Source organism: Vidua macroura, chromosome 10 (genome assembly GCF_024509145.1).
Source record: "Vidua macroura isolate BioBank_ID:100142 chromosome 10, ASM2450914v1, whole genome shotgun sequence".
In the NCBI taxonomy this organism is placed as follows: domain Eukaryota; kingdom Metazoa; phylum Chordata; class Aves; order Passeriformes; family Viduidae; genus Vidua; species Vidua macroura.
The window spans coordinates 1,157,248-1,226,970 of NC_071580.1; the positions used below are offsets into that span (position 1 = coordinate 1,157,248).

The 69,723-nt window shown below is 49.2% G+C and overlaps 2 protein-coding genes and 1 long non-coding RNA gene across 6 annotated transcripts; 1 reads left to right on the forward strand and 2 right to left on the reverse strand.

Moving 5' to 3' along the window:
• The first annotated feature begins 2,887 nt into the window (after positions 1-2,887).
• Positions 2,888-39,715, forward strand: LEKR1 (leucine, glutamate and lysine rich 1). 3 transcript variants are annotated; one of them, XM_053986487.1, is made up of 12 exons: positions 2,888-2,987; positions 11,901-12,115; positions 16,029-16,148; positions 16,549-16,724; positions 18,331-18,516; positions 27,340-27,421; positions 28,969-29,046; positions 29,276-29,479; positions 30,541-30,622; positions 33,484-33,636; positions 34,580-34,879; positions 36,389-39,715. In XM_053986487.1, the coding sequence occupies exons 1-12, from the start codon at positions 2,940-2,942 to the stop codon at positions 36,710-36,712; spliced, it is 1,968 nt and encodes a 655-aa protein (XP_053842462.1). In that variant the 5' UTR covers positions 2,888-2,939; the 3' UTR covers positions 36,713-39,715. The 3 variants fall into 3 exon arrangements, 2 of the variants coding, with proteins under 2 accessions (XP_053842462.1, XP_053842463.1); XM_053986488.1 differs by lacking the exon at positions 36,389-39,715 and adding an exon at positions 35,999-36,043; XR_008438653.1 differs by lacking the exons at positions 34,580-34,879; positions 36,389-39,715 and adding an exon at positions 29,649-29,824 and having other exon boundaries at positions 33,484-33,500.
• LOC128812230 (uncharacterized) lies at positions 38,224-41,931 on the reverse strand. The gene is made up of 3 exons (XR_008438654.1): positions 41,615-41,931; positions 40,473-40,531; positions 38,224-38,294 (listed from the first exon to the last, which is right to left on the reverse strand). It is a non-coding gene; the product is annotated as an uncharacterized LOC128812230 (long non-coding RNA).
• Positions 41,932-46,707: 4,776 nt separating this feature from the next.
• On the reverse strand, positions 46,708-59,275 carry CCNL1 (cyclin L1). Of its 2 annotated transcripts, XM_053986489.1 has the most exons (11): positions 58,740-59,275; positions 58,472-58,546; positions 58,198-58,307; positions 52,064-52,184; positions 51,584-51,648; positions 50,209-50,308; positions 49,977-50,081; positions 49,588-49,729; positions 48,406-48,517; positions 48,184-48,282; positions 46,708-47,387 (listed from the first exon to the last, which is right to left on the reverse strand). In XM_053986489.1, exons 1-11 carry the CDS (start codon positions 59,001-59,003, stop codon positions 47,036-47,038), a joined length of 1,545 nt encoding a protein of 514 aa, XP_053842464.1. In that variant the 5' UTR covers positions 59,004-59,275; the 3' UTR covers positions 46,708-47,035. The 2 variants fall into 2 exon arrangements, with proteins under 2 accessions (XP_053842464.1, XP_053842465.1); XM_053986490.1 differs by lacking the exon at positions 48,184-48,282.
• Positions 59,276-69,723: the final 10,448 nt, after the last annotated feature.

Below are 69,723 nucleotides of genomic sequence, written 5' to 3' on the forward strand. Positions count from 1 at the left end.
TCCAGCAGGGCTCCTGGCCTGGGAGCATCCTGGCTGGCTCTGCACGGCTCTGCCAGGATCTCCCCCCGATCCCCTCAGACAGGCTCCCTCTGTGCAAGCTTCCTTCAGATCCCAAGGACAGGATCTCCTTTATTTCCCTCCCCTCAGCCCCCCAGGACTGGATCTTCTCATCCACAGGTTCCCCTTTGTCCAATCTCCCTTCAGGTCCCCAAGCACAGGATCGCCTCCATTTCCCCCAGCACTGGATCACCCCACCTGCTCCTCCAGCACAGGCTCCCCTCAGCCCCCCCAAACACGGGATCCCCAAGCACAGGATCGCCTCCATTTTCCCCAGGACTGGATCCCCCAACCTGCTCCTCCAGGACAGGCTCCCCTCAGCCCCCGCCTGTAAATGGATCCCCTCAGAACCTGCTGGGACAAGCTCCCCTCAGCCTCCCCAGCACAGGCTCCCCTCAGCCCCCCCAAACACGGGATCCCCAAGCACAGGATCGCCTCCATTTCCCCCAGGACTGGATCCCCCCACTTGCTCCTCCAGGACAGGCTCCCCTCAGTCCCTGCCTGTAACTGGTTCCCCTCAGAACCCGCTGGGACAAGCTCCCCTCAGCCTCCCCAAACACGGGGTCCCCAAGCACAGGATTGCCTCCATTTCCCCCAGGACTGGATCCCCCCACTTGCTCCTCCAGGACAGGCTCCCCTCAGCCCCCGCCTGTAAATGGATCCCCTCAGAACCCGCTGGGACAAGCTCCCCTCAGCCCCCCCAAACACGGGATCCCCAAGACTGGATCCCTTCAGCTCCCTCTGGCCAAGCCCCCTCCAACCCCTCCTCAGCGGGCACAGCCGGGAGGGGGCCGGGATGCAGCAGCCTCCGTTCCCCCGTTCCTCCCTCCCTGCCTCCCTGCCTGCTGCGTGCTGCAGCCCGCCTTCCCCCCGCCCTGCCGCGCTCGCCGCCCGCGGTGATCCGCGCTGAGCTCACGGCCGCGCCTCACGACACCCCGGCTCGGCACGTCAGCCCCGCCATCGCGTGAGAGCCGCCGCCCCCCCGCCCGCCGCCATCACGCACGGCGGGAACAGCTGCCGGCACGGCGCGGCCAGACCCCGCTGCCAGCCGAGGCGGGCTCTCGCCAGCTCTTATTAATGCAGATTTTAATTAATGACCCCCCGCGGGGGGCGAGCCGCCCTTCACACGCAACGCGCACTTCCCCCCCCGCTCCGTCAGCGTCGCCCGCGCTTGGCGTGGAAGCACGAAGAGGTTAAAATGGAGGCGGGGGCGTGAGGCGGCTGCCAAGGCGGGATTAGCGCGGCTCGGAGCTCGGCACGCAACGCGGGACGGGGCACGGCGGCCACACGCGAGGGACCCGCTGTGACACGCGTGGCACCGCCGTGCAAAGCCGGGGGGGAGACGGAGGGCACCGGGCGCCCGAACGGGCGCCCGGTGCCCTCCGTCTCCCCCCCGGCTTTGCATCCCTCTGTTGAGACAGCACTTACCCATTTTTCTATTCCCCCCCCCTTTACTGCTGCAATTTTCCAATGAAAAAAATTTGTTTCTGTCCCCTAAAATTCACCACTTTCTTCAATCCAGCCCCCCTTTCCTCCCCATTCATCTCCCAGCCTTTACTGATGCTTCGCCTCAGAGACGGGTCGTAAATTAAATTAAGGTCACCTCGTGGTTTTTTTTTTTGTTTGTTTGTTTGTTTTTTTTTTGCCATAAGCTGTTCCCCAGTTTTGTGTGTGCGTGTCCCTAAATTATGGGTTTGGGGGTGTATTGTTCTATGTGAAGCTGTAGGGAATGTTTTGGGGATGTAGGAATTCCTTTGGGCACACGGTCCCTGCTGTGTGATAAAGGCAAGTCCCAACAGGGACTGGGTTTTGGAGGAACCCATCAGCGCTGGAAAGAAGGGCAGAAAGTGGAATTAATCCCGCTGAAATCTCGCTGCCAATCCTTCCCTGATTTATTTATTTTCGTGACTGTGTGCGCGCTCCAGTGGGTCTCACGGGGAGCTGGCGGCTCCCGGTTCATCCCGAGGTTGAGCTCGTGCCTCGGGTGTGACAGGCAGATGACCCGGCTGGCAGGGCTGGATTTGGGGTGGCAGGGACTAACTTTGGGGTGTCTGAGCCGAAATTGGGCTGGTAGGGCTGAATTAGGGGTCTCAGATACAGCACTGAGATGTCAGGAGGGGCTTTGGGGATGTCACGGTTAAATTTGGGCTGTCACAGCCAGCTGGGGGGGCAGAGGTGGTTTTGGGGTGTTAGTATAGAGTTTGGGGAGTCAGGGACTGGTTTGGGATGTCAGAGCCAAATTTGGGACATTGCGGTTAGCTTTGCGAGCGCAGGGCCAAATTTGGGGTGGCAGGGGCGAATCTGGGATGTCAGATTTTGGCTTTGGGGTGTCAGGGTTTGACTTCAGGGTACTGGGGTGCTTCGGGGTGGCGGGGCCGAATTTGGGGTGCCAAGATTTGGCTTTGGTGTGTCAAAAACGAATTCGGGATTTTGGGGCCGGCCTCGGAGTGGCAGGGCCGAATTTGGGGGTGTCAAGGTTTGGCTTTGGGGTGTCAAGGCCCAATTTGGGATGTCGGGGCCGGCTTCGGGGTGTCAGGAGCGGCTCTGGGGAGCCAGGGCTGGCTTTGGGGTGTCAGGGGGATCTTTGGGGTGTCAGGGAGGGTCTTTGGGGCGCATTTACCCCCGACCCCGCGGCCAGCCCGGGCCGCGCTCCCCCGGCCCCCTCACGGCAGCCGCTCTGACGCGCATGCGCCGTTGCCGCGGTTACGGCGGACGCCGCGGCCACAAAATGGCGGCGGCCGCCGCGCCCCCCCCGCCCCTCACGGGTCCCCCTTGCCGGGACCCCGGCGGGCCCTGACCCCCGAGCCCCCCGCCGCTCCTGGAGCCCCGAGCCCCGAGCCCCCCGCCGCTCCCGGAGCCCGCCGCCGAGCCTGCGGGAGGCCATGGAGCGGCGCGGCCCCGTCCACGCGCTGCCCGAGGAGATCCGCAAGGTACGAGCTGTGGAAATGCCAGACCCCCAACACTCGGAGCTCCCGCAGCAGTTCAGGGATGTTGCACAGGCCTGTGAGCAGCGGTGCATTCATTAGCTGTACATTTTGGTCCTGGGTTAGGTGGGGTGTTGGGTTTCCTCACTCTTTGTGCGGTGTAATTCCAGTAATTCTGTAGGAACCCTGCAGAGGAACACCTGAGTCTGTGCCGGGGCTGTCGCTGCAGGTGATTCTCGGAGAACACCTCGCCCTGTGCCGGGGCTGTCGCTGCAGGTGATTCTCGGAGAACACCTCGCCCTGTGCCGGGGCTGTCGCTGCAGGTGAGTCTCAGATTTCCCCTTTCTGGCGTGTTTTGCTGCCGGGAGTTCGGAAGGACTGCAGAGCATGACATGTTCCAGAGGAGTATCAAACACACGAAAGGACGGAACATTCCCCTTCCTCTCCCCTCGTGTCTCTGTGTGTTCTTTTGTTTGCGAGACAGATGATTGCCGGTGTAACAGCGCTGTTGTTTATATGGCTCAATTTAGGAGGAGGCTGCACTCAAGTGGAACACGAGTCACTTTCTGTAACACTATCAGGTTTTCACTCTGGCAGTGCAACACCCAGCCGTCCTCATTCCTCGCTCTGCAGCTCATAATTGACAAGTCATTTAAAAGCTTTGTGTACTCAGCCTGGAGAAATTCTCCCTGGCTTAGTCCAGGAAGCTGTTCAGACAATTTCTGAGATTATTTCTGAGAAATCAAGGGTGGGTACGATAGACAAAGAAAGGGGAAAGGAATACTTAGCCTTAAAAAAAAAAAAAAAAAAAGAAGGGAAGAAACTGTGGAACACTTTCAGACTCGTGAGCAGCTGTTTTGGTAGCAGGAAGGGTCCCACTAAGTTTGTTTATTTAGCAGTTAGTTTTTTTAGCCCCAACGGGGTACAGTGGTGAGCAAAAATCAGTGTAAGCTTCTCACAGAAACAGTTGTACCAAACTGTTGGATGAGGGAATCCTCCTGGAGCTTGTTACTGCTTAATATTTCCTTTAACGACTTCAAGCTGCAGTTTGGTGGCACTTGAGCCTGTTTTATGTTGGGAGCAGTTCCTGCTCCATGTGCTAGGCTTATGCTGGCACAAGGAGGGAGCAGCAGCCAGGGCAGTGACATTAATTCTGTCAGCAGCAGTGTCAGTGGCTGCTGGTTACCACTGAGCCAGGAGCTTGGATTACAATAAGGAATATGCTGGTGCCAGTCGGGAAGGGGTGTGAGCACTCTGGGAACAGCATTAAATGCCATATTCTTAGGAAAAAGAAGTCATTTAAAATTAATCCAATGCATCAATACAAAATCCATAATAACCTCCTTGTCAGACTTAACAATGAGAGTTGTAGTCAGGTCATAAGCAGAATAATATGAACAAGGGGATGTTACACAGAAAGAATCTGTTAATGTATTAATAGTTTTAACATCTCAGTAATTGTAATAGGAATCACTTGTGAAACTTGGGTCTTTGTTGTCCCTCTGTCCAGGGCTGTTGAGGTTTCAGTTCTGAGCTGCAGGCTTTAAAAATAACGATGTGACTGATGGGAATTTAGAAAAGAGCAAAAATAGTAATGAGCTTTAAAATCTTCTAAGAAAGGATAATAGAGCTGGGTTTGCTCATTCTGGAAAATACCTGAGGGCACAGTAACTGCTCACAGGAGGTGGTGGTTCATTTCCAGGTGCAAATGAGTCTTTTCCTCACATTTCTGGATGTGCTTTGGTTGACTGCTCTGAAACTCTGGAGCAGCTCTCCCAGGCCGTTGTGGAATTCTCCCAGTGGGATTGTCACTTCAGCTTGTCCCTCGAAGGAGAGGATGGGGCAGGCAATCTCTGGAGATCCCACCAGTGCTGGGTACACCTTTAACAAAAAATCCTGTGCAGAAGACGCAGGATTTCCAGATATGGATAGACTTCTGCTCCTGTCCCATCCTCCTCGTGCCACGTGTGAGCTCCAAGGCAGCGACAGCCCGGGATTTGGGATGAGAAAGTGTACCCAGGGGTTTTACACATCCTGTGCTGTTGCTCATCTCCTCCTCAGCCGGCTGGTGTTGTAGCTGCAGCATGGTTACAAGTCATTCTCACCATTTCCTGCCCTTGCACCTCCCGTCCTTTCTGCACACACGTCCGCATTCCCTCATTCCCTCCCCGTTCTCTGCCGCCCAGATTTTACAGCCTCTCCTTTGGAATCTCCCTTGCAGCTGGCTCCCGACACGGCCCAGCGTGTGCCAGGGGTGTTCCCTGGCCAGGCGCTGGGGTGGATGGATGGATGGATGGATGGATGGATGGATGGATGGATGATGGATGGAAGGATGGATGGATGATGCATGGATGGATGATGGATGGATGATGCATGGATGGATGATGGATGGAAGGATGGATGGATGATGCATGGATGGATGATGGATGGATGATGCATGGATGGATGGATGCATGGATGGATGGATGATGGATGGAAGGATGGATGGATGATGCATGGATGGATGATGGATGCATGGATGGATGATGGATGCATGGATGGATGATGGATGCATGGATGGATGATGGATGGATGGATGGATGATGGATGGATGGATGATGGATGATTGATGGATGCATGGATGGATGGATGGATGCTGGATGGATGCTGGATGGATGGATAGATGGATGATGGATGGATGATGGAAGGATGGATGGATAGATGGATGCTGGATGGATGGATGGATAGATGGATGATGGATGGATAGATGGATGGATAGATGGATGATGCATGGATGGATGCATGGATGGATGCATGGATGGATGCATGGATGGATGGATGCTGGGTTGTGACACTCACACGGGATCCAGGAGCTGCCTCACAGGGCAGCCTGCAGAGCTCTCGTTGTTCCTCTCCTTGGAGCTGCACAAGCTGCTTATCACGATTTTATTTGAAAGGAAGTTTTAGTCTAGAGGGAAGGGGATTTCTCAGCATTTTGTTAAGGGAATGATAGACGTGAAGGGACTTTGGTTCTTCGTGTTCTGATCAATTTTGCCTCAGAGAACAGTGTAAAAACTTTTACATATCCCTGCTTTCTTCTGTCTCTCATTCCTTCTTCTGCTCTCACACCACTTTCACAACATTGCGTTTCTCATTCATTGCAAGATGGGTGCTAAATGAAAAAAAACAAAATCAATAGCGGAATAAAACATCTACATGTCCATTATTAAAGTTTATAGCATTCTTTTGTATTTATAGTTACATACTTCTTGTTAGCAAAGATGGAAATCGGTGGCTTTTAATGCCTATTTTTAATGTATTTACATAGAGTTTCTGCGAGCAAACTCAGCCTGAGAGGTGTCACAGAGCCCAGCAGGGTACAGAAGGGAGTTAGTGTTTCCTTGACTCCAATGTCATGGATGTGTATTTCTGGGGACTTCTGGTTTTGTTGCTTGGTTCATGTTTTATTTTGGTTTAATTTTTCCTCAAAGCTTTTATATTTCACCTTGTGAAATATAAAAGTTGTTTGTTGCCAGTGGTAGATGAATCTTTTTTTGTGCCTTTGGACTTTGTGGCAGGGAAATAGAAGGGAAGAAGCAGCTTTGCACTGAGGATCTCCCTGGAACAGGAAACAGAACAACAACAGAATGACCCAAGTCCTCACAGCAGCAAACACAGTTATATTTAATTACATATTTTATTTGGCAGGAAAAAAAAAATTAAGCTTTGTTACTGTAAATCATAAAATTAATAGGGCCAAGATACCCTTAGAGATTGAGAGTCCTGTCAGCCCAGGAGCTGAGGAGCTCAGGCCGGGCAGGAAGGCTGAGCTGTTCCCCGTGAGGACAGAACGTCCTGTGGTGTCCCCAGAGTATCGGGTACACCACAAGTAGCAAACGGGTACTCGGTGCCTCTCCCACGTGTGCTATAGATTGGGCACAGTATGGGCCCTGTATGAGCACATCACGTCAGCTTTCCCTTCTCCTGCTCTCTGTGAACCCAGTGCTGGGGTTTTCTTGTGAAAGCTTCTGGAACACAGAGTTCCAGCTGTGGTTGGGAGCCCACGAGCCTGTCCCGTCCTCCAGGACAGCACAGCTCTGTGTTTGGGACGTGCTGCATTGGCACCAGCAGGGATTTAAAAGCAGATAAATTTCCAATTTGTGGCCTCCAGATAAGCGTGGTAGAACGGCAGGGCCCTTTTCAGCATCCTGCTGGCCCCCACCTTCTGAATTCTCCTGGAGAATCCAAGCTGCTCCACTGCCCACTGAGGTTTTCAGCACTGGGCTGTGGAATTTGTAATGTTTTGTGGTGTTGGGTTGTCAGGCTCCTGCTGTGGGAGTGTTCTGAGTGGCTGGGGAGTGCTCTGGAAATGGGAGAAACTCCTGGAATGGTTTGGGTTGGAAGGGACCCCAAAGTCCTGTGGGCAGGGACACCTTCCACCATCCCAGGTGGCTCCAAGCCCAGTGTCCAGCCTGGCCGTGGGCACTTCCAGGGATTGTATCCAGATGTTCAGTCTCTCCACTGATGGACACTCCACACCCTCTCTAGGCAGCACAAGCTTTTCTCATCAGCCCAGGGCTGTGTTCTCTATATCCAAGATTTTCTCACAAAACCAGGGTTGTGTTCACTGCAGCCAAGGCTTTCCACCCTTTCTGCAGCCAGTGTCCAAGCGTGCTGCTGGGAACTGGAGGGACTGGAACCTCCTCACCTCCCACCCGCGGGGTGCAGCCAGGAGGGGCCTCCTGACAGTCACACCTAGGGACGCAGAGAGTTTTACTCAGGCAAAGGTCTGCTTAACAATGGGCTAAATCATCCTCTGTGCGCTGTGTTTTGTCAGCAGATGCTTTGTGGCAGCCCTCGGGTTGAGTTCTCCGCTGGAACGTGCCCTGACGCGTCCCGAGGAAGCTGGGGAGCTCAGGAAGGGGCGCTGGGCTGGTGTTTGCAGGCTCGTGTGAGTGTGAGAACGCGTTAGGATTCATTGTTCTGCTTTCCTCCAGGCTGCACAGGGCTCAGCTACCTGAGCTCCCCGTGTTATTTCCTGTCGTGACACAGGGATTATCCCAGGGCATGTTTTGAATGAAGCAACCTTCTGGTTTTACTCCCAGCCTGCTTCTCCACTGTTCATGTGTTCAAAGCAAGCACAGGGGTTTTTATTTTGCAACTGTGATTTTACGGGCAGGGAGCAAATAATGATGTGAACAGTGTGGCTCAGCAGTACCATCTGTATTGCTTTGGGGTAGATGCTGATTGAAAACTTGGCCCATAATACACTTTGTTTCTTTTAAAAGAAGTGAAGTTTCCACTGAGACCTTTTAAAAAATCTTCCTTTGACTAAGGCAAATATAAATTTCAATCTGGTACCTCTTCATTTTGCATATACATCAAAAAGACTCCCCTTTCTTCCTCAAAAATCAGTGGTGTGGTTTGAGTCATCTTTTCTTTTTGTGCAATGGTAATTGACTGCTGTGTCAGAAGAGGGACACACAGGATGAGACACATGAAAATAATGTGAGAGAGGAGTGAAACAAAAAAGAAAGTAAAATTGGGTAATAAGGTAGAATAAATCAACATACAGAAATACTTTAAGACCACCCAGCTGCATCATAAGGGTTTCTTTTTTCTTGACTTTTATGTTTTCAGCTACAAGTTTAATTCGGACAAATCCAGAGTTTTTTGGTTTTGACCAGTCCTTGCTGAAGCAATCTCAGTCCTGACAGCTCCACCGAGCGCTGTGGACCAAGGAGCACAGGGTGGTTGTGAGGAATTTCTCCATGGAAAGGGCTGTCCAGCCTGGCCCAGCTGCCAGGGCAGGGCTGGGGTCCCCATCCCTGCAGGGATTTATCAGCCCTGTGGATGTGGCACGTGGGGGGCGTGGGTGCTGTGGGGTGGTGCCACTCGATGCTCTTGGAGGGGGTTCTGGGATGGGTGATCCGTGTGCTGGGTGCTGCAATGTCAAAGCCCTGCCAAAGGAGAGAGGAGCTCACTCTTCTAAACAGGAATCCAGCTCTCCGTTGTGGGGTGTTTGTGGGTGGAATGTGGAATTCCAGAGGAGGGGGGTGGTGGTGCATGAACTGACACACCCTGGAGTTATTTGGTCAAGTTCAAGTGGTGCAAATTCCTGTCTCATCATTCAAAAGGCTAAAAATGGTCCAGACCACCAATTTCTTTTCTTTTTTTTTTTTTTTTTTCCTTACAGCTTATGCTCTGCAGATGAAACTGAGTCAGACAGATGTAATTTGAGTGATTATCCCTCTTGGCTCAGTCCTCCCCTTGCCCTGGTAGCTAAAGAAATCTTTGTAACCAGGGGATAATATTTCCTTCCAAAACCAACTGCAGAGTGGAAACTGTTCCCCCAGATGCTTTACAGCATCTGTGCATCACTCACAACTGTAGCTCAAAGTCTTATGGATAAATATCTTCCCAGATCAAGCACTTTGTCCTCAGCAAAACTGTTTCTTTAATTCCTAATTGATTTTTTCTGTTCACTGCTCGTCCTCAGTGCTCACTCAGGACATGCAAGTCCCCTTTCTACTCAGAGCTCTGATAGTTTCCTTTTCTGTTCCTTCCAAACTATTTTCCCCTGTTTTTTTCCTGCTTTGAAGTTAAAATGGCAACAGTGTTTTTATCAAATGGAAACGGTGAAATATGAAATCTAAAACCATGCATTTGTATTTAGTACACATCCTTAGTGGTTACTCAGCAATCTCACTGCTCCAGAAGAGGTAATTTGTAAGCATAAAAACTGATGAGTTTGTTTCCTATGGATTTTGTGAAATGGTTGGTCAACTTTGGTGTCTAAGAGACAAGGTCTAGCAGAGCTAGATAAATGGAATGGAAACATAATTTATTTATAAGGCTGCCAGGGGCCAGGGATAGATGGGATATTGGAATTCCTGGGTCAGATTGGATTTTGGGAAGGAATTGTTCCCTGGCAGGGTGGGCAGGCCCTGGCACAGGGTGCCCAGAGCAGCTGTGGCTGCCCCTGGATCCCTGGCAGTGCCCAAGGCCAGGCTGGACAGGGCTGGGAGCACCTGGGACAGTGGGAGGTGTCCCTGCCATGGCAGGGCTGGCACTGGGTGGGATTTAAGGTCCTTCCAGCCCAAACCCTTCTGTGATTCCATGAGAGAGGAACCTTGGATTTAGGATGGGAAATCAGGTCAGTGCCTTCCTTGCTCTATTCACTTTCATCTGGGTCCTGTTAATTTTCCAGGTACCCTGGACAGATGTGCTGGGTTTAAACTTTGGCTGGCATCACTCAACGTGTGCCAAATCCATTCCTGGTGTCAGGGAACTGTTCATGTATTAAGGTGGATATTTGGAAGCTGTTCAATCTGTACACTTACTGCAGTGCTTGCAGGGTAATTATTAATGTGCAGAGCAAGGTCCAGATTTACACAGCCTTTCCTATAGTGTGATTTTTTGACTCTGTAGCCAATACTGTAAAAATCCAACCTGATCAGAAATCCTCCCAGATTTTCATTTCACCTGAGGAATGGATGGGAAGGAGAGCACTTCCAGATGAGCCCAGACAGGGAGTATTTGTTGTTCTGTGACTTCATTTGTTTTGAAATTCAGTAACAAAACTGACTTTGAAAATGAAGACGTTTTGGTACTTGCACAAACCCTTTTCAGTTCAGACCCCTGGAGATTCTCTTTTGTTTTTGATGGGAGAAGCAGTGAAAGTTCTCAGCTGTTTGTGTGAGCAGCAGCAGTGGCTGTGCTGCACAGAGCACCGTGTCCTCTCTGTGATAAAACCCCCTCCTGTGCTCCCTGCACAGCTCGTTTTGTCCTTTTCCAGTGCTTTGGAACTTTGGGGTACTTATCCTGAAGAACAGTTTCAGGTTTCCAAGCACAGACTGCAGCTGCCAGGAAAAATAAACTTGTATTTTCAGCTCCTTCAGAGCAGCTGTAACCAGGGGGGTTTTAAACTGGGGCAACATTAAGAAATGGGGAAATAAAGCTTGTCCAGGGCACCCTGAAACACTGTTTATATCAAGCTATATTTAAACTCCTAAAGGTTGTTGTATAAGTCTTTAATTTATAATTTTTGAAAGCTCTTTTCTTTCCTCTGGGTAGGGTTTCTTTCTGTTTATCCCAATGTCTCTAAACATCTCTCTTGTTTTTTTTTTCTTCTTCTTCTGTATAAACAAAGTTTCTTAATTGGACTTAAACTGTTTGAGCAGGTGCTTGTGTGTTCCCTGCTTCAAGGTTAATGACTGGATCAGTTGGAAAAGCCTGTTTCCCAGTTTAATAAATGGCCTTTCCATTGGATGGGTGTTACATGCTCTGTGTTTTGCAATCAGTCCTGAGTCCTTCATTCCTGGCAAAGGGGTTTCAGATTCCACAGCCCCCCAGTGCCATGGACACCACATCAGCATCACTCATGAATTATTTTTGTGAAGATTGTGGATCGCATCACTTTATTCACTGTCCCTCATCTTGCCTCCTTCACTTGGATGTGAGCTGTCGGAAACCCACAGAAATAACATTTATCTGGTAATCCCAGATTCATTAATGAAATTGCTTTATAAAACACAGCGTTTCCTTTTCCATGAGTACCTCCAACCTAACTCAGAAGTACTTTAGCATTTCAGTGGGAGTTCCCACATATCAAATTGATGTATCTTGGGAAGTTGCCAGGAAGGAAAAGTGCTGCTCTAGCTGGGGTTCATTTTGCTAATGAAGATTTTTGTCTTTATTTGTTAAAGCAATAACATCATCTGATCTTAAATGTTCCAGAGCAGCAAGTGGTTTAAATTGTTTGGATTTATTATTATTTCTTAGCGTGACTGAGGTGTTTTTTTTTCTTTTTTGGTGTTTTTTTTTTTTTTTTTTTTTTTTTTTTTTTGGTTTTTTTTTTTGGTTTTTGGTTTTTGTTTTTTTTTTTTTTTGTTGAACCTGTTCCTCTGAGACAATCTGAAGCATTTTCTCTCTTTGTAGATGTCCCGGGAGCAGACAGTGTGCAAATACTGCGGGGTCAGCTACCTGACACTCCATGAGTTTAAGGTGATGGAAGACAAAGTCAAAGCAATGGAGAAGGAGATTAAAGTTTATAAGGGAAGTCTAGAACGGGAGCAGAGGCTTCAGGCAGAATTGCAGGCTCTTCACCACGACCTTGAGCGCTGCCGGGCTGAGAGCGAATCCAAAACTGAAAGGTCAGAGCACATCATCTCCTCTGCTGATCCTCTCCTGTGTGTGGCAGGGAATTTCAGCCCAAAGCAGCTTAAAATACAAATAACATTTGTCTTTCTTTTCTCAGATGGCCCATGTACACTGTAATACCTGATTTGAATCATCTTTCCTAGTGTCCTGTGGAAGCAGGTTCAGGATTCCTGAGCAGTTTTAGGAGCAGTCAATATGTGGAAGGTGAAGGAAAGGCCAGAAGGCACTCAGAGGGATTTCCCCTGCACACCCTCCCCAGGGGAATTGATTAATATCTCATCTTATCATCTTGGAATAAATCTCTAATATTCCAGATGAAATTCCACAGGATTGGGAGTTCCACAGCTCTGAAATTTGGGCTGTCTCACAATAAAGAATTCCCAGTGTTCTTCCCTGGCAATCTCAGGATTCCCTCTCTGCAGGGCTGGTACAGAACCCTAAAGCAATGAGGAACTGCCAGGGGCATTGTGCTTCACAAACAGGAGCTTTCACATCCTTACACTGATGGGAAGGCCCCAGTTAAAGGGGGAGTTTGGTACCATAAAACTCCAGTAATTAATGATAGCTCTCAGAGCCACATTTGGATTTTCAGGGCACAATTAGGACCTTTAAGTGTGTTCTTTCAGCTCATATTTACAGGGTTTGTATCCTTTTCCATGCACATATTTTGGAATCTATTGTTATATTCCATTAATTGATTACAGTAGGACTATAAATAATTGATGTTTTTAGTCAATTCATAAAAGATACTTTATAAAAATGCAGTTTGCTTGAGTTTGCTACTGATAGATTGAGGCTAACAGAAACTCCTGGGTAACCTTTTGCTCATCTGACTCAAACAGAAGTTTTTTGTGAGGATGGGGTTCTAATTTTAATTATCAGCTCAGTTTGACTTTTGGGATTCCCAGGAGGGGTGTTCCTTGTGTGACTGCCTCACACCAAGGGATCTAGAGCTGAAAGTGCTCTTGAGATTGGACTGAAATGCTTTGGAAACCTGCTTTTTTTGGGAGAATCACTCAAATACTGTTAAAAAATTAATTAATGGACTTAGTTAGGCTTTTGCTTGCTAATATTACTAATAAAAGATTCATTTTAGAGCACAAGTTCCTGCAAAAGTGAACAAAATGCATTTATCTTGTAAATTACTCATAATGTTTCTTGCAATATCTTTTTCATTTAAATTTAACATCTTCCACCCCTCCTTCCCAATATTTAATATTTTCTGTGGTTTAATATCTATTTTTAAAGCTTGTTTGCTCCTTGTCCCCTTAATGACCCTGGCTGGCAGCTCTGGTGCCAGTGTGTGAGCAAATGCACTGACAGCACATTCTTCCTGTTGAGGATCATTTGCCAGAGCTAAACTTTAAATTTTCATCGAGCTGACTTTTTCTAGTAAAGCTGGAACAGTTAATAAAATTTTTATCTCTGCACTTTTCCCCCCCCTAAGGCTCCACTTGATTTAAAAGCTGCTGAAATCAAGTGGAGTACTTGCAGTAGGTTTCCATTCCAGCCATAAATCAACCTTTGTGCCTTGTTAAGAAACTTGGCTGAATATTCCTTATCTTCTCCTTGCTGTCCTGGGCCTCTCTGACTACCTTGTGCTGTGGTATAAGCTATTCAACATCCTGGGGCTGGCCAGGCTGACAAATCACTGCTCCCAGAAGCCAAACATGCCTTTTTCTTACTTTTATCTCTGCTAGACCAAGGGATTGAATCTCTTATCAGCTGCAGACTGTTTCAGGTTTCTGCTCCCTCCAGGTTCAGGTACTCCTGTTGGCAGCTGTGGTTAACCCTGAAAGCCACCTGGGAGTTTGCCTGTCCTTAGTTCCCTTTCCTTTGGGATCCTGGCAGGAGAAGGGGAACCAACTGCACTGATCCCACTCAGCTATTCAACCTCATTCTGTGTTAAAATCACTTCAGTCTTGATAATTAATTGAATTACTCTAATTGAATTAGCAAGATTCAGCCGCATCCAGTGTAGGAAATGTAAAATAGATGCAAATGCTAAAGATGTCCTCATTGCCACATCCACACATGCCTTGAATGCTTCCAGAGGTGGTGACTTCACCACTTCCTGAACTGAAAATGAGCAGCTCCCGGCTGTGAAATGAAAGTGGGCAGCTCCTGGCTCTGGGCAGCTCCAAAATTTCATGACAGTGAAAATGCTGGGTGGAGTTTTTTTTTTTTTTTTTCGGACAGAGTGTTCCAGGCTCCCGTGTGCATCCTGTCCTTGCTGGCAGTGCCGGTGCTGCTCCATCCCAGCGGGGATGGATTGCTGTGCCTGGAACTCCTGAAATCCCCTGGAGCACAGGAGCTGCTCCTGTGTGCAGTGGGACACTGAGGGTGCTCCTGTGAGCATGGGGGTGACTCCAGCTCCGGGCAGCGCCGCTCCTGTGTCCCGGGAGCACGGGGGGATGCCAGCACGGCTGGGAATTCTCACTGCGGGGCGGGCTGAGATCACTGCGTTCCCACCGTTCTCTAAATGCCGGCTTTTAACCATCCATTGGGATCTCCCTGTGTGCTAAAAAGCCCCAAAATAACGTGTTCATTTTGCTTCCTTGCGATGGTAACAGCGGTGTGTCTTGCCTTTTCCACGGGTTCTTTAGTGTGTGACTGACCAGGACATGCAGAAACATCCCTTTAATGTCAGCTCTGGAACGGAAAGAGGAAGAAAAAATGTCTTTCCTTATTTACCAGTTTCTTTTTAATCCAAAAGATATTCAAATACTCCATTCTAGAATACTTCATTCTAGAAGAAGAATGGAAAATGAGCATCTGGCTCTCCCTGGCTCCCAGAGTTTGGATTTGTTAGTGGTCAGTGATAAATCCCTGCTTTTTTCCTCAGCTGCAAACGTGGATTTGAATTCCTGTAGCTGTTTAGGGAATGGACATTTTCTTGTGAGTGACAACAGCTCTGCTCCCAGCCACAATCCAACAGATTTTATCTCTCCCCTCCTGCTCTCCACCTACTGGAAATTTGCAGGTAGCAAAGGGTAACATTTCCTAAAATGGTAATGTCAGGAATGTCTTCAATTTTTAATTTTTTCAATTTTTTCTTTCTGTTTCAGGGATCCAAATTGAGCCCCAAAACCTTGCTTTTTAACCCCCAGATCTTCAGTTCAGATTTTGTCTGCAGATCCAGGTTTCTTAACCAGGACTAGTATTTTTTTAAATGTGCATTTTGGTGCTGATCTGTGTGATAACAGTAACTAATGCACTGTTATAGTTTGGTTTAATTTTTATGTATTTTCAGCATAAATCTTTCTCATTCTCTTCTGCTGTTTAAAATTGAAGCCAAGGCTGATGTAGTGCTTCTGCCAGCCTCTGGTTTTGTAAAATTCTTGTCTATTCAAACATTTCTTATTTACTTGTGGCAATGAGTCACCCCCAGACGAATAGATCATTTTCTCTGTGTGAGCAGTAGGTGTTGAAAGCTTAAACAGGGGCTGGTTTTTAACAGTTGCTTGTCACTGGAGTGGTATTTTTGGGGCTGGAAGGCTGCTTTAGGATGGTTATCTACAGAAAACAGCTGGGGCTGATGTGCTGTGTGGGATTGTTCCTCAGTGTTCCACAGGAAGGGAATTGGATTCACCTCTTTTATTCCTGTGCAGTTCCATTCATTTCCTGGCAATTATGGGAGCAAATGCTGAATTGTTGAAAGAGCAATGTTTAAAACTGTGTTTATTTACACTGGGATAGCTGTGCCTGAGAAACAAACTGGTGCTGCAAAGAGAAGTTCCCAAGGTAAATGTTAGAGGTGAAGAACACCTTGGGGGGAAGGTTCTGGGGGTGTTTGCTGTGCCTGAGGCCAGCACAGAGCTGGCTCCTGCCCTGAGAAACCTCAAACCAAACTTGGAGGTTGATTATTGGTGCAAACAATTCTGATTATTTTATTTACATCTGTAGGATAAAAACCCTGACAGTGGAACTTAAAACCAAGCAGGAGGAGATGAAATCTGTGAAAGCTGATTTGCAGTATTTCCAGGAGGAGAAGGAAGCTGCCTACAAGCAGTCACAGGTGCTCAGGTGAGAACCCAAAAAGAAATGTTGATGTTGGAAATGCTCTATTTCTTGCATATGTATTGTTTATAAAGATTCACCATAAACCTGGGCATACAGTCATTTAAACATGATTACTCTGATTTCTCAATTAAAAATGATTGTACAATTTCCTGTACAGGATTTTGAAATGATGAAACAAACCCAGTTTTCTTCATTTATGTATAAAAGCTCTAAACATTTAGATGGGGAAACTTATTATACATATATTCAATACACAGCACATTTCATACACTCAATTATTGTAACCCAATACAGTATAAATTATCAGATAATGGGAAAGTAGTAGTCAAGCTTAATTCAATTCCCAGCTTTTATTTATAGAATAATTTATAAATATACATCTGGTGTATTTTCTTTCTTGCAGAACTACCCTGGAACACCATTGCTCCACCCTGAACAAGGCTGTCTCACTGTTCCCCTTCATTAGAAGTGAACTAGACAGTATTAAAGAGGTCATCTCCACCAACATGGAGAACTTTGCTGCCATGAAGGAAGAAATTTTTCGGCAAATAAAAGCCATGAGCAAAGAAGCTCTGACAGGTAAATCATCCTGCAACCATTTTGGGCAAGAGAAAAAAGGATCCTCCAGGGTGATGGTCCAGCATCCTTGTGGGAGCTGCTGGAGTGTCCTGCAGTGCTGCCCCCCAAACTGGCCAGGCTGCACCCCTTCCCTTCCAGCTGACTGGGAGGGCAAGTGAAGGAAAAGAGGAAAGTAATGAAGGTGGTGAAATACAATCCTGCTGTTAATTGTCCAGCTTAAGCAGAACATCAGGCTCTGAGGGTAAAATTCAAAGAACTGGTCTCATTTTGAGTGCAAGGACTTCTGGAGCAAACCCACACCCAACAGCAGCAGCTCTCCCCACTCCCGTTCCTGAGTGAGAACAAACTGCCAAGTGCAGCCCTCCTTATCTGAGTGGTCCTTGGGCCTGCAGGGGACAGGGAGCAGCCCTGGGCTGGCCAGAATTCCCTTGGCCCCAGGCTGCTTCCTGCTCCCACAAGGGCCAGGGGAGCTGGGAGCAAGGAGAGCCCAGAGCTTGCTCAGGAGGGGCCGTGCCCAGCCTCAGGCTGACTCAGAGTGAGCCTTGGATACCATTTCTGCTGAGCTTGGTTTCACTGCAAACAGCGTGCAGTGGTGCAATTACAGACTGCACCAGCCACAGCTTCCCAGCTGGCCCCGTGCCCAGTTTACAGCTTTAAAGGCCTTCAGGAATAATAATCAGACATATTCCTTTCCTAGAGTTTTTCAGTGTGGATGAGCTGCTGTTTCATCGAATCACGAAATCACAGAATATCCTGAGTTGGGGGGAATCCACAAGGATCAAGTCTGCTCCTGTCCATGCACAGGACAGCCCAAAGATCCCACTGTTGACCAGATTATCCTCTGGGGGTCAGTTTGGTCAGGGCTTTGAGGGCAGGCTGGGGGCTGTGCATCTCCCACCTCCCCCTGTCCCTGTGAGCTCCAGTGCAGATCCACAGCTCTGGTGAAACCTTTGTGCCTGGAGCAGCTCAGGAGCCCTGGAGCTGTTTGGCACAGCAGCTGCCCAGTGGGCTGTGCTTCCTGGGCTGTGGGCAGTGAATTCCTCAAGGATTGCTTTGTTCCCACTGGGAAGGGCTCCGGGGGCAGCTGTGCCTGGAGAGGAGGAACCCACTGAGACACTGAGCCAGCAGGAGCTGGGGGCCCTGGGCCTGCTGCAGATGTGAGCCCAGAACATCCCCCCCAAATCTTCCCTCCTGTAGGAGCAGTGAGCTGCAGTGTCCATGTGACACAGGAAGGCTCCTGAGTCCTGAGGATTCCTCTCAGGCTGCACATCCCTGCAGACATCCTCAGCTCAGAGGGACCCATACATTTCAGGGCTGTTTTTCTGGAGTATTCCTTGTTCTGTTTGTTGTAGTACTCCCAATACACAGAGGATCTGTGTGGGAGCAGGAGTGGAGCCTTTCCTACACAGGCTCTGTATCCCTCATCCAACATTTCCCACTTCAGACTAGTGCCACACCAGGAATATCACACCCATCCTCAAATCCAGCTTTTTACATCAAAACAATTTAGCCCCACAATATTTTTGTTGATGCCTTTTAAAAGCTTTGATGTTCTTGATTAACATAAAATAGCAACAGTCAACACAGGTTTGTTTTGCCTCCTCAGAAATACCCAAATTGAACCAAAGATTGGCAAAATCCCAGCGGGAGAACGAGTGTCTCCAGGAGAAGGTCAAACACCTCACTGAGGTGGCTGACACAGTTGAGCTGAAAACTCAGCAGCTCCAAACTTCCCTTCAGCAGGGGAACGAGCTCCAGAGTCGGTGCCGGGAGCTGCAGAAGGAAACTCTGGGTAAGAGAAGTTTTTATCTTTTCTAGCAAAAATCCCAGGGGAAAAAAAAAAGTTTTTAAAAGCACCGAAGTTGTGGTTGTTACTGTGAAAAGACTCAGCAGGCCTGAATAAAAGGTGAGTTTTGTGCAGTCAGAAGGAGGGAATGTCATTCCAAGGAGTCTGGAACTCTGCTGGGAGCACCAGGCAGCTGACTGGGAAGGCAAGTGAAGAAAAAGAGGAAAATAATGAAGGTGGTGGAATACAATCCTGTTGTTAATTGTCCACCAGGCTCTGAGGGTAAAATTCAAAGAATTGGTCTCCTTTTGAGTGCAGGACCAGCAAGGACTTCTGGCTCTCAGAGCAGGACTGAAAAGCAGGCCAGGCCAGGCCAGACCCTTTTCTCTGAGTCATTAAACAGCAGACTAATGATCTGCCCTTGATTGTGTCTCAGGAAGCAGAGAATGCTCTTGAAAAGGGTGGGAGCTGTGACAGCACTTGAAATGACACCCTGGGAGCTGTGTGCAGACAAAAACTCACTGCAAAAGGATTATTTCTGTGGCTATCTCTTGGATCTCTTTTCTCTTGCTGTCACAGCTCTGGCTCAGAGGTATTTTAGCACCTTGGGAGCCCGTGTGAGGTTGTGCTGTTCCAGGCAGGGTTTGGAGTCCCCAGGCTGGCCCAGCAGTCCCCAGCTGCCCTGTGCTCAGCGTGGGGACACACTGCAAGCAGGAGGTCACAGGGGTGGGGGAGCTTCCCTGCTCCTTCAGCAGCTGTGGAAACAGCAGCTGTGAGATCCCATCCTGAGTCACCAACCCCTGTGCTGGGCATGGCCATGGCACTCATTATTCCAGTGCAATAATAGAATCATGTCACATATTCACATTGGATTGGTTTGGTTTTATAGCAATAAAAACAATCATGTTAAAATGCTCCAGCAAAGACACCTTCTGTCTTTGTAGAAATAATAAGGAGCAGTGGACACGAAATCTCATCAGGTGATCTCCCACACTCTGAAATACCTGGGTTAGCATCATAACATCAAACACTTGTATTGCTGTATTTATGTGATGGGAAAACTGCCCTTAGCTGAGTTCCCCTTTCCCCTCTGCTTTCTCCAGAGGCTGCTGCAAACAATGAGTTCAGGGTTTGTTCATGAGCGTGGCAAACAAACACTTCCATTTCCACCTTTGTCCTCCTTTAACTCCATGTGCAATTGCCTTATCTCACAATTCTTATCTTAAGAGAGAGGTTTTTGCAGTCTCTATTTGATTATGTTTTTAAAGGTTGTTCAATGAGTTCTGTATTTTTGGGGGGCCTGCATGGCTTCTTGGATCTTCTGAAAACCTGAATTTGCTTCCCTGAAATGGCACGTTGCATCAGCCCATCACAATTAATTATCACAGGATCCTGGAATGGTTTGGGTTGGGAGGGACCTTAAAGCTCATCCCATTCCACCCCCTACCATGGGCAGGGACACCTTCCACTACCCCAGGTTGAAAATTTGCAGTGAAATATAAAACAACTGTGATTTTATGGAGAAAACATAGCTAAAAACACAGCTAATTCCATATATGGAATTCATACAGAATATCAGGACCCTGCAAAATCTTAATGATGAGTAAAAATACCATCTAAGCTGGTTGATGTTTTATGTGAGGCATTTTAAAACTTATTAATAAAATGTAGCAGTCACTTGCTAATAAATGAGTTATTAAGAAGCAGTAAAACGTTTGATGTGGGTATCCAGAAGGAGGTTGCAAGGCAGGAAAGCTGCTGGCTCAGGCATTTGGATTCCACCCTTCCTGAATGGATCAGTAAAACACAAATCCAGGAGGATTTCAAGGGGTCTGCTCTAGGGAACACATTGCTGGATCGAGGTAATAAACCCAGTTAATGCACTGCTGATAAAAATGGTTCTCTTTGAAATACCTAACAGGATTTTCTTCATGAAACGATCATTAAATATGAAATGAGTTTGCCATTGTATTAAAATAAATGAGTGGGAGCAAACAACATCTTACTGGAAATCAGCTCCAGGGAGTGGATTTGTCCTGCCCAAAGCGGGGTGTGGAAATCAGCCACAGCCTGAGTGTCCCTGCTTTGGGGAGAGCTTGGGGTTTTGCCTTATTTTGCTTTTTTTCCTCCCACAAACTTCTCCAAAGTCCCTCTTTGAAATAATTTGACACTCCAGAAATAATAAAAACTACCAGGATTTGTGATTTTCATGTTTTTAAAAGATTTTTTCCTTTTGCAAACAATATTTTGGTTGCATGTTTCTCACAGAATTGTGAAGTCATGATTATTTCACATCACAGCAGGCATTTGCAAGAGCAGGAACCAAGCAGTTGTTTCTGCTGTTGTTTTTTGCCCTCGTGCTTGTCGAGGCTTTCTGGAGATTCCCTTTGTAGGGGATTTGTGGGATCAGTTGGTTTGCTGGCTTCCAGCCACTTTTCAGCCTCACAGAGCATCACCCAGTTGAAGGGAGGTGACAGGTCTTGACAAATGCTCAACACAGGGTAAGGTCTGCTGGGTAATTGTTTAATCAATTAAACTCCCCAAATCAAAAATCAATAATGGTGATAATGTGTCTGTGTTCTTACTGCTGGCAGCAGCACGGGCTCCTAAAAGATTTCTGCTTTCATTTTATTACCAGCTAAATCCTTTACTTAATCACACAAAAAAATCATTTTTCTTCCCCAAAGTCCTTGTCATTTTTCTTTAGCTCATGACAGCTCTGGCCTGGCTCTGGATGGGTTGAAATTGCTGGTGATGCTCCCAAAATCTGAATTTTCAGTCTTTGGCTGCTCCTGCTCCATAGGCTGCTTCAGCTCCAAATCTAAACCTGGTGGTCTGCTGCCTTAATGAGGCTGATGAGAGATGATGGAAAAACTGCAGGAAGCTGGGGAGGGAATTCTAGCATTCCTCATGGAGAGGAGAGGGAATTCTAGCACTCCTCATGGAAAGGAGAGGGAATTCTAGCACTCCTCATGGAGAACAGAGGGAATTCTAGCACTCCTCATGGAGAGGGGAGGGAATTCTAGCACTCCTCATGGAAATGAGAGGGAATTCTAGCACTCCTCATGGAAATGAGAGGGAATTCTAGCACTCTTCATGGAGAACAGAGGGAATTCTAGCACTCCTCATGGAAAGGAGAGGGAATTCTAGCACTCCTCATGGAAATGAGAGGGAATTCTAGCACTCCTCATGGAAATGAGAGGGAATTCTAGCACTCCTCATGGAAATGAGAGGGAATTCTAGCACTCCTCATGGAAATGAGAGGGAATTCTAGCACTCTTCATGGAGAACAGAGGGAATTCTAGCACTCCTCATGGAAAGGAGAGGGAATTCTAGCACTCCTCATGGAAAGAGGAGGGAATTCTAGCACTCCTCATGGAGAACAGAGGGAATTCTAGCACTCCTCATGGAAAGGAGAAGGGATGCCAGCAGTACTCATGGAAAGGAGGTGTTTTCATCTCCTGGAGTGTCTTTAATGGCACTTTAAAAAACACTTTGAAGAGCTCTGAAAATGCAAAGGGGGAATAGTTTCCTGCAGTTTTGGGTAGGCTGCAGTTCAGACAGCCCCTGTTCATGCTACAAGTGCTGTTGAAATGTATTTTTTTCTGAATTCCAGCTGCGGTGGGAAGGTTGGGGAGGGTGAGAGCTGGGGAATGCAGGGCTGCTCATGGAGCAGAGGCAATGGCTTATTAGAGCTTTTCAGCAGCCTGAGTGCAAGAGGAGGCCCAGGAATCCATGGCAAACAATCCCAGCTCCCTGCCAGGGGCTGGCACCAGGCTGAGGGAAGGGCCACACTTTGCTTCTTGAGGAAAAGCAGGAATCCAGGTTCTCCTATGGAGCCAGGAGAGGAGAAGCTCCAGGGAGAGCTCAGAGCCTGAAGGGGCTCCAGGAGAGCTGGAGAGGGACTGGGGACAAGGGATGGACACAGGACACAGGGAATGGCTCCCACTGCCAGAGGGCAGGGATGGATGGGACATTGGGAATTGGGAATTCCTGGCTGGGCTGGAATTCCCAGAGCAGCTGTGGCTGCCCCTGGATCCCTGGCAGTGCCCAAGGCCAGCTTGGACATTGGGGTTGGAGCACCTGGGACAGTGGGAGGTGTCCCTGCCATGGCAGGGGTGGCACTGGGTGGGATTTAAAGTCCCTTCCAACCCAAACCATAATTCTATATTAAAGGATGTGTCTATATTGTATTTTATTTTGTCTGCTTGGCCTAAACCCTGAGGGTAAAAAATTATCCCCAAGGAAAATTAAGGTCAGAATCTCCATTTTTTTTCCTGTTCAGTTTTCCCAGCCAATAAGGAAGGACAGCATTTCAAACCAATGTTAATGCGTAGGAGAAGCAGGTCTGTAGGAATTTTGACATATCCCAATTAGCTTGGCTTCAAAGAGGCAGGAATACAGGCAGAAAATTCAGGCATTAGACCCAGGCCTTTGATGCTGGAGTGTGAACTCTGGCTGTGGATGAGCAAATCCAATCCTTCTGAGTGCAGGCGTGCTTGTACTGTGTCACTGGGGCATGGGAGGGAGCAGGCTTTGCCAAAATAACATTTTTTCCCTATTTAAGGATGTTTAAGGTCTTGGAGATTGTCGTGTTTGCACGGTTGCAGTTGTTGGTTTATTCTGTTGAGGCTGCCCTTGATTTGTGCCACTCAAAACTATTTAGAGTCTGGTTCCCTTTTTCTCCTTTTGCTCTGCTGGTTTTCTGTATGGAGGTGAAAGAATGAAGCAGAGGCCAGAGAGCCCAGGCTGGCAGTGGTCAGCAGCCTGTGCTGGGGGAGATAAAGCTCAGCCACTCCTCTCCTGGCACAGCCTCCCAGTTCCTGGCAGCTTTGAGTGGTTTGGACACTTCCTGATGGCACTGGTGAGGTCTCCAGAAAGGATCTCAATCTGGAGTCCATCCCTGGGCTCCTTCCAGACTTTTGTGAGTCACAAATTAAAAGAAGGACTTTGCTGTGTAGTCAAAAAAAATTACCTTAGAGAACACAGTACATGAGCTATTATAAATACAAAGAATTAGTTCTGTTCTGTGCAGGGCCTTGGGGTGTTACTTCACTTCTTTGGTCTCCTTAGAAACACGTGGTGAGGCACTGTTTTCCTGCTCTGACACTGTAATTTTTCATGCATGTATTTCATATTTCTCAGAGATTGTCTGCTATGCTCTTTAAATAAATGTACTGGAAACTATCTGTGTAAAGTGTACATCTGAATTTGCCTGGAATTAGTGTTCTGAGAAAAATTATTTTTGTCCCCTTTGACACAGCTGATTGGCCAAATTCAGGGCCCATACAAGGGATGGTTATTAAGAAAGTTTTAAATAATTGCTACAACCTCCTATTTCCCAGAGAGAAAATCCAGCAAGAGGGGCTGGGTTCCAGTCTGCCTTGGCCAGGGATCTGAGTGCTCTCTGTTCCAATTCCTTCACCATCTTCCAGCTCTGAGCTCCCCGTGTGCTCCAGGCTGGTCCCTGGTGGCTGAGAGGGGCCCCAAAGGTCTGGAGGGGAGAGGAAGGTGGAGGATCCCAGCCCTCCTGGGGGATGGCAGATGGCTTTGAGCCTCAAGCTGGGGCTGCCCCTGGATCCCTGGCAGTGCCCAGGCCAGGTTGGACAGGGCTGGGAGCACCTGGGACAGTGAAGGTGTCCCTGCCACAGCAGGGCTGGCACGGGGTGGGATTTAGGGTCCCTTCCAACCCAAACCATCCTGGGATTCTGGGATTCCATGATCTATTTGAGCAGTGCTTATGAACCTCCCCATGAAATCTTAACTGCAGGGAAATCATCTTTTTTTGTGCACATGTATGAACCATCGAGCTTTTGTTTAGATTAGCCCCAAATTGTTGGCAATTGGATTGGATTGGATTTTGTAGGTTTTGCAGGAAAAGCAGAAAATTACACATCTCTACCACGTGTGCCTCTGATCCAGCCTCACTGGGAATCTGTTAGGAATTAGCTGTGGAGCTGATGGCTTCCAGAGTGGCTGCTTACCCAATGTGCTGCCTATTACTTTTATTTTTCACTGAAAACTTTACCAGTTGTTGCTGTTTCCAGGCAGGAGCTGGGGCACCGTGCCCTTGGATGCAAACTGGGTGGTTAAATTCCTGAAAGCCAGCTGTGGGCAGGCTCTGCTGGCTGTTTTGCACACACCAGGGGCTGCAGTGATGCAATTTGCCCAAGGCAGAGGAAACGGTGCCCAGTTTGTTCTGTTTCTGTTTCTGTCTCTGTGGTTGGTCAGGCCCTCGTGCACGTTGGGGTCGTGCCCCTCAGTCCCTGTCCCTGTCCCAGCACAGCTCACAGGAGGTTACTGGAAGGTTGGTGACTGTGCTGAGAGCCATTCTGAGTCACAAGAATAAGTCAAACTCAACATGAATGAAACTGAGATGGATTTGGCCTGCTGAGTCTTTGAGAAGCTGGTGGTTCTTGCAGCACTGAGCCCAGTATCAGTATTACAGAGTGTGAGTTCTTTCTGTTGGCTTTGCATGTTTTGCAAGAGGCTTTATTTTCATTACCAGAGAACATTTTTACATAAGCCTTTGAATGCATTTTCCTCTATTCAGCAGGTTTGCAGCACCAGTTTCCATTTGTATTGCCATTCTCCTTATTAGTTGCCTGGTTTTTACCATGGTTTGCATTGAAATCTGCCTCCATGGGTGTGGGACTTTCTGCTCCCCAGCTCCCATTGACTTTGGTGGGAATTCTCTCTAAAGAAGACTTGAAATTTGTGTAATTAAATCCATCTATTCCCCCATGAAAAACTCCTGTCCATGCTCAGTGAGCATGAAAACTTCTGAGAACAAATGGAGTGAAAGAGGAAACAGCTTTGAGAGAGACCACCCAAAGTACAGAACCAAACCAAGCATCATCCCTCTCCTTTTCCTTCATTCCAGAACTTGTGTCCACACTCCCACACTGAGGGAGAAGAAAAAACACCACAGTTATTAATTATTGTCAGAAATCTTTTAAAATAACAATTTTAAAAAGGTCAGAAAGAGCTGTTTGGGGAAATGTTCTCCAGAGCAGCCCTTGGGGATGGGCAGAGGGTCCTGCTCTGTCTGGTGTCCATCCACACTAATCTGGGCTTCATCTGTTTTCCCAGAGTCACGTTCCTGCTGTCAGGGTTGGCTGGTTCCCAGTGCTGTGCCTCACATCTGCTGGGCAGCTGGAGCCAAAGCTTCTCCCTTTGCTGCAGGAATTCTGACAGGCACTGCCAGGAAATGCAAGTTGGATGCCTTTGCTTTGGGAAAGTGCAGGACAATGCACGGCTGAGAATGGCCAGTGAAGGGACCAGCAGTGGCCACCACTGCTGGCTCAGAGACAAGGGAAGGTGCCACCAGTTGGCACAGCCTGGAGCTCTGCTCACCTCAGTCCATGGCAGTGGCAGCACCTGAGGGCTGTCCCACAGGAGGAGCTGCTTCTACAATTACCTGCCATGATTTTTCCAAGGGTTCAGTCAATCCAAGACATTTTACTTTTCTCTTCAAAAAGTTCTTTATAAATGCTGATAGGTTGGGAATGGATCTGACAGGTCCTGTGTGTTTTACCCTATATAATTCTCTCCCTGATTTTTTTTTGTTTTGTTTTTGGCTTTTTTTTGGGTTTTTTTTTTTGTTTGTTTTGTTCTGTTTTGTTCTGTTTTGTTTTGTTTTGTTGTAGTCTCATGCACTATTTTCCTTTTCCCTTTACTGAAAAGAGGGGACTCTTCCAATTGTAGGATTTATCAAGATAAGGTGTGGCTGGCAGGAAATCCCACACTGAGATCATCCATCATCATTGCTGGAAATGACTGACAGAGACATGTGGGAAAAGTTACAGAAATTCAGGGAATTGGGGTGAAATGATAAATTTAAGAACAGGAATGACAGATTTGGCTTTTGGGAGGACACATGAGGGAACTTTGAAGGACTGTCTTGGGAGCTGTTCCCTTCAGAGACAAGGTCACCTTGCTTTGTTTGCTGTTGCTTTTTTTTTTCTTTTTCAGATCTGTTGCAATGATTTTTCACTAGATTTTTTTTTCCATGTATTTTTTTGCTGCTGTCCTTTTGGTAGAAACTTGGATTCCAAATCATTCCTAGGCTTTCTGGAAAGGCAGCTCTTGTTCATGAGGATATTTAGAGATGCCCAAGTTGCTGCCCCATCCCTGAGGTGTTCCAGGATGGGGCTTGGAGCAGCCTGGGGGAGTGGAAGGGAGCTGGGACTGGATGAGCTTTAAGGTCCCTCCCAACCCAAGGCATTCCATGATCCTGTGATATGCCCATGGAGATGAAAATCAGATTAAGCCATGTGCTGCTGCTTCAGTTTAAAGGGCTCCACATCTGCAACTTATGGCTGTTCTCAGGATTTAAAAGCATAGAAAAGGATGATGTTAAGGCAGACAAAACCAGAGGAGATAATTTAACTAAAAAAATCAGGGATTGTACTGGGAAAAAGGCAGTGGCTGATTGGAGCTGAGGTGATGTGTTCTGAAGGATAACATGGAGAGGATAACTCAAGTACAACAGCATTAAATTACTGCCAGGGTTTCAGATGAAGTAAATTCCAGGTGAGTTTTGGGGCCACCTTCCTGCATCTGTTTGCTCTCAGCTTTATAAACAATCTGATTTAAAGCAAACAGTCTGATTTCATGTTTCAGTGTAGTTGAATTTGGTGTTTTGTGGTGGGATGAAAAGCCCCAGACACACAAAGAAACCCCAGGTTTTTGCTGTAAAGACACTCTGCTCGTGTGCACTGCTCTGCCTGGGGCAGGAGCAGGGAGCTGCCGGTCCCACCTGGAAACAAAGCACTGAAGTGGATTCACTGAACATTAACAGACACAACCTCGTGTTTTTGCTTTCAGATTTAACAAATCAGGTGGAGACAGCTGGCCTGCAGCTGCAGAAGGTGACAGCAGAGATGGACCACTACAAGAAGCTGTTGCTGTAAGATTCCCATTCCTTCATTGCTTCCCACTGCACATAAAACACATAAACCACTTTATTTTTTCAGCAAGTGCTGCTTGTCACAATGCTCTGAGAAGGTTTTGACCCACAGAGGAACTATTTTATCTTCATATGGTTATTTCTGAGCCCCTGCCTGAGCCATTCTGGCTGTGGGAGCAGGGCTTCCTTCCTCCAGCAGGGATTCCTGGAACTGCAGAGGAGGGATAAGGAGCCTGATGCAGTGCCTCACCTCACACACAGGTGTAGGATGCATTTTGGGAAATCCACGTAACTTCAGGACTAAAAGTGTGTATATCCACATTGTTATGTGGATATTTTGTGTAATATATGTGTAATGTACACATATATTTTATGTCTATATACACATTTTTATGTAGGAAGGAAGGAATGTATAGTGATAGAGTGCTGCCAGAGGGCAGGGTTAGGTGGGATATTGGGAAGGAATTGTTCCCTGGGAAGGTGGGCACGCTTGGCACAGGTTTTCCAGGGAATTTGTGGCTGTCCCTGGATCCCTGGCAGTGCCCAAGGCCAGGTTGGATGGGGCTTGGAACCACCTGGTCTATGCAAAGTGTGGGTGGAACAAGATGGGCTTTGGGGTCCCTTCCAACCCAAACCATTCCAGGATTTTCTCCCATTTCCAGAGCACTCCCCAGCCACTCAGAACATTCCCACAGCAGGAGCCTGACACCCCAACACCACAAAACATCACAAATTCCACAGCCCAGTGCTGAAAACCTCCGTGGGCAGTGGAGCAGCTTGGGGACATCACCTCCAGGAGAATCCAGAGGGAGGGTGCCAGAGGATGCTGAAAAGGCACAAACTGTGTTTGTGAGGCTCAGGAGTCAGGAACTGGCACTGCCAGCCTCTCTGTCCCCGTGTTTCCCTGGAATCTGAGCAAAGGATTTGTGCTGCTCTGCTCTGCACCTTCTGGTTTCAGTTCCTTCATTCAGGGGGTCTGACCATGACCGAGTTGCAAATATTTGGGATGCTTAGCAACAAAGTACTTCAGTGATAATGTAAGGATTGAGTGGGAAGCAAAGATGTCATGAACACAGTGAAATAAACACTGAGGGCTTTCCAAGTGTAAATTAACATTTCAGCATAATATGGGCACAGTTTAATAAAACAACATATTCTATATCTGTTTAAATGTAAATATGAACCTTAACCATGGTTATTAATTGGTGCAATGGTGACATAATGACATGAAACCTGGAAAGTTTCCAGCCCTTTTACCTACAAAATTGGGATTTGTCCCATTTTATTCATTTATTACTCAAAACTGTCATCAGTGTTGCAAGATCTCGCTTCTTGTTTGCAACATTTGTCATCCAAGTCAGGCTGAGATGTCACTGGAGTGTAACTTCCAATTATTTCCTGGAGCTGACAGAACTTTCTGTTCGTGGCCTTTTACCTGAAATGGAAAATGCAAGGAGGAAAATACACCCAGAAGTGATATCCAGGCTGCTGCAGAGTGAAGGCTCATTTCTTTGGATAATACCCTTTTTCCCCCAATGTTTTCATAGGGTGAAGTCAACAGAACTCGATGTCTGTCAAAAAGAACTGAAAAAGATCAAATATGAGAATGGAATTGCTGAGTCCAGGTAAATGCTGAAATGATATTTCATATTTTTGAGCAATGACAGCAAACATTTCATTATTTTAATGCAGTTTTTATGCAATACATTTAAACATTTTTCTGTCAAGTAGATTTAACTTCATAAAGAACACATGGAGTTTTGACCAATATTTTATTTTCCAGGCATCATTATTTCTGCCTATAAATAAGAATATAGTAACTACAATGCTGCTATTTCTTTATTTCATCTGTAGACTTACAAAAGAGCTGAAGGAAAAGGAGGAATCCCTTCTCGTTTGCCAGCAAGTCTGCAAACATTTACAGGAGGAAGTGGCTGAGAAAGAAAGGAGAGAAGAAGATCTGAAAAGAAGAACTGGGAGATCAGAGAGTGAGCTGGAAACCCTTAAAGCTCTCCTGAGCCAAACAGAGCAGGAGGTGCTGATGCTGAAACAGGAAAGGTAAAGGGAGCTGAGCTGAACTCAGGTGCTCCTGAAAATTCTGGATATTTTAGAGGTCATTGGATTGGGTTTTTAAATTATTATGGGATAGACAAAACTTGGATGGAGAGAACAGAAAAAGTACTATTAAAAGTTAATAGTAAACAGAGAAGTTCTGCTTGGACTGCAGGGCTTCAGCTGGAGTTTCATCTGAGCCCCAAAGCCCCGTTTTTGCTGCTCGTTGTGCTGAAGGGAATATTCAAACCCCTGAAATGCAGAACAGTTGGTGCCTCCTGGCACCTTTAAATGCTGAAAACAAGCCTGTGGCTGTCAGGAGTACAACTGGAGATGGAGATTCTGTTGCAGGTAATTAAAAAAATATGGATTCAGGTTGGTGAGTCCAAAGCAAAGGCACTCCAGCTCGATCCCATTCCAGGGAAAACAGCCCTCAGAAGCCCAGTGCTTTATTTTGCACATCTCAAAAGCAATCCCAGGGACAATGGCAGCTTTGTTCACAGCTGAGACCCTTCAGAGCCAGACTGAACTGGTGGGAAGCTGCTCCCACACCTCCCCAAGCACCAGATCCTGTCCAAGACCCTGGCTGAGGGAATACTGAGGCATTTTTGAGGTGGACAAGTTGTTAACAACACCAATGAGAGGAATTTAACCTCTCCAGGAGTCTTGCCCTACAAGCCCCACGTAACAAACAGTACCTTGAAGCACAGAAAGCACTCAGTGCTTTTCATTCCAAACCCATTACAATTTTAAAATTAATGATCTTAATATTCCAAGTTCATGAAATACAAGTTCTGGGTGGAATATTTTCTCTGTGTTCTCTGAAATTTGTCTTGAAAATATCAAAGAAGTATTAAAATGTCAATTGAAGTGGAAGATCAAGTACTGTATTTTCTTTAAAACATGAAACTCAGGAGGCAGTGAGGGCGTGGTGGAGATTCCAGGTGGTGATTCCTGGGGCAAGGACGAGCAGGATTTCATTGCAAGGCAAGGGGATCCCGGCAATGTGGGCAGAGCCCAGGTTTACCTGGAATTTGCTGTGGTTTACCTGGAATTTGTGTTTTTAGGGAGCTGCTGAAGAGCAGGACGGAGCAGCTGCAGGAGGCACTGAGGCAGAAGGTGCAGAGTGAGGACTCCTGGAGGGACAAGGTGACTCTGGGGGCTCTGCTTTTGGGGGGTTCCAGTTTCACAAAGGGCACAGGAAAGCTGGGAATGCTCTCCTCCAGTGCCACGTGTGGTGGAGTCCTGGAATCACTCACAGCCCGGTTTGGAAGCGACTCAGCCAAAAATTCGGTCAGGAACAAAAAAATCTTGTTTGCCTTTGGCCTCTGGGTCTGCTGGGGCCTCAAACCCCTAAATTCACAGGGAAGGGTTTGTCTGGGGAGCCTCCTGTTTCCAAAAGCACATTTAATGTTTGCTGAAGTTTGTGGAATCACAGGACCCCAGCCTGGTTTGGGTTGGAAAGAACCTTAAATCCCATCCATGGCAGGGACACCTCCTGCTGTCCCAGGTGCTCCAAGCCCTGCCCAGCCAGGATCCCACCCTGCATCCAGGGGCAGCCACAGCTTCTCCATAATTTCCTTTGTCCAAGGAGTTCTCCTGCCTCTTCCAGTGGGATTTGGGAAATTGTTTCCCAGGAGCAGCTGTCACCATGTCAACCTTGTTCTCATCTGCAGCTTTTTTTTCCCATGAGCACCAAAAAACCCTGAACTGAATAAAAAATAAAAATATATTCATCTATTTAAAAGAATAATAAATGAAATATATTTGTGTGTTAAAAAGAATTTAAAAAGTATTAAAAATAATAAGAAATTTAAATAAGTGTGTGTATCAGTGAAGGAAAATTTAAAAGCAGAGCTGAACAGTAACTGTGCCTTGTCTGATTTAAGCCTCACATAATTGGTGACTGAAATTACTGTATTTTTTGTTTCAGTGTCTGAAAGCTTTATTTAGTCCCAGGAGAACTTGGGGACTGGTGGCAATTAGGATCAGTTACATTTCTTTGGAAACCCCTTCCCTGTCACAGGATATAATTTGGGAAGGGGATCAGGCTGGCTCCATAATCAGAGAGTTTTCAGCCTGACATGTGAACAAGATAAAGATTGGTGGGAGGGAGAGGGAGCAATTTCAGCTTCGGTGTCACAGCCATTAAAATGCAGCCACAGCAAGGCCCCAAAACTCAGCTCAGCAGCCAAAAAAAAAAAAAAAAAATCAGCAAAGTGACAAAGTGACAACGTTGCCTTTGGTCTGTGCCACTGCAGAGCACCAGATGGTTAAACATTTTTTTATTTAAAATACATATAAACCTGAAATTGTTTCAGTGGAACAACAAGAACAAAAAAAAGTCACTTTCTGGAAGCAATTTAAGAACTAACTCCATTGGAGCACACCGTAGTGATGGAATCCCAGGATTACTGAGGTTGGAAAAGCCCCCCAGGGCCATGGAGCCCAACCTTTGGGCAGCACGAGCCCCCAGGGCCTGGCCTGGCCTTCCTTGGACACTCCAGCCATGGACACCTCAGAAATCCCTGCTGAAAGATGGGTGCACCCATTGCTCTTCTGGACTTCTCAAATATTAATTAACGAGGGGCGTGGACATCAATTAGTGACCTCTGTGCTCTCTTGGAACATCAACCTCCTCTTATTTCCTCTTCTGCTTCTCAGCTTTATGAATTTCAAGTATTAAGTGTGAAATGTTTCGTATGAATGAGCTCAGGTTTTTAGACTGCCTTTAATTGTTCAGTCTGTGGAGTCAAGGAGCCTCCAACCAGTGCTCAGGGTCTGGAATAATAGGTAGAGTTAATAAATCTGGGGATTTATCTTCAGAATCCAAATGCCCATCTAAGAACATATTAATATTAGTAATAAAGAATTACATGTGATAGAATTATAAGTATAGGAAATAATATACAATATCAAATAATTAAAAATAATATTACATTATAGGTCATAATTATTATATAATAATTAATAATAGTATAATATAATATGAATTACTAACAGGATATAATTATATCATATTTAAGATTATTTTAATAATAATTATATTAGTAATAATTGTTATATCACAAGAATATAATTATTAATAATATATTAATATAATTTAATTATATGTATATAATATAATTATAATAGAATCCTAATTAATAATAATTTATTAGTATCATTGTTATTGATATTGATATTGTTATTATTATAATAGTCTACTTTGAACATCTTACAAATACAGCAATTTTTAAGCTATAACTTAATGGGGGATTTGCACCTCTTCCACACCCTGAATTTGGTCTATTTTGCTTTAAAAAATAACAAAAATATTTCCAGTTTCTCTTTTCCCCCTAAAGACATCAGGGAGATTTATTATACTTCTGCTCATAATAATGTGTGGAATTAGATAATTGTAATGAAGCTCATTGTGGGCTTTTGTGCTTTTAATCATTGAACTAATGAGGTTTGTGTTGTGCATTTCATGTGGCTGTTGTGCTCTCAGCCTGCTGCAATTAAATCCATCAGAATCAGCTGCACAAAGGAATAGGAACAGCCTGGCTTAGGAAAAGTGTTCTCCTAAATGCAGCCTCCAGGGATTCCTCCAGAATCCACAGTTTTTCTATTGGGGAAATTATAGCTGAATTTATAACGTGAATTATTGGAGATGCTGTAAGGACTGGGAAACTTCACCCAATATTCCACCTGGAGAAGGGACTGGGGACAAGGGATGGACACAGGACACAGGGAATGGCTCCCACTGCCAGAGGGCAGGGATGGGTGGGACATTGGGAATTCCTGGCTGGGATGGAATTCCCAGAGCAGCTGTGGCTGCCCCTGGATCCCTGGCAGTGCCCAAGGCCAGGCTGGGCACTGGGGTTGGAGCAGCCTGGGACAGTGGGAGGTGTCCCTGCCATGGCAGGGGTGGCATTGGAGGGGCTTTAAGTTCATCCCATCCCATCCCATCCCATCCCATCCCACCCCATCCCAGTGTGACAATGCCACTGACCCCTCTTGTCCCCCAGCTGGAAATGGACCTGGCCAAAGGGGAGGCTCGGCACAAAGAAGCAATTCTGAAAGTCAGGGAAGAGGCCAGAGTGGAGCTGGAGCTGGAGAGAAAAAACCAGCAGGAGCTGATCACAAAATACCAGAGGGAACACGAGGAGCTCCAGCAGAAGGTGTGCAACGCTCGAGATCACAGAAGATCACAGAAAACTGTAAAAAATGGGAATGTGAAGGAATAAAAACTGCTCTGTGTGTCATCCTCTCTCTGGATGATACAGTACTTTTTCACAGTCTTAGTATATTGTTTTTTTTTTAATGGAACAAGCTGAAAATAATGATTCCAGTTCAAGTTAATTGGTGTGGAACTTCTTTCTCATCTTGTATTTTCACCAGCAAAACTCCATCTGTGTCCCCAGAATTGCTAATTATATTTAATCTGACATCATCACTTTTTAAAAGCTTGGGACTGTTTCAGGCTATGATGAGGTGCCACAATTCCATCCATATTTTCCCTCCTTCCCAAGGGAACCCAGCAGCTCCAGGGCCAGCAAAGGCCTGCTGGGCTGGACTGGTGCTGGCACCACAGCGGGCTGGGAGCTCCAGATCCCCCCCAAATTTTATACAGAAATTGTACCTGTAACCTGAGTTTCCAAAAGGTTTGGTACAATTCCTGAGAAAATCTGAGAAATCTGGAAAAATGAAAGGAATGTGATGAGGTTTTATTACTATTTAAAATCTAGGACATTGTGATTTAGAGCTGAAAATAAGTTTGGCTTTATTCACTTGGCAAATATTTAACCATGGTTTTTAAACCCTGAGGAAACAGTGACTTGCAGTAAATTTAACTTGAAGTTAAATTTTCCCTTTTTTACCTCAGTGTCTCTGTTTGATCTTGAATACACTAATGAATCTCTGTGTTCTCAGTGAGTGGTGATTAATTTTCAGCTCTCTGGTGTCCTCTGAGGGAATTATGTAAATTCAGAGCTTTTTTTCTCTCTGAGGACCTGCAAGTTTTAATTTGTTGTTTTTTTTTTCCTCAAGTCACCATTTGTCTGCTATTCATTCTCATATTTAGAGGAACTGAGTGGAGATTAATTCCTGTCTGATCTCACCCAGATCCCAGGTTTAATATCCAGTGCCACCAAGAGCTTGAGGATGGAGATGGAAATTCTGGAGAAGAAGCTCCAAGATGCCCAAATGAAAGTGGCAGAGAAGGATGGAGACAAGGAAAAAGAAATCCAGAGCCTTAAAAGGCTCATCAGTGAGCTTGAGTTCCAGCTGACCATGGAAAAGAGCAACAATGAATCATTCCTGGATAAACTGAGGAAAGAAATTAAGCACAAGTCAGATGAACTGGAAAAATTAACCCAGGAGAAGACACAGCTGATTCACAGTTTGAGTCAAGTTCAAGAGGAGGTAGGAACAGGACCCAGGAAATGCCTGGTTATTTTTACTTGGAGACATGTGATTTCTAAAATCATTCAAAGGTCTGTGACCAGAAAATCCATTGAAATGCAAAGATTTCTCAGACAAATCCATCATCATTTCCTAAATACGGTACATCACAAAAGATGTGAAGTTTTAATTCAGCAAATGCTTAAATTAGTTCTTCATAGGAAAATATATTATTAAAAAATATTTTTCAGATCTTGCAAGGCCTTTCTTAGTCTGTAGGCTCATGTGCCACTGCCCAAACATGAGTAAACAAAAATGAATTCCCAATTTTTAGAGTAGAAGACACGGATATTTCTCATTCCTTGAATTGATGTCCCAGCTCCCACCAGTGCAACCACGTTCCCTAACTCAGGAATGCATAAAAATGAATTAAATGCGAAGAGAAATTCGACTGATGGATATTCTGACCACAAACATTTGCTGAATGCTTGGAATAGAATGGGAAGGGAGGAGAGAGCTGCTCCATGGGAAATGTGGAGTCAGGGACTGCAGATAAGATTAGGCTGGAATGTCCAAAGCAATTCAGTGGCAGGAAAAAGAATTGGTCAACAGTGAAAATAAAACTCTTCCAAGTGGATTAGTGCTGGGGTTGGTACTGATTTACTCCTTGGAAAGGTTGGGAAAGGTGTGAGTGGAATTCCAGTGAGGCTGTGCTGGATCTGTGCCCAAGGATGGGGACATGGGACAGAGGGGCCTTGGCAGGGCTGGGACAACAGGGGGACTGCATGGCCTTCCCATGAGTGGTTCCATGATTCCATGTGTGCATTCCTGGCTCCACACCTGGTTCCATTCCTGACTCCATGGCTCCATGCAGGCTGTGCTCTCCCACTGCAGAGGGTTACAGGGAAAAGCAGCATTAACCCCTTGGTGCCACTGCACCTCAGTCCATTATTGCCTTTCCTTCCCAAGAGCAGCATTCCCAGTTCTCCCAGCTGGCCAGGAGGGCAGGAACACCTTCTGAGCACTTCCCTGGGCTGTCCCACTGGCTCCCGAGGGAGCAGCAGGACAGTGCAGGGTGGGTCCCTGTCCTGGGATGTCCCGGTGTGAGGGATGGCACATTCCCAGTGTTCCTCTCTGCAGAATTCCCTGCTGCAGGGCCAGTGCCCCGGGAGTGTCCCGGTGTGAGGGATGGCACATTCCCGGTGCTCCTCTCTGCAGAATTCCCTGCTGCAGGGGCAGTGTCCCGGCATGGTTCAGGTGTGAGGGATGGCACATTCCCGGTGTTCCTCTCTGCAGAATTCCCTGCTGTAGGGGCAGTGTCCCGGCATGGTTCAGGTGTGAGGGATGGCACATTCCTGGTGTTCCTCTCTGCAGAATTCCGTGCTGCAGGGGCAGTGCCCCGGGAATGTCCAGGTGTGAGGGATGGCACATTCCCGGTGTTTCTCGTTGCAGAATTCCCTGCTGCAGGGGCAGTGCCCCGGCATGGTTCAGGTGTGAGGGATGGCACATTCCCGGTGTTTCTCGTTGCAGAATTCCCTGCTGCAGGACACGGTGCGCCGGGAGTGCGAGGAGCGCTTCGAGCTGACGGCGGCGCTGGGCCGGGCCCGGGAGCAGGTGCTGGAGCTGCGGAGGCTCAGCGGGACCCTCCCGGCCTCGCCGCGCTCGCTCCCCGCCGGGGATCTCCGCCTCTCCGGAGCCCTGGGCACGGCCAGGGCTGCCCGCGGCCCCGGCTCGGGCCGGCACGGCGCCGGCAGCGCCGGATCCCTGGATCTTCCCAAGGCAAGGGCGGCCGCGCTGAGCGAGCCCCGGGGCCGGGTCCCCGCCGGGATGAGGCACCGGCCGAGCCAGCTCTGACAGCTCCGCCTGGGAAACCATTCCGGCCTCCGAAGGAACACCTCCCGAACTCATCCATCCCTACAAGTTAAAATCCAGTTAAGTTTTTGTTTATATTTGGTGCAATAACTTTTATCTGTCCATTAATTTATTCATGGTGTAATTAAATTAACTGCCGGGCGCATTTCAAGATGAGAAAAGGAAAAAGAGCGTCTCCAAGAGGAGCACAAAGAGCAGCACATCTTCAATGAGTGGGATTGAAATCAGAAAACCCCTGGATCCCAGAAGGTTTGGGTTGGAAGGGACCTTAAAGTTCATCCCATTCCAATGCTCTGGCCCTGGGTAGGGAGTAATGGCCCAGCATCACAGGATCCAGGATGGATGGGGCTGGGAGCAGCCTGGGACAGGAACTGGAGGAGCTTTGAGGTCCCTTCCAACCCAAACCAGTCTGTGATTCCTTGATTCCATCATCTCAAACCTGGGCTCTTCTCCCCCTCTTTGTGTCCTGGAGCAGCAGCTGCAGTAAAGGGGGAGCGTGGCCAGGGAGGAGCAGCACGTAAAATAACGGAGCAGGAATGGGATCACGGCTCTGGCACGAGGGAGTGGCCAGGTCCTGGAGGCAAACCAAGTCCAGAACAAATATTTCCCTTCTCCCCCTTCCTCCCAGAACCCAGAACTCCTGCTGCTAAGCAATAAACAAAATATGGAAATGTCAGGGACCCTTTTTTACTGGCTTTGAAAACAATTTAATGAATCTCACCGTGTCAAGGAAAGTTTACCAAGTGTTTTCCATGGTGGGATGACAGGCAGAGCACAAAGTGCCACGGAGGACGTGGACACCTCATTACAGCCCTGAAACTTTAGGAAATCAAACTTCCTGCAGGAAGTTCTTGTAAGAGTGGTGTCAGGAACCTTGCCCTCCAGGACTCGTGGCACGTGGCAAAGCCAAAGCTCCAGGGACAAACGTGTCCCTGTGGATCCTGCCCTGCTGGCCGTGGGCAGCACTCCAGCCCTTCCCTTGGAGAAAACATCCCATGGCAAGGGGCTGTCCTGTCCTTCCCTGCTGGAAAGGCTTCAGTTTGCCCCTGGCAGAGCTGGGGGTGGTGCCTGCTCTGGAGGGAGCTCCTACAGCCCTGACCCTTTGCAGAAGGGATCCCCTGTGCCAGGGAGGGACATGGGGCTCGGTGGGCTGGGGCTGTGTGAGCCCCAGGCACATCCCTGGTGTGGCCAAACCCCTCCTGACTGACCCTGCCAGCAGCGTGGGGCCAGGGGGATCCATCCCGCTCCCAGGGCACAAAGGGACAGCACAAGAGGAGCTCTGGAATCTCAGCCAGTGCCTCAGTGTGGCTCATCCTTTTCCCACCTGAAGTCACCCAAAATGTAATGTTCTCCACAGATGATATGATGGAGAGTCCAGCCCCTGTCTGGTCCTGCTGCTCCTTCAGCAGAAATTGGGATCAGCACTGGCCATGCACAGCTTGCCATGGATATCACTTCATTCCCACTGGGATATCACAAACCAAAGCTGGGATGATCACTAGACCTTGCTCTGAGGTGTGTGTAGGATCTGAGATCCCGACTGTGCCTTGCAGATGGAGTTTTTCTACAAAAGAAAAAATTGGACTGCAGGAAAAAGCATCTTAGTTCCTAAGCAGTGTTAAAAGTGCATGGAAATAGAAACTGATGCCACAGATCATTAAAACGTATTAATCAGAACAAAAGCATGACTGTCTTTCTTTGTACTGTGCATTTTCAATACCAAAATAAGAGTAGGATAATGAAACTGGGGAAATTTCCTTTTGCAGACAACCCCCCACAGCTGCATTTTTAGTTAGTTAAAACAGGCCCTTATTTCCATCATGAAAATTCCATGTTGAATTTTGTCCTTGGTGGTTACAGGTGGTTGAGAGTGCCCTGCTGAAGGAAGAACAAACCCCGAACAGCTGTGATGGTGTGAAACACTAATCCAGGGTTTCATCCTCACAGCACAGCATTCATTGGGGTGGGATGATAAAAGGGCACTGCCTGAAATTAATGCTGGGGGGGATTTTCACCAGGAATGTGATTTGTGTGGGGCATCTGGCGTTGCCCTGGGAGCTGCTCCCAGGTCATGGCCAGCTCCCATGGATTGTTCTCCTTGGCCCTCCAGGCTCTGGAGTGATCCCACCCTGCTCCACCCGGAGTGGGGACAGGGCTCAGTGCCCCGTGGGACTCTGCTCCTGCCCAGGGAGCCAAGGGATGGGCACAGGTGCCACCAGACCTCTCAGGAGGATGGAGACCCTTCCACGGAGGGGGTTGGCCCAGGGTGTTTCTGAGGCCCCTTTTCCAGGGCCCACCCTCCCCTCTGTTCCCTGCCGTGGGATGTGGCTGAGACCAGCAGGGCTCAGGCACTGGTGCCAGGCATGGAATGAACTCAGGGTGGGAAATGTCAGGGAAAGGGGGAATAAGCCAGGGGGTCCAGATGGGAGGAAAGAGCTGACATCTGGAAAGGAAAGTCTCAGTGTGAGAGAGAGGAAAATGCCCTCCCCTGGAGCTGTGCAGCCAGGGAGGATCCCTGGGCAGTGGTGCAGCCCCTGTGCTTGAGTCATTCCAAGTGGGTGGGAAAAATCCATGGAAAATGTCCTGGCAGGAGCAGCCCTGCGCTGCAGGAGCGGCTGAACCGAGTGCCCCAAAGGGGATTTTCCATCTCCTGATTAATGGGATGTGGAAAGTGGTTTGGTTTGGCCTGGCACCACTCCAGGGAGCAATGCCCAGCTGGCAGGACGTGCCTGGAGCTCTGGGAAAGAGTCCTGGAAGAAATCTGGTGGGCAGAGAGGAAAGGAGCCTGGAGAGCCACGGAATGCAGCAGGTTCTTCTTCCTGCTGGAGGGTCACACTCTGTCCTTCACCATCACCATCATCATTGTCACTGACTGCATTGTGTTGGAAGGACCTTAAATCCCATCCAGCCCCACCCCAGCCATGGCAGGGACACCTCCCACTGTCCAGGCTGGCCTTGGGCAGTGCCAGGATCCAGGGGCAGCCAACTGCTCTGGGCACCCTGTGCCAGGGCCTGCCCACCCTGCCAGGGAACAATTCCCAATGTCCCATCCCTCTGGCAGTGGGAGCCATTCCCTGTGTCCTGTCCCTCCAGCCCCTGTAACACAGGCATTGCCCTCTCCTGACAGCCCTTTCCCCAGTGCAGGGCAGCTGAACAGCACTTCACTGGCAGCAGAAATCCGGGATGTAGCTGGATTCTGGGAGTTCCCTCTGCTCTGCTCCACGTGCTGGGGGCGGGCACTGGGAATTCGGGAATGACAGGCAGGGTGGGGCTGTGCAGAGAAGAAGCTCCTCAGGAGCCCGGGGCTGGCCCCGCTCACTGAACATTTCCATGAATCATTGGCTTTTATGGAAATCCGTTCCAGCATCCTCTCCCCAGCTGTTTCCTGTGCACTGTGCTGGCTGCAAGGCTTGTTTTAACTTTCCGGGACCGAGTGGTCATTTCAATCACCACAAAGTTCTGAACAAAGAACCACGTGTGCCTCTGGGGAAAAGTACCCAAAAAAAGATCCTCGGGAACAGCTGGGAGGCGTCTGGGCAGGGGCAGGCGTGCAGCAGGACTCACGGCCCCGTGGGTGTAACCCAGCAGCAGCACGGCCTCGCTGCCTGCCAACCCCATCCTGTTTGCTGGTGCCTGGGTTTGGGGGGTGGTTTTTTAAGGTTCCTTCTAAAAATATAACCCCAGCACCTCCTTGGAGGGTGATGGAAGCAGAAGCTGCAGTTTGGATGAGGCACAAATTCACCTGCTCAAGCTGGACACAGGGAGAACTCGGATTTCTGATCTCCGGATGAAAGGCTGGTTCTGGAGACAAGGATTTTCTGTGGATTTTCTGTATTTTTTCAGGATTTTCTGTGTTCATAGAAATCCACAGAAATCCTTCCCTCTGGCTGGCTCTGGGTAAGGATATTCCAAACCTGCTGAAGATCCATCGGACAGGGAAACAGTCCCTTTTCCACAGGACTTCCACTGGGAGAGGATCTGTGTGTGTGCCTGACCTGGGGAATCCATGGCTGGGCAGGGCCATGCAGGAGGGCTCTGGAACCAGGGCTCAGATCCCCTCTGCTTGATCTGTGGAATATCCTCTTCCCTGGATCTGTGGGACATTCTCTCCCTGGATCTGTGGGACATCCTCTCCCTGGATCTGTGGGACATTCTCTCCCCAGGATCTGTGGGACAGCCTCTCCCTGGATCTGTGGGACAGCCTCTCCCTGGATCTGTGGGACATTCTCTCCCTGGATCTGTGGGACATTCTCTCCCTGGATCTGTGGGACATCCCCTCCCCTGGATCTGTGGGACATCCCCTCCCCTGGATCTGTGGGACATCCTCTCCCTGGATCTGTGGGACATTCTCTCCCTGGATCTGTGGGACATTCTCTCTCCCTGGATCTGTGGGACATTCTCTCCCTGGATCTGTGGGACATTCTCTCTCCCTGGATCTGTGGGACATCCTCTCCCCTGGATCTGTGGGACATTCTCTCTCCCTGGATCTGTGAGACATCCCCTCCCCTGGATCACAGCACAGCTCAGGGTTCGTATCACAAGCATTTCATCCAAAGCCAGTGCCTGAAATAACAGGAGAGCAAAACACCTGGGCAGGCTCCTGGCACAGAGCAGGAGGAGACGCACAAATCCCAGAAGGCAAAACTCTCCAGGGATCCCTCTTAGCCTGACCCAGGGAAAATTATTCCAGGACCTTAAACCTCATGATCACCACAACCCTGAGAGCAGGAGCAGGACACGGTGCTCGGGGTGTCCACAGAGCTGGGGCTGCCCCTGGACCCCTGGCAGTGCCCAAGGCCGGGTTGGCCACTGGGCTTGGAGCAGCCCGGGACAGTGGGAGGTGTCCCTGGCATGGCAGGATGGGGCTGGATGAGCCAGCCTCACCTGGGGTTAAAGGGTGGCTGAGGACACTGAGGACACATCGCTGCTCTCCGGTCACGCCGAGGTCACCGCCGGCTCTGCAGAGGGCAGGGGAAGGGTGGCGGTGCTGTCTGTGTGTCCCCAGCTCTGGCATCCATCTCTGCTGTTGCCGGGGAAGCCACGAGGAGCCCTGAAACAAAAAGCAGCCCCGGGGCCATCCCGTCCATTAGGGACGGCAGCCAGAGCTCCCTGCTCGGAGCCAGATGTCAGAGATAATATCTCCGCTTGTTCCTGCGGTTTCCTTGATGGCAAAGCACTACTGTGCTCTCACCCTGCCCGGCCAACGGCGTTCTGAGCATCCTGGTGGAGAAGAATACGGAATTCTGGAGGGCTGGTTTGGGGCTGGGCTGGCCCAGGGCTCCCAGCCGGGAGAAGCTCCCGGGGGATGCTGAGGGGGAGGAAGGAGGGCGCTCCGTGCCCTTGGAGGAAGTGTTTTATTCCCTTGGAAGGGACAGGGTGACAGCTCCAGCCTCTCCCCTCCACTCTGTCCCGTTTCAGTCACTGTCACCCCACCGTGTCCTCAGACCAGGTGTCTCCTCAGCATGCGGGGCAAACTTGGAACCACCTCCACCTGGCAGAAGGATGCTGGAAGTGTTTCCTTTTTTAGAGGTGTTGAGACGTAGAAAAGCCTTCAGGCCTTGAACAAAACCTCCACTTCTCACCTTTTAAACAGGCATTGAGGCATAGAAAAGCCTTCGGAGTTTGAATAAAACCTCAGCTTCTCACCCTCTAAATCACTTTAAAACCAGACCTCAGGCTCTTGAGTCTCAGCTCCTGATTGCTCCATACAAACCTGGGCTCTCAAGTCACAGGGAATTTTGGGAAGCTGCAGCAATCCCTGAACAGGGGTAATTAAATCTGTGAGGGCCTTTCAGGAGATTCACTTGGTTTAAGGTCATTTTGCTGCGGCTTTTCCCTCTTGGCTCCTGAGCACAGGCCCTGGGGCTGCCCAGCACCTGCAGGGCCTCAGAGGGATCAACCTGGCCTGGAACATTGCAGGGATGGGGCAGCCACAGCTCCTCTGGGGCACCTGGAGGAGCTCAGGCCGTGGTGAGGAACCCCCATTCCCTCCCCTTTGGGGTCACTCGGGGCTGTCCCGGAGCTGTCCCGGTCCCTGCTCACTCCTGCGGAATCTCCCACAGCTGGTGGCTGGTGCCACCCCTGGAGGCCTTGATCCATCCCCAGCTCCCAGCAGCTGGAATTCGGGGCTCCCAACAGCTGGATTTGGGGTGTCCAGCCGAGGCCCTGACCGGGGTTGCTCTGCCCCCCGAGCCAGGGCAGGACATTTGTCCCCTGCTCACCTCGGTGTGGGCAGCGCCGGCAGAGCCGAGAGCGGGGAGGCCCCGCTGGGCTCGGCAACACTTCCACCTACAGAGGGATCCCAGAACGGCAGCGGGAGTGAGGGGAACCCGGGAGTGAGGGGAGATCCCGGGAGTGAGGGGGGAACCCGGGAATGAGGGGAACCCGGGAGTGAGGGGGGATCCCGGGAGTGAGGGGGGACCCGGGAGTGAGGGGGAACCCGGGAGTGAGGGGGAACCCGGGAGTGAGGGGGAACCCGGGAGTGAGGGGGAGATCCCGGGAGTGAGGGGAACCCGGGAGTGAGGAGAGATCCCGGGAGTGAGGGGGAACCCGGGAGTGAGGGGAACCCGGGAGTGAGGGGGGACCCGGGAGTGAGGGGAGATCCCGGGAGTGAGGGGAACCCGGGAGTGAGGGGAGATCCTGGGAGTGAGGGGAACCCGGGAGTGAGGGGGGACCCGGGAGTGAGGGGAGATCCCGGGAGTGAGGGATCCCGGGAGTGAGGGGGAACCCGGGAGTGAGGGAGAGCCCGGGAGTGAGGGGGGAACCCGGCAGTGAGGGGGGAAACCAGGAGTGAGGGGGGACCCCGGGAGTGAGGGGAGATCCCGGGAGTGAGGGGAGATCCCGGGAGTGAGGGGAGATCCTAGGAGTGAGGGGGAACCCGGGAGTGAGGGGAACCCGGGAGTGAGGGGAGATCCTGGGAGTGAGGGAGAACCCAGGAGTGAGTGGGACATGGAATCCCTGGGAATGAGGGGGGGGCACAGAACCCCTGGGAATGATGAGGGCATGGAACCCCTGAGAATGAGGGGGGCACAAAATCCATGGGAATGAGGGGACACAGATTGCCAGGAATGAGAATGAGGGGGGGGCAGAGAATCCCTGGGAATGAGGGGGACACAGCACCCCTGGGAATGAGGGGCACAGCAGCCCTGGAGCCCCAGGGGATTGGGGAGCTGGAATGTCTCTGCAGGGTGGGGGCAACAGGATTTTGCTCTCTCCAAAAGGATTCTCCCTCCTGGGACAAAAAATGGTCACTTTTGCTAAGTTTTTTCCTTCCACTGGAATACAAAGACTTTTTCTTCAGGCCAGCTTTACTAATTTTAACTTTTTAACTTTTTTTTTTTTTTTTTTTTTTTTTTTTTTTTTTTTTTTTTTGCTTTAATGGCCCTGCTGGGCTGTGGCCAGGCAAGAGGAGGGGATGGAAAGCTGTTTCCTTTGCAGGAGTGCTTTTTCCAAAGGGGGATGTGATTGCCAGCCTGGCCAGGAGAGTTTGCTTCCTGCCCCAAGGAGCTTGGAAGTGACAAGGAGCATGGACAGGAGAGTCACAGACTCGGCCTGATTTGAATCCTGGATTTTATGAGCATTTCCTGGCAGAAGCAGCAACCAGGGAAAGATTTCCTGGAAAAGGGGCCTTTATCACCTCACCTGCTGCCACTCACCTGTGGGTTTGGGGGTGACTGAAGCCTTGAGAGGGACCTGTTGGGCCAATTTCCACCAAAAATATTCTCTTGATTGTTCATTTTTTCTCTTCCCAAACCATCCAAAGCTCCTGGTCCACGCTCATCCTTCCAGAATCTGTAACAAACCTGAAAGTGAAGGACAGGCAGAACGGTTTGTATGAAATGCCTTGAAACCCTTGTTTTTGTTGGAAATTAGTAAAAAAAAAATTAACTAAGTCCTTTTTTTTTCAGAGAAAATGCAACTCTGAGGGTGAGACCCACCCAGGCAAAGCCCTGTGCCCAAGGAGAACTGGCTGGGACATTTCCCTGTCCCTGTAGGTCTCACATGTTCAGAGCCCAGTGGCAGCTCCTGATTTCCAGTAGCGTGGCAGAGGCTGCATCATCACCCAGGCCAGGAATCCTCCAGATTTCCCAGGAAAATTGTCTCAGCTGCTGAGATATGAGCAGAGTGTAGCCTCAGGTGACTCCTGGAGGTCACCACAGGTGCTTGAAGTCCATCAGCCCTGTCAAATGATGAATTTCTGGGACTCAGTTCCATGAAAACATCAAAATTCAGGGATACTGCCAAGGCACTGTGGTGCAGGGACATTTCAGCTGTGGTGCCCTGCAGCTCCTCATGCCAAGTCCTGCAGGGAATGGGGCATTCAGGGGCCCCTCAGGTGCCCTCGTGCTGAACCCACAGACCCCCAGGGCCAGGCTGTGACTCCCACCCGGGATCTGCTGCAGTCCCAGAGCTGGCTGGGGAGGAGTTTTCCCCCCCAAGAACAAGCACTGAGCTCCTGCTGGGCTGCCTGGGGAGCAGGAGCTGTCCTGCTCTGCCACACCTGCTGCTGCTCAGGGAAGGGAAGCTCTGGAAGCACAGTCAGTGCTCACACAAACCAGCGCTGAGCCCTCCGTGGGTCACTCCAACACAAACCCCAAATCCAGGGCAGGCAGTGCTGCTCCTCCAAACCCAGGGTGTTCTCTCTGCTCTGGACTATCCGAGCATTTGTATCTGGGGGAAAAAGCTCCTTCAATTTCCATAGCAACAACCACATTTTCCTGAACACGACACACACAGACGCAGTTGTTAGAGACTGAAAAACAGTGGTAACCAAGAAACAGAGACATTTTATCTTTTCCTCCCCAAAAACACTCACTCACTTTGAGCCTTTCCAGAGCAGCTGCAGAGGGGGCCCAGCAGGACAGGGGGCAGGGATGTCCCAGCCAGGAGCTGCTGCTCAGGTTTCCTCTCCTTTCTGAGGGCTGTGGAACATCCACCCAGCAGAGCCTGGCACTGCCCCTGTGACAGGGACCAGCCTGCAGCACCTGAGCTCTGCAGGGGAACGTCCCAGCCTCAGCCACAGCAGGAATGGGGAGAGCCCCTTCGGGAGAGCCCAGGGGCCCCAGGAAAGCAGGACAGCAAACACCTCTCACCTGCGGGCTCCAGGGCTTGGTACTACCTGAGCAGCAGCTGAAGAATCAGATTCCTCCTCTCCCCTTGCAGCTCTCCTTTCCCACAGCAGGCACAGCTCCAGGAATGTCCCAGCAGCTCCTGCTCTCAGAGAGGGTTCAGCAGCAGCCCAGCCCTGCCTCAGCCCACTCAGCTTCAGAGAAGGCCATGACCATTTATTCCAACTGCTGTGTGGCTTCCGAGCTGCACCCCCAGGAGGACACAAACATCCAAAGCTCTCCCACTTTTCCCCTCCCAACAGCAGCACACTCACACCCCTCAAGTCCCACTCAGGCACATGGGTCAAAGCCCTGGTGTGTAAGAAAGTCAACTTTAGTTTCCACACATTTGGCATCCAACAGGCAGTAAAAAAAAAAAAAAAGGCTTTATATTTTATTTTTTGTAAAAATCTTTGAACACATGCAGACTAAAACCAGTGTAAGAAAGTCTCCACCATGTTTAAACAAATAACTATACTTAAATATAAGCGTCTGCAATTGACTGGTATAAAAATAATGTACGTTTTGCTTTTTTACAGAAATCCTTTCTCCAGTTCTCAGCTCAATAAACAATACACAACCCTAATACATACAAGTGAACCTGATCGTTTGCCACCTCTGGGATACTGCTAAGGTATTATGTGCAAAAGTTGGTAACAGTTTCTTTCCCACAAGAAAAAAGAATCTTCTACACCTTTTAGGAAACCAGATGGGGTTGAAGCTGTTGCAGCCCTGGTGGTGCCTGGCAGTCTGTGGGCTCGGTGCTGGCCCAGCCCCGCAGCCCAAGGGGCTCAGTGGCAGTGCCAGGACTGGCCCAGCCCCAGTCTGAGGGCTCCGTGCCAGGACTGGCCCGGCCCCGCAGTCAGAGCTCGGTGCTGGGACTGGCCCAGCCCTGCAGCCCGAGGGCTCGGTGCCAGTGCCAGGACTGGCCCAGCCCCAGTCTGAGGGCTTGGTGCCAGTGCCAGGACTGGCCCAGCCCCGCAGTCCGAGGGCTCAGTGCCGGGACTGGCCCAGCCCCGCAGTCCGAGGGCTCGGTGCCGGTGCCAGGACTGGCCCAGCTCTGCAGCCCAAGGGCTCGGTGCCGGTGCCAGGACTGGCCCAGCTCTGCAGCCCAAGGGCTCGGTGCCAGTGCCAGGGCTGGCCCAGCCCCAGTCTGAGGGCTCCGTGCCAGGGCTGGCCCAGCCCCCAGCCCGAGGGCTCAGCGGCGGTGCCGGCCGTGGCCCGAGCGGCCGCTGCCGTGGTGCTTGCCGCCCTTGTGGGAGCGCTCGAAGGAGCGCGAGCGCTCGCGCCGCTCCCGGTGGTGGCCGCGCTCGTGCCGGTGCTTCTTGGCCGCCTCCGAGTGCTCGCGGGATTTGCTCTGCGAGCGGGAGCGGGACTTTTTCCGCTTGTGGCCGTGTCTGCTGCTGCCCTTGAGCTCCTCGCGGCCGTGCTTGGCCTTGGCGTGGGGCGAGCCGTGGTTGTGGTGCCGCCGGGGGCTCCCGCTGTGGCTGTGCGAGCGGCTGCGCGAGCGGGAGCTGTAGGTGCCCGACAGGCTCCGCCGGTTGTTGTAGCTGCAAGAGACAACAGTTAGAGCGTGTCCCCGCACCGGGAAAAGCAAACACGTCAGCGCTTAGAGCTCCCAAGGTACTGCAAGGAATCAGGCTCTGTCCCTCAGGGGTAAGTGAGGGAGGACAGGGAATGTCTCGGAACCTGCCCCATGGAAGGCTGGGGTCAGCCATGTGCGATTTAAGGTCCTTCCAACCCCAACCACTCTTGTGAGTCTTTCAGTTGAGCTCATTTGAAAATAAACAGCTCAAACTAAAACCAGAACGCAGCATCTTTTGTCCACCTTATCAAGGGTATTCCGTCAACACCACATCACAGATTAGGTGTTGCCTTTTTCCTTCAGTAACTACACTGAGATCCAAGTTGGCAGCCTCCAACTTATATGTGAGCCTGAAGATTCTTATGAAACCCCTATCTAAAGCCAGCAGCTCTCCCTGCATCCCCCTCCTCCTGTACCATGGGAGGGGCAGAGCCCTGAAGAGCCAGGCACTGCACCAGGAACACTGACACAGGGAGGCTGCACACCTGGGGCACTTCTCCCTCCTTCCAAGGGCACTGTGCTCCCAGAGACTGCTCTCACTTATAATGCAATCCTTGTGAAGACAAACACCAGCCCAGAACAGACTCCTCAAGTGCAGTACAGTTAGGACAGGCTAATTTTACAGCCTGAACTCTCAAGAGCAGCTCCACACACAGCACTGGGAGCCTCAAGTGAAGCCGAGCCTCCCCCTCCCTTTTGCTGGCGGGCACTCAGGAGCGCCCCTGAAGCCAGCAGCCCCCGAGCAGCCCAGCCCCACTCACTGCCTGCGGGGGCTGTGGGAGCGCGAGCGGGACTTTGTCCGGGAGCGGGAGCGGCTGGCGCTTCGGCTGCTGCGGCTCCTCTTGCTCTCCTTCCTCAGCCTGCAGGGCACAAACCAAACTGCTCAGGCACTGACACGCCACAGGAGCTCGGCACGAGCTCCCTGCACTGCAGCTGGAAGCGTTGGTACTGAAGTGTTCTCTTAGCAGGAGAGTTTTACCTACCCGTTGTAAGGGCTCTTGGAGGTTTGCTGCCTCTCCTCCGGCTCTTTTTTAATGGTTTTGGTATTCACAGACACTGGAGATTTCTCCTCCGCTTTTACTTCTCTTGGGGAAGCTAAGAATTAGATTTCAATTCAAAATCAGTTCTTTATTCATCCTTTGTCATAAACACACTGTACATCACTCAGGCACCTTCACCAGGACTTGCACTAAGTGTAGATATGAACTCTACATCTATTATTTCATCCCACCTCTCCACTTATATTCACTCCTGGAATGGGGTATTTGTGGGGAAACCCTCTGCCCATGAAAAAGGAACAGAACTGGGACCTTCAGAGCACACAGCCATGCTCACCTGGGGCCAAAAGGTACAAAATAGAAGTTGCCCTTGTGCCCCACAGTACAGAACGTGTTACCTTGGCATTTATTTCCAATGCTATAGAAAGGATTAAGCCTGCCCAGCAAAATTAGGTTTCATCTTTACAATAATGGTACGAATATAAATGAGTAACAAATAAAATTATCCAGTTAATATGTCAGTCTGTCTCTACAGACAGTTGATGCAACCCAGAGATGGATTCACCCTCCATGGAAGGGCTGTTAAGCCCACCAGAGCTCCTGCTTTCAAACTCTTCCAACCTCGGCTCCCTCCTTGCAGAAAACACTTCCCTTGTTCTGTCAGAAATTCACACTGCCCAGCCCAAAGACGTCTGAACACTCAGGACTCCTCAGGAGAAACCATGAGAGTTCAGACAGACTGGCCAGCTCAAAATACATGTTCCATTTAATTCCCCGTGATGCCAAGGCAGTGCTGGGCCTCTCCCTCCTCCATTTCCTGCCCACCAGCTGTCTGCTCTCACTGCACCAAACAGTTGCCAAGCACATTAAAAACCAGGGAAGGAATTTTCAGATACCTGCTGCAAAATGGGCTATAAAGGCTATGGCAGCACCCCCAAATTAAATCCCAAAAGCCTCTCTTCACATCACAGAACACACAGCAACTCCTGCTTCATCATCTCATTCTCTTAAGGGTGTGTATTATTAATGTATCACTCTCTTATCCGTGGAAATGTGAAATAAAGCATCTCCTTTCTAATCTGGTTTCAAGGCTTTGAGACTGGTTTTAAAATCTATGTTAAAAAAAAAAAAGTGAAAAAGGTTTTTCTGTTCAGAAAACAGACTTACATGGTTTGGATGCAGGAGAAAAGCCACCCAGTGTTGAGAGTGCTGGAGTTCCATCTGGATTTAAACCTTTTGCTTTCAGTTTTGCCTCCTGTAGTGCCATTTTCCTCTTTTCTACTTCTTTATCCAGAAATTCGTAATTGGGCTGTGGAGGTAACAACCAGGTAAGAAGCTGACCTAATGTAATTAATATTTTATCTCATTTCTGAAAAATACTGAGTTGGCTTTTAATGATCTGTCCAGTAATGTAGCTTCCAGAATTTGTTCTCTTCTCAGAGCTGCCCTTCCCATTAGTACATCTGTATTAGGCATTCCCAAACTTTTCTGACAACCATAACTCAGCTCAAGCTGCACTGAGCATCAAGCAGCAAAGCCCAACATGTCAAACTCACCTTCTTTCTGGTATAAAGCTTCAGAGTTGTTAAGCAGATCTCCTGAATCTCCTCTTCCGTGGTGCCAAAGAGCAGGAACCAGTGGGGACGGGTAGGCAGCGGGATCTGAAAATCAAACAAGGAGAAGCTCACTGGAGATTTCAGGTCAGGTTTTGTTGAAATATTTCCATGAATTTCCTTGAAACCAGAGCAGCAGCACTGCAAGGCAGAGCTCAGTGCAGGCAGGGCTCACCTGCAGGGCTCTAGCAGCGAGGTAAATGCACGCACACGCGATGGTCTCCGGCTGGAAGCGAACAAACACGTTCGTCCGGAGGCTGTCGTTCATGTAATTCCTGAAAAAACAAAGCAGCACAGGTTGCAACTCCAGTTTGCTTTTCTTTTAGAGGATAACAATACTGGAGACTCAATTGACTTTATTATTTTTTCTGTTGTGACATTAAACGTGTGATTTCTTTCAGGTTGTGCTGGATGTTTACATGTGTCACTCCGTGACAGTCTGCAGCACTGCCACTGTTTGAAACCCCAAGGCAATAATGTGCAGCAGTAAATCCAAGCAGTGTGGAACAGCCACTTCCTAGCTGAAGTTACCCTGGGAAGTGGCCACTCAGTTACAATTTAACAAGTACTTTGCATCCGTCCAGCTGATTGTCTTAAACACCAGTGGGTTTGTATTTAAAGATCAATGTAGAACTCAAGAGCCATCAGGAGAGCAAGGTGCATTTTCAACCTACCATTGTCCAGAGGCTACATGCAAGCTGCAGAGTTTGTAAAACTCTGAGTGCATTTAAATTTTGTGTGCTTTGAGTCACTTCATCCAGGGAGATGCATCCCATTTGCTCACTGAGTGTTGGAAAAGATCTGTGAGTTAGAACTGGGCCCTGATGTCCTGAGCTGCTGCTGTTGCACAGGGCTGGCACTGCCAGTAACACGTGCCCAGAGATGGGGTGAGCAGCAGAGCTCCTTGGATTTCCAAATTCCCAACATGGGAGAGAGAGCAGCAGTCAGTCAGTGAGGACTCTACACCCCCATGCCCAGCCTGGCTGCTAAGTGAACATGCTGCATGCACTGTCACCCTCTGTTTAACTCAAGTTTAAAATCTAAATCAATCAAAGAAACACTGGCAGAATGGTCCCCCACGTGTCCTTTTAACATACAGCAGGTAGGCAACAAAGACATTGAGAAACAGTTGTAACAGTTACTTCTAGAACCAAATATACAAATCCTGGCGCCAGGACAGAACTAGGAGGTGCTGCCCGATGGCTTTGGGTGACGGCAGTGAACTCGCTGAGGCTTGCACTGGAGAGAAGGGCAGCCAAAGCAGCCATCCCCAGGTCATGGGCTGAGGTGCAGAGGGCAGAGCTCTATGACTTACCAGCAGGGACTACCCTTCAATCAAAGAGTAGAAAAAAGAACAAAGTTAAATTGAGTTCTCCATCGCTACACTGGAATCAAGCCATGAAAATAGTAAGCAGAAACAAGCACCACGAGATTGTCCAAATGTGTTTAGGTGGTGACTTACATCTCATTGCTTTGCATAGGGATCAGCAGGCTTGTTATTTCTGCTACTATTTTCCTGGCTAGGAGAAGAATGGAAAATAGCAACTTACCAGGCTGTCTGTACCAGGGTTTGATTACGTTCACATTCTAGGACTTGTAAATACATAACAATGATCTGAGGAATAAGGAGGGGGGGGAAGAAGAAAAGAGACTCAGTTTCTACACAAAGCAGGAGTAAGGAAGTACATATATACATATGTAAAAATGAAATCAAACAGTATGCCCAAACAATGGGAGCTCCTTCTCCCCAAGCACACGCTCTAAGCTCTCATGTCAGCCCACCACATTCAGACATTTCTTTATTTCACTACTTTTCTGCTATTTTCAAACCAGCCACCTTTACCCTTTCCCAGGGAAGTGACTTTTTTTATGGCTGCTTGTCCAAGTACTCTGGCAAAAGTTTTAATAACTACAGGAGAATAAAGAGAAGAATACAGGTCATTCTGACACCTGTGTTTCTTGTTCCACAGCTCCCAGTGAGGCACCAAGGTAGAGTAAGAATTACAATTACATTATTATTGAGAACTCACCTTATGAGGATGCTTGACATGAACACAAAATCCCAACTCCTTCAGTACCCTTCTTTCTGCTTTGATTACTTGATTTTTGGTGTTTATGTAGTTCTGATCAAGTATCAGGGGGCTTGGAGTCCTATAGTTTGCAAGAAATAAAATCAAAACTGTTTTGCATATCCAAAAATAACGGCAACTCTGTTTTCCCTTCCAACCAACTAATGGCAACAGAAACCGGTTTTCAACTCCTGCAAGCAAGTTTAAGCATTAATCTTGTGCTGTCCAAGTTTAGATAAACTAGTTTAGTCGCTGCTTTTGGCTAGCTACAGATTAGATGGCTGAGATAAAAAAAAAATAACCTTCTGCTCCTGTGTGTGCAAACTGCACTGCTCCAGCTGCTGGAAGGAGTTGGCTTGATGGGGCACTCCCAAGAACTTTTCCTCTCCGTGGCAGAGGTGGCAGGAGTCCTTTGCCAGGCAGGATTTCAAAGCAGAAGTAAGCCAGACCAGGGTTCTCACTGGCATTAAAGTAGCACCTCGTGCTCTAAAATTGCAGTTTCCTATGCACTGAAGAGCAGCTGATTGACCCTTCAGAGAAGCCAGCCCTGCCCTGTGAGTGTGAAAGGCTGAGTGAAGCACAGAATTAACCTGGGACACGGGCACGGATCTGCCTGGGACTCTGGGCCTGCTCCCCTCTCCAGGGGTGCCAGGGATGATCCTGCTGATGCCTGCATTTGCAAAACAACAGCTCACTTCAGAGAGAGATTTCAAACTCCAGCACTGTCAATCCTAATTCCTCCCAAATCCAACCCCTGAACTGTCCAGAGCATGTTTAATCACAAAAACCTTCTGTACACTTGATGCACGAGTGTCACACTCCATTGCATATTTGCTTTGTCCGTGCTTAGACTTGACCTTTCAACATTCCACATGGGATATTTTAATCCACTTCCTCCTGAAGACAGACCAGCTTTTTCCCTGTAATATGCCTCACACATTCCATGTGCTTTCCAAAGCAGAGTAATGTTTTTTCAGCTCGTTATGCTCCAATAAACCACGGTCTGTGTACACGATACACCCCAAACACTGGTGACAAATTTATTTTACATTACCTTCAAAAGAAAAAGAAGTAATGCAAAGCGGATTCAAAATACAGCTTTTGTTGTATCAGACAAAACATTTCACTACCAACTTGCAAATTCCATGAGTGGATCTCACTTCTCTTCCCTGATAGGTCACAGAACAGAAAAAATACTCAAAAAATCAAGGTTCCCACCCCAGGAAGAAAGGGTCAATTTAATGATAAGGCTGAAAAAATCCAGTTTATGCCATGACCTCTGCAGTCACCTGGACAGGCATCGATGGCCATGGGCAAAGGACACCAAAACCTTCTCTAATGAAAGCACCTTGTTGTACCACCATGCACCTGAAGCATGAGCTGTCCCTGCTCTTCCCAAGGGGCTCAGATGCAGCTCCCAGCTCTGGAATGAAAAACTGCAGCTTCCTGGTGCCAGGCTGGACCTGCAATTCAAGTACCGTCTCATTATATAAAATGCCAGGTTTTCCATGCTCCAGCAGAGTAACTTCTCTAGTTAAGTGTTACTCTCACTCATCAGGGCAAGTTTACCAAGTTTTTCATTTCAGCTCCTCTAAATAAATGCAAAATTGGGAGATTTTTTGTTTATGGTTGGCTACTTTTCTTTCTTTTCTCCCCATAAATTAAGTGAAAATGAAAAGCTTTTCAAGCCTCTTTAGGATAATGACTTCAGTGAGGAGCTGATTGTGTCCAACACTTCAGCACTACAGAGACAGGCTGAACAGAGCTCTGGAGTGGGACAGTGGAACAACCAAGCTGAGCTCTTCCCATCAGTGAAGCTGATTCACTTCCAACTCATTCCCATCAATTTTACTGGTGTTGAAAATATTTCCTTCAGTGCTGCTCTCCACTATTTCATCTCCAGATCACTGGCATTAACAGGATCTGCAGAGCAGCACCCAGAGGAGTTCAGGTGTGCAGGCTGTTTGTCAGCAGAAAGCTCCATCACAGGTGGGAGATCTCGGGTTACACACTTAGGACAGCCATGACTTCCAGTCTATTAACACAGTCTCCAGTGGGACTGCTCAGGATCATCCACCACCCCACCTTCCACGTGTCCCTGTATCCCTGAGAGCTCTGGCAGAAAGTTAAGGTGGCTCCAAGCACAGCAGGACAGATGGGAGCCTTTACTGTAGTTTAAGTTTTCACTGTCCTTGCACAGGGCCATGGGATCAGCACCAACAGTTCACACCTGGCCCAGGTTCCAGAGCACAGGGCCAGGAAACCCAACATGCCAAGTGTGCTTTGCTTTTCTCTGCTGTCCCACATTGCTTTGGTCACAAGTCCTACAGCCCTAAGGAAGCCATGAAAGCCATCAGTTTATCCAGACAGGACTTCCAGACAATACAGCCTTTTATCCACTCATGGAAAAATAAAAATCTGCAGGAGACTTAAGTGTTTTACTGCACCTTATTACTGGCACAGGTCAGGTTCTCCACTGCATCGATTCACCAATTTAATACTTTTGCCATAAACTCTTCAATGTTGGTAAACAATTATTTACAAGTTATAAACTTCAGAGATTCCCCTTTGAAAAACTTCTTTGTTTTCTACTGCGAAAAAAGAGGAACTTTGCCAGTGCATTTGCTGCACTTAATTCTCAGTCCAAGAATTATCTTAGGGCCAAGGAACAAACTAGAGAAAAAGAATTTATAAGCTTATATATGAAATATAAGCTTCAAACCCTGTATAGCCAAGGCGTGTTACAAGTTCCTACTTGGAATCTGCTGGTAGAGACCAGCACTAGAGCTCCAGGCAAAACTTCATCTTTAAGTACAGAGCACACAGTGGCCCTTCTGGGAAATCAATCCAACACTTAAGAAGCAAAACTTGATTGGGATTTAGATTGTGTAACAACCCAGAAGGTTAACACACACCGTAATGTGTTTGTAACAATAAATAAATTACAAATACCTTTTTTAAAAATCACTCTGACAAATGAGACCTAAGTTCTCCACACAGCTGCAGTTTCATTTGGTGCAATATTATTAACCTTTGATGTCTTTGGCATGACTAACACTCGGAGCAACAGTGCCCTGCGTGGAGTTTTGTTCCTAATGAGCAAAGCACTCGTGACAAGTACAGCAGAGCACCAGCAGCCCGTGTCAAGGAGCAGAGATCTGTTATGCTGGTCAGCACAAGAACACCAGTTCTCTGCTTGTCTCCAGGATCACAACCACAAGCAGCACAGGTTTGCAGGCAGTCTGAAGGCACCAAGGCCGTGTGTCATTAATGCAGCCCCACTGCAGGGCCCCTGAGTGAGGAACAGCTGACTGAGCACCTCAAAGCACCATGTGAGATTACAGCACCACACGAGTCACATTTCCAGTCTCAGGACCTTCTGCAGCTTTCAGGCACAGTTAAAGGAAATAAAATCAACTTCAAACTACATTCTACAAGTTAAACAACAGTTGCACTTTGCTCAGAACAGAGAGGTTTTGGCACACAGTTATTTCAAAAGCAGTTTTTCCACAGTACGAGCTTTTCTCCATGCACACAAACATTTTTACATGCAGTTCTACATCACATATGCTCGTCAAAGATCCCAAAGAAATTATGCTTGTCCAAAACACTTATTTAGCTTTTTCTTACTTCTCAGCATTAGAAATACCACCTCGGTTGACTACATGTCTCATAAAAAGACAATTCCAATGCAATTCCCAGTTCTGCAAACAGGTACATAGAAGGGACTGCTTACATCATAATTGATAAAAATGTACAAATTCAAGACTTCCGTACCCTTGTTTTACTGTGAATTCAAGCTGCAATTATACAGAGCCAGAAAGTGGAACTAAGAACCCAAAACTGGTTAAGAAAGAAAGCAAAGCCTACCCAAACTACCCCAAATTCGTGTGCAGGTTAAGCGCTTCAGTTAACAGAAATGCTAGACTAAAAAAGAAAGTACAGCAGCCTGTTTCAGTTCTGGGTTGTGTGTGAGAGACTAACTACAGCCTAAGTGTTAGCTCAGTAAAATATAATAATAAAAAAAAAAAAAAGGTCAAGCTAGTATTCTAAAAACCTGGACAGCAAAGAAAAAAGCTTATAACAAGATACAGGAGTTCTTCCAAATGGTTCACCAGCGGCCAACCTGTTAGTCCCCCGATTCCAGTGACCTATGCTCAGAGCACTGGCTTCTCCTTGGGGATTTTCGATACTTCACTCACTGTTGCCATGACGACAGCTTCATCTTTATGTACCACTCCACATCACCCAGGCTTTGGTAAATGTAGCTGGTCGCTGTATAGTCGGTTGCAAGGGAAAAAAGAGTTGAAGTTAATAACGTGTACAGGTGATGGAATTGTCAGCTTGTAAAAAGTACAGAAAAACGTTTACATCCTGCTTGCTAAAAAAAAAAAAAAGGGGAGAGGGGGTGTGCAAGTCTGAATGTCAGACTGCAGCATTTTTAAGGTTAATTTCATGCAGATTCACTCAGAATCGCAGAGCAACAATACCCATTTCTCCCGAAAATAATGGGTAGCAGTGCACGATTTCTCTGGACATGATGCACTTTAGGCACCACGTAACATGCACAAGTTGGGATTTGGAACAGGCTAGCTGGAAAGATTTAAATTCACAGGTTAAGTTCAGTTTCTCTGATCCTTCACACAGCACAAAGAAACAACTAATTTATATTCTCGTTGCAAAGAAAAGCAAGGCATATGATTAATTAACTTTCGCTGCCTGGACAGAGGCCAGAACACTACTAATCACTGAGCCTGCTGCAGCAATTCCAATAACCAGACTCCCTTTGGAACTGGGGAAGACAATCCCACTGAATTCACACCTGGCAAAACTTCACACAGCTCTCCCAGGGCCATCGGGGAGAACGGCTTTAAAGGCCACACAGAACAAAGCTAAACTCCAAAGTGTAACACCAGCTCTTCCTTCTTGGATCTAGAACTAACTAGGCCAACACCATCAGGAGGCAATAAAAGCCAAAGCTCCGTCTTCAACAGAAGCATGACCAGGATAAAGATACCAACAAACAGCTGGCTTCCCTAAGGGATTTCTACTCTGTTTCTCAGAAAAGCTTGCACAACACGAGTTTAAATTCCTGCCCTCACCTGGTGACACAGGGCAGGGAAATAAAGTGAGCATTTAACACTGCAGCTGAAAACAAACTCCTTTTGTAACTACAGAGTACCTGAAACTTTAAGCAATCAGGCACCAGAAGCAAAGCTCAAGTCTCCAACCCCAGACTGTGACACTGCTGCCCGACAGAATTAAGGGGATTTTGTGTTTAGCAGCAACCTGGAGAACTCCTTCCCTTCAAGCACGCCTTCTTCCTTTCAGTGCACCGGTTATTTGCTTTACACATGAAAAGCGTTGCTGTACACACAAAGAGCAGCACTGGGCACCCAGAACTGGGACAGCTCTGCCCCACGTGCACACGGCCAGGTGAGCCCCCACTCCACCTGCACAAGCACACCAGAACAGCGCCGCTCTCACTTCCTGCACCTAAAAATGCCTTCAGCCTCCCAGACTCATTACACGTTCCTCACCACTACAGCTGCAAACACCGCAGGCCAAACCAGGCCTTTTTTTCAGGTACTTTCTAAAATGGCTTTTTCTAGAAGGCAACATTGTCACCACTGAAAGTTCAGCTTCTTCTTAACAGGTACTTTCTTAACATCACAACCACACTTGGACAGCCACAGATTAACGAGAAAAAAAACCATCAGGACTGCTAAGTATGGTTAAAAAACTGGAGAATACACAGCAACTCACTAACTGACTGCGCACACCTAAAACTATCTTATAATAACTACGAGATGCCAAAAAAATCAACAGACCTGAAACTACAACCACGGTCCTAAAACTAGAACCAATACTTGCCAATCATAACTCGCAGCTAAATCAACAACGAAAACGGGTCTACCAAGTGAACAAAAGCAGAGGCAGCCGAGATTGCACTGTACTGCCTACACAGCAGCCAACGGGCACTCCCTTCTCAATTTTAGGTCGTTGAACTTAGCCTGGAAAAATACTGTGAATTGAGAACTGCAGCGTACATTAGTGGTAAGAGGTGCTTATGCTCATAACGAAGCTGATCTTACCTTTTTGCTCTTAACTGCCGCAAGTGATGGAACACGTTGATCACGTCCCTTATCCGACGAGGCGCCTCTTCGATTTTGGACGCGAGATTGATGCAGGCCATAGCAACAATCTGAAAAGAAGCCCCGTTTCCGTTAAGCAAACAATCTTCAGCCCAGATAAAGTGAGAATTACGTAACTAAGAAGCAAATCCGCCAGGCTCGAAGCGGGCGGCCTGCGCGGCGCGTGGCCGCCCCACCAGCCGCCCTCTTCCCGGTGCCCCCGGGCCGCGCTCACCTCGAAGCTGTGCTTGACGAAGGACTTGGAGTAGAAGAACCGATGGAACAGCACCTGCCCCGTCGCCATGGCCACCTGTGAGGGCAGAGCAGGAGGAGGGAGAAGGAGCAGAGTCAGTGCCCTGGCCCAGCCGCCGCCATTTTGTGTGAGGCACCGCCGCCCCCCCCCGCGCCGCCTCACGCCCTTCCCGCCGCCACAATGGCGGCGCCCGCCCTTCCCTTCCCTTCTTTCCCTTCGTGCCCCCCTGGAAGCCCCGGCGAGGGCCCACCTGCGGCAGCCGCAGCAGGATGCCTGCCGCCTGGATGAGCTCGCAGCCCAGGATGCGCAGGTCGGTCTCGCACTGCAGGTCCAGCCCGTCCTGCATGGAGGGGGTGGGCGAGAGCCGCTCCTCGGGGATCAGCGAGTGGTCGATGGTCAGCGACACCTCGGAGTAGAGCCGGTCGCCGATGAGGATGCCCGGAGGGGCGGCGGCGGGAGGAGGAGGAGGCGGCGGCGGGGCGGGCGCGGCGGGGCCCGGGTGCGCGGCGGCCATGGCGGCGTGAGCGGGCGCTGGAGTCCGGCTCCGCTCCCGGCAGCGGCCGCGCGCCGACTGCGCGGCCCCGCGCGTGACGCACGCGCCAGCGCCGCCGGGAAAAAAAAAAAAAAAGAGTCCGCGGGACACGCCCCGGGAACCGGGAATGGGAACCGGGAATGGGAACCGGGAACCGGGACAGGAACGGGAGCAGGCGTAAACCAGCGCACAACCACCAGGGAGCGGGAATGGTGCCGGATAAGGCTGGAAGAGCACGGAGTCACCGCAGGAGCTGGGGCTGGAAAGGATCCTCCAGGGTCACTCCAGTCCAACCCCTGCCGTGGGCGGAGACACGGTACAGAACGGAGATAAAAATACAGAAATAGCGCATAGCTGGGTAACCAGCGCTCGGGACCTGGATCCGAGCCCTGTCTTAGAGGTTTTGGCGCTCGGAATATGTCACATAAGGATAAAGATCCATGAATTTCGATAAAACCTAGGTGATTGCGGGGTAATATTGGTTGCGCTTTTCCAGACTGGAAACGTCCAGCGGAAAGTTACCTCCAGCTTCATTTATTAAGGAAAACCAAAATAAAAATGAACCAGCTCCAGCACTTTTAGCCGTTGTAGGTAATACATCCGTAACAAATGAGGAAACATCCCCACATAGCGAGGCGCGCGGAAGAGCACAGCGGCCGCGCACACCGCTGCCCCCGGACCCCGCGCTCCCGGACGCCGCCAGCAGTGTCTCAGCGCACCCGGCAGGGCCCGTATGTCGCGACATTCCCCCCACCACCCCCCTGTCGCGACCACGCGGGCGGCGGCCGCCGGGCCAGCCCCGGCGCTCGCGTCACTTCTGGGGAGGGCCGCAGCACCGCCCGCGCCGCGCGCCCCAGATCCCTCCGCGGCCGTAACCGCACGCGCGCGCCAACCGCCAGGGCCCGCCCCCCCGCCCCCCCCCCCGCGGCAGCCGCGGCTCCTGATTGGCTCGCTGGGTTTGAGTGGCAGCGGCGCCTGAGGGGCCGTGCCCGCCATGTTGTGTGGGGAGCGGGGAGCCCTCGGGAGCGGCCGCAGAATCCCAGAGGTTGGAGAAAACCTCCACCGTCGACTCCACGAATGGCGGATCCCCACGTTGGCACCAGCTCAGAGCACTGTGTGCCACGTCTAGCTCTTCCCGGGACGCCTCCAGGGATGGGCACTCCAAACCTCCCTGGGCAGTTCCAATCCCTGACCGCCCTTTCCATGGGGAAATTCCTGCTGATTCCGCCCTGAGCCTGCTCTGGCCCAGCCTGAGGCCGTTCCCTGTCCTCCTGTCCCTGTTCCCTGGAGCAGAGCTGTCCCCTCCTGGCAGGAGCTGTGCAGAACCACCAGGTCCCCCCTGAGCTCATTTTTTCCAGGTCGAGCCCCTTCCCAGCTCCCTCAGCCCCTCCTGGGGCTCCATTCCCTTCCCAGCTCCCTCAGGATCCACGGGATCAGCGTGAGGAGGAGGCCGAGCTGCTCGAGCTCTGCTCATCCTCCTCACAGGGTGTGGAGCAGCGCCTTGTTTTGAGTCGTGGTTACAGTCATTAATAAACCTCCCCAAATTTACAAACATGTCTTTTAGAAAGGTCGCTGCAGTACGTTTGGTTTTTACCCTTCTTTTCCTGTTATATTTCAGGGCTTCAGAGTGTGTAACTTCTCACCAAAATAGTGGTTTTTTAATGGAAATAAAGCATTTAAATGGGAGCTGTTTCATGTGCAGGTTCATGGCTCAGCAGGAATCCTGGCTATTTGGAAAGGACATTATTTATTATTCTGTATATACTTATTTGGAATAGCTCACCCTATTTTCCTGGCCTTTTGACAACCTCCCCTCTTACAGCCACGTGCTGTACAATCCCTGAGATTTTTAAAACCAATTTGACACGGAATGAAAAAAAAATCTCACCACCCACCTTGGAACAGTCTTTGGAGCTGCGATAACAGCCAAAACCAGTCCTATGAACCCAAATGCTGGTGCTAAACACCTCTGCAATGGCAGAAGCAATTTACAGCCCAGGGAATGCGCTGGAGATTAAAGAAATAGTAATAAAAGGAGAGCTGGGAAAAGTTGTTTGCAGAAGGCAAACAGCACTTTCCATTTCCCTGCCGGGTAGCACCGGGTGCCGAAGGGGCTGCAAAGGAGCAAAAAAAAAAAAAAAAGGAGTCAAGGAAGCAGCAGGTGTCAGCACAGTGGAATTTGCCCACTTTTTTTTTTTTTTTTCTTTTTTTCCATGCACACACCCATCATTTATTGCTTTTAATGCACGCCAGTTTTCCAGGGTGCCCTCTGATATTTCAGAAAGCTGGAGAGATTTGTACTCGCTCTCCTTACGCAGCTCAACCCTTGATGTTTTTTTATGGGAGTATTTTTGAACTCGATAAAGACGGGCAGTGCCTCGTCCCCTCGGCAGCAGGAGCAGTGCTTTGTTGCCAGGACACTGCTGGAAAATAGCATCAATCAATAATTGCTGCTTGAGTCACGATGAGGCATTAACGAGCCCGCTTCTCTTGGCCTGCAACTCTGCTGGCCGTGGAAGCTCCTCTTCAAATCAGCTGTACACAAATGTAAACTGATTTTGTTCTTCCAGGTGTCTGATTGCAGCGAGAGGCACCAAAGCTGAGCGATAAAAAAGGGGGAAAAAGGAAACAGCTCATGGAGAGCGAGTTTTGGATAGCCCAAACTCTCTCTTCTGGTGGGCAGTGCCTAAATCCCCTCAGGATTTACAGGCTTGGCAGCAAATGTTCTCCAGAATAAAATACAAAACGTTTCTTAGCAAATTACTACAAATTACAGTGTGCAATTACCTTAACAGAAAAGAAAGGATTATTTTGGGAAAATAATAATCTGTGATGACAGAAAAATCCGATTTCCTTGAAGAGTGATGGCTGTAAGAAAACATCACAGGAATTTACTCAGCAAAATATTTTGACATGAGCTGATATCTGAAAGTTTCTGCTGTCATGTCAAATAGACGAGACTAAGACAATGCAGAATATGCTTAGATCAACTTATTGATGAATTTATTAATTAAATTCTAAAATTTCCAAAGTAAAACATCAGTTGAAAGTTGTTTCTTTTTTTTTTTTCCTATCAAGTAATTTAGGAAGTTGACTTTAATTCTTCATGCTGAATGTGATAAATTAAATGAGAATCTGGAATTCCCTTCCATCTCAATCATAAAAATCTGCATTATCAGCTGGAACAGAACTTTTGATGGCAAGCACAGCCCCCGCGTGTGTCAAGTACTGGGTTTGCATTGATAGAAAAGTTTGGTGCCAAAAAAAAAAAACTTGGCAATGGGAGTTATCCCAGCTGGATAAACAGCGTTTTGCTCTGCCAAATTATAACTTGAAGAGAAATTCGTTAGATACCTTTATGAAAGATTTATAGAGACTCCAATTCCGGGCTCTGAATTAACAGCTCAGAGGAACAAGGAGGATTATTTGAAATCGTTCCCAGAGGGCGAGTTCTTGAAGCTCTTCCTCACTGGTTTTGAAAGAGAAAAGAGGAACTGAGCCGTGGAGTCACACCCAGCAGTTCGCACCGTGAGTAACCGGTGTGAAACCAGGGCAGTCGGGATACGCTTGGCTGTAAATGTTTCTCTGTTTCAGCTTAGCTGAGCCTTCACCTTCCACTCCCCAATCCCTCCCTGCCCTGATTTCAGCGCAATTCCTCTCGCTCATTTCTCATTCACTGCAGTGGGCGCAGCTGGCGACTGGCTCGAAGTATCAAGAGACGATTTAAGACGTTGTTCACGTATGGAAGCAGGTTTGTTTCAATTATTCTGTCACCCAGAACGTAAAATTCACTGTAGAACTGGAAAATTTCTGCTCTCAAAACCTCATACTCAAGGCACGGCATTGGTTGCCTTTTGATTTCTCAGAAAATCTGCATTTTTGTGAGTGTTATACAGATTTTGCAGAAGATTTAGTGCCTAAGTGAAGCCCATTTCTCTCAGTTCTTGAGTTTATGGACTCGAGGCTTCAGGTTTCCCATCACAACACACACAAATTGCTTGAACTTCCATCAAAGGTATTGGGAAAACAAGGAAGTAAGGAATACTCACCTTGTATTAAAATTAGTTTTTCCTACACACTGATGTTCACCAGTTCACCTATCTGCAACAATAATATTAATAGAAAAAAATATACAAATATAGCAGTTTGATGCATTTACAAATTGAACATCAGGCTTGAAGTCACTTGAAGTTCAAACCTATTTTCCAGCACATTTAGAACTCAACCCTGCTTTTCTCCTTGAGACACGCTGGTATTTCAGGAAAAGCACATGGAATTTGATTTATTGGATCTTATCGAGTCCCACTGGGGCATAGATCAGCAGCAATAACGACCTTTAAGGCTGGGTCCTCGGGCTTCTCCCTCTGCAGAGGTTGGGTGTGAGCAGCTTTAGCTCTTCCACAGGGTGTGTCCGTGCATGGCCTGGCCACGAGCGGCTGGAATTCTGTGTGGGCAGCTCCCGGGGGTGGAAGGAGAGCTTTGCACTGCAGCAGGTGATTGCCCCACGGTGTGACAGCGCTGTGGTGACATCTCTGCTGCCTCGTGGCTCCGAGGGCAGGTGGTTTCTGCTGCGCCCCGGGTTTGACTCAGCACTGCCGGTGACACCCGAAACCCTGAAGGTGGCACAGGAACAAACAGGCTGCTTCATGTCCCCGTGGCACAGCCCGTCCTGGGCGGGTGACAAACCCTTCTGGCCACCTTTGGGAACGGGGAGAAAGGCACAAGCAGCCTGGGTGAATGACATCCCCACCAGAGCATCACCTGAAATCCCATCTGGCCCAGTGGGATGCTGTGGGGTTCCCAGCTGGGGTAAGAAAACTGGGAGAACAGCACCTGGGAGAGATGGTGCTGAGCATGGCCCAGGTTCCCAAACTTTTCTGCAAGGGGATCCAAGCTGGATCCTCCCGATGGGGAAAGGCCTGAGCAGGGAACGTGCCTGGGTTTGTCCTCGGGGCGCGGTCCCCTCTGTCCTTGCGTGCAGGTGTGGGTGTCCCAAGTCTGTGCCAGCTGAGCGGGCTGGCAGGGCAGGAGGGAGCAGGGAAGTGCAGGTCAGGGTGTTCAGCTGGAGAAGTCACAGCAGAGCCACTGGCACAGAGGGGACAGAGCAGAACAGGCTGTATCCTGCACAGCTCACGGCAGGGACAGATATAGCTCCAGCTCTGGCAGGAGCACATTTGTCGCTATGATGAGACCCCTAAACTATTTTTAGAGCTTTCCTCATGAGTCTGCAGCTTTGAAGGACAGAAAAAGAAAGATGAGGGTGGCTTGGCTGGCTAGGCTTACCAGCTCTCGTGGGGCAGGAGCTGAGGAGTGTGCGCCAGCAGGGACAAGCCACCTCCAGGAGCTGAGGAACACATGGACAAAGGCACCTCCAGGAGCTGAGGAACACATGGACATGGACAAAGGCACCTCCAGGAGCTGAGGAACATGTGGGCATGGACAAAGGCACCTTCAGGAGCTGAAGAACACATGGACAAAGGCACCTCCAGGAGCTGAGGAACACATGGACAAAGGCACCTCCAGGAGCTGAGGAACACATGGACATGGACAAAGGCACCTCCAGGAGCTGAGGAACATGTGGGCATGGACAAAGGCACCTTCAGGAGCTGAAGAACACATGGACAAAGGCACCTCCAGGAGCTGAGGAACACATGGACAAAGGCACCTCCAGGAGCTGAGGAACACACGGACAAAGGCACCTCCAGGAGCTGAGGAACATGTGGGCATGGACAAAGGCACCTCCAGGAGCTGAAGAACACATGGACAAAGGCACCTCCAGGAGCTGAGGAACACATGGACAAAGGCACCTCCAGGAGCTGAGGAACACACAGACATGGACAAAGGCACCTCCAGGAGCTGAGGAACACACAGACATGGACAAAGGCACCTCCAGGAGCTGAGGAACACATGGACAAAGCCACCTCCAGGAGCTGAGGAACATGTGGGCATGGATGAGCCACCTCCAGGAGCTGAGGAACACATGGACATGGACAAAGGCACCTCCAGGAGCTGAGGAACACATGGACATGGACAAAGGCACCTCCAGGAGCTGAGGAACACATGGACATGGACAAAGGCACCTCCAGGAGCTGAGGAACACACAGACATGGACAAAGGCACCTCCAGGAGCTGAGGAACACGTGCACATGGACGAGCCACCAAGTGCACTGTCTGGTTCTGTCATGACCGTGGCGCTCAGCCTGCACAGCCCAGCATCACCTGTGCTCACCTGGGCCAGCAGGCTGAGCCCAGGTGAGCATTCCCGAGTTAAAGCTGTTTAAGATGGAACAGCTTTCCTCAGGAATTGCCTCGCTGCCCAGGCTCAGGGCATTGGGAGCCTTGGGACATTTCCTGCCCACCCAGACTGTGTTAGCAGCCCTGGCACGGCCCAGAGGGACACCCCAGTGCCAGAGGGACACCCCAGTGCCAGAGGGACACTCCAGGCCCTCAGGGACACTCCAGTGCCAGAGGACACTCCAGTGCCAGAGGGACACTCCAGTGCCAGAGGGACACTCCAGTGCCAGAGGGACACTCCAGGCCCAGAGGACACTCCAGGCCCAGAGGGACACCCCAGTGCCAGAGGGACACTCCAGGCCCTCAGGGACACTCCAGTGCCAGAGGGACACTCCAGTGCCAGAGGGACACCCCAGTGCCAGGGGACACTCCAGGCCCAGAGGGACACTCCAGTGCCAGAGGGACACCCCAGTGCCAGAGGGACACTCCAGTGCCAGAGGACACTCCAGTGCCAGAGGACACTCCAGGCACAGAGGACACTCCAGGCACAGAGGACACTCCAGGCCCTGAGGACACTCCAGTGCCAGAGGACACTCCAGGCCCAGAGGACACTCCAGTCCCAGAGGACACTCCAGTGCCAGAGGACACTCCAGGCCCTGAGGACACCCCAGTGCCAGAAGGACACTCCAGTGCCAGGGGACACTCCAGTGCCAGGGGACACTCCAGTGCCAGAGGGACACTCCAGGCCCAGAGAGACACTCCAGGCCCAGAGGACACCCCAGTGCCAGAGGGACACTCCAGTGCCAGAGGACACTCCAGTGCCAGAGGGACACTCCAGGCCCAGAGGACACTCCAGTGCCAGAGGACACCCCAGTGCCAGAGGGACACTCCAGTGCCAGAGGGACACTCCAGTGCCAGAGGGACACTCCAGGCCCAGAGGGACACTCCAGGCACAGAGGACACTCCAGGCCCAAAGGACACTCCAGTGCCAGAGGGACACTCCAGGCACAGAGGGACACTCCAGTGCCAGAGGGACACCCCAGTGCCAGAGGGACACTCCAGGCACAGAGGGACACTCCAGTGCCAGAGGGACACTCCAGGCACAGAGGACACTCCAGGCCCAGAGGACACTCCAGGCACAGAGGGACACTCCAGGCACAGAGGACACTCCAGGCACAGAGGACACTCCAGGCACAGAGGACACTCCAGGCCCAAAGGACACTCCAGGCACAGAGGACACTCCAGTGCCAGAGGGACACCCCAGTGCCAGAGGACACCCCAGTGCCAGAGGACACCCCAGTGCCAGAGGACACTCCAGGCACAGAGGGACACCCCAGGCACAGAGGACACTCCAGGCACAGAGGACACTCCAGGCACAGAAGGGACACTCCAGGCCCACCTTGCTGAGCAGCAGGAGCCACAGGTGCCTGTCCCAGGCAGGCTCGTGGGACACAGCGTGGCTGTGAGCCCCGAGAGGCCCCGTGTGAGCACACCCAGACCACATCCTGCTGCGGGGGACAGGGCTGTCACCAAAACCCTCTTATCAGATCACGGGGAAGGAAACGCCGAGCTGCAGCAGCCCGCGGTGCCGGCACAGGTGCTTCCCCTGCACAGACACAGCCGCTACAGAGATGCTTCACCCCATGGAAATGGAGCAAATCTGTCACCACTTGCACATTTGCATTTACCGAGCTGCGATCAGCACGGGGTGAGGGTGAGGCGAGGTCAGGGCAGCAGCACTGTCTGTGTGCACGCTCAGAGGGGCCACGAAGGCTCTCGGGCTCTTCAGATCTGCTCTGCAAGGGCTCTCACACCCTCTCCTGCTCTGCTGCTTGTTTTGTGGCCACTACTCACTGCTCTGCTTGTGAGGAAGAGCTCTTTTTGTGTATAAATGAAAAAAAAAAAAGCTGCTTTAACATTAAACAAGCTGTTACTTCTGTCATCCAAGTGTTAAAATACCAGCTGGCAAAGCAAGGAGGGCACAGAGCAGAGCGAGGGTAGAGCTGGGGGTGATGTCAGCTGGCCCCTTCTCTCCCTGCAGGATTGAATTCCTGTCATGGTCTGTGAGCCCTTCAAGCCTTTTTTTTCATGGCTTTGCAAGTTTGTTCTGCTTTTAAAGCATTTTCAAGTGTCTCCTTAGCCTCAAAGGTCTTTTATGCTATTTTTTCCCTCCTCAGAGAATGATTCACAGCAGAAAGATCAGGGCCATCAGGTCCTTGCCTCTTCATCCACTGCTCTGTCTGACTTTACTTCTCCTGCAGTATCTGACCTCTGAGTCAGTGGCAAATTCCCCACTGGCTGCAATAAAAGATGAAATTCTGTCCTTGTGGGGCGAGCAGGGCAGTGCAGAAAAGCAGCACAACCTCACTTGAGGTGTGTATTACACTGACAGAAGTGAGAGGCTGAACTCAGGACGTGGGGAAGGAATTCCTCCCTGGCACAGGGTGCCCAGAGAAGCTGTGCCTTGCCCTGGGGCACCCTGGCACAGTGCAGGTGTCCCTTTAAAGGTCCCTTCCAACCCAATCCATTCCATGGAAGAACTCAAATTGTACCTCAACATTCAAGAATGTGAAACAGCTTTTCATTTTATATTTTACTTTTTTTTTTTTTTTTTTTTTTTTTTTTTTTTTTTTTTTGACGGACTTCGCTGTAGTGCGGGGTCACTAAAAGCCAAAATATAATTCCATTAACGATTTGCCGGCGGTGAATTTCACGGGCTTTGTTTAAATAAGACGGCAGTATTGGTGCGCTTTTTCAAGGGGTTGTTTGCCATCTAGTGGGTTGCTGGGATTTTGCAGAAAAGCCTCAGGATGGTTATTTTTGTGTCACCCCCTCCATCACGGGCAAAAGGGACATGAACAGCAAGAGCCTCCCCAGGAAAGGGAGGGGAAATCAAAGTGAGAATATACGGGCAAGATTTTTCTTACTGATGCAACAACAGCAATATTGAACACACCCAGATATCGCCACTGACAGCCCATGAGGCATTTGTAAATAGAATAAATTGATTATTCGAAGTAATTCGTTATTGGTGTCATCAATAAGCTCTCCATCCCCAGAGGACCCAGAGAAAATTGGCACTTAAGCATATAGAAGGTGTACATTGCCAGGGTGTACTGGTGTGTAAATTTAGTCTGGGCTATCCATACCTCAGAATATTTTCAGTTCCTGTGAATTAAGGGAATTACACAAAGGAATAAAATTAATTTTTAAAAATCGTATTAATAAGTAATTTATGAGGATGTGGGAAGACATTTTGTTCAAGGATTGACAGAACAGGGATTTCTGCCTTTATGAGCAAAGTTGCCCCCCAGTGTGCAGGATCATACATTAAAGTAAGGCTTGTCTTTAGTATAAATCTCCTTTTAGTCAACGTTATTGAGCAGTTCTGTCACTCATTTTTGGAACAGATCAGAGTCTGGACTAGGGGATTCTTAAAGATGCTTGAAGATGCTTTAGTTTCTGGAAAGACTCACAATATAATTTTCTAGTATTTCCCTAAATTATTAAAAACATGGGGTTTGGCAAGTGTATGTAATAATAACGCTCAGCAATCTCTGCAAAGCCTTTTCCAAAATTCAGGTGAGAGAAGTCCTCTGTAATAAATTTCTGAGCCGTCTCTTTTACAGGGCCCTGCACCCAGCAGGAGGCAGCACTTTACTGCAAAACAACCCAAAACTTCATGAATTTTGCGTGTGACCTCAGGTGAAACTCAATTTTGAGGTGAATTAAACTGGAGAAAAAAAAAAAAAATCAGAATAACAGCCTGGTGCTTTGCCAGAGGCTGTGCAGGAGTCAGGAGTGGCTCCTGCAGTTCTGATCCTCCCCGAGCCCAGGGGCTCAGCCCCTCCAGGGACAGGGTGGGAAGCTCAGGGGTCTTTTAGAAGGGAAATTCCACATTTCTCCTGCACTAGTTGCAAATAGGACTGTACTAATACAGGATGATGTCAGGTTCAGAAATGTGTTAATTCTGATTTTGTGGCCCTTTTGAGCCTGCAGGTATTGCCAGGAGGGCTGGAAGAAAGCCCTCCTGACCCTGTTGTGCAGCAGAACAAGACTTGTGGTGATTCTGCCCTCAAACCGTGCCACACGTCTGCTCTGGTGCCACAGTGGAGCCCCAGAAAAGATCAGCAAAATTCAATTGCTCCCTTAAAGCCCATTTGCATACATCTTTATCAAGAGAAAAGTCACAATTTACTTTAATTACCATTTTTGCTGCGCTGGAGCTGAACAGAAAAGCTGGATGGCTCAGGCAGCTGAAAGCACCAGAACCTCAGCCATGCATGGAGCAGTTCTGGCTCTCCCGTGCCCACAGCACACCAAAATAACCAATTTAGGATTTCAGACGGGTGCATTTCACAGGCTGGGCTCCCCTAAATTATTGATTCCCCCTCCCCTCTACGTCTGGAGCAGAGCAAGGCTGTCCCTAAAGCTCTTGGCTCCTTTGGGATAACACCAAGCCCAGGTG

Excerpts from the sequence above, each read along its gene's own strand:
- LEKR1 (XM_053986487.1), top strand. The coding sequence starts at position 2,940 with ATGGAGCGGCGCGGCCCCGTCCACGCGCTGCCCGAGGAGATCCGCAAG. Across the intron at positions 2,988-11,900 it reads TGCCCGAGGAGATCCGCAAG|ATGTCCCGGGAGCAGACAGT; the intron begins GTACGAGCTGTG and ends CTCTCTTTGTAG. Across the intron at positions 16,149-16,548 it reads AAGCAGTCACAGGTGCTCAG|AACTACCCTGGAACACCATT; the intron begins GTGAGAACCCAA and ends TCTTTCTTGCAG.
- CCNL1 (XM_053986489.1), bottom strand. The coding sequence starts at position 59,003 with ATGGCCGCCGCGCACCCGGGCCCCGCCGCGCCCGCCCCGCCGCCGCCT. Across the intron at positions 49,730-49,976 it reads AGCTTTATACCAGAAAGAAG|CCCAATTACGAATTTCTGGA; the intron begins GTGAGTTTGACA and ends TTACCTCCACAG. Across the intron at positions 47,388-48,183 it reads TCCCACAGCCCCCGCAGGCA|CTACAACAACCGGCGGAGCC; the intron begins GTGAGTGGGGCT and ends TGTCTCTTGCAG.